This window comes from Tauraco erythrolophus, chromosome 14, assembly GCF_009769465.1.
Source record: "Tauraco erythrolophus isolate bTauEry1 chromosome 14, bTauEry1.pri, whole genome shotgun sequence".
NCBI lineage: Eukaryota > Metazoa > Chordata > Aves > Musophagiformes > Musophagidae > Tauraco > Tauraco erythrolophus.
This window is the reverse complement of record NC_141478.1, coordinates 20,556,497-20,628,585: the sequence shown is the minus strand read 5'-3', so window position 1 is coordinate 20,628,585 and position 72,089 is coordinate 20,556,497. Positions and strand designations below refer to the sequence as shown.

At 40.3% G+C, this 72,089-nt stretch overlaps 1 protein-coding gene across 2 annotated transcripts; it reads left to right on the top strand.

Moving 5' to 3' along the window:
- Positions 1-17,755: 17,755 nt before the first annotated feature.
- Positions 17,756-71,611, top strand: PEAK1 (pseudopodium enriched atypical kinase 1). 2 transcript variants are annotated; one of them, XM_086620171.1, is made up of 6 exons: positions 17,756-17,783; positions 31,755-35,030; positions 42,980-43,096; positions 44,990-45,186; positions 54,706-55,454; positions 64,863-71,611. In XM_086620171.1, the coding sequence occupies exons 2-6, from the start codon at positions 31,867-31,869 to the stop codon at positions 66,018-66,020; spliced, it is 5,385 nt and encodes a 1,794-aa protein (XP_086476297.1). In that variant the 5' UTR covers positions 17,756-17,783; positions 31,755-31,866; the 3' UTR covers positions 66,021-71,611. The 2 variants fall into 2 exon arrangements, with proteins under 2 accessions (XP_086476297.1, XP_009984174.2); XM_009985872.2 differs by lacking the exons at positions 17,756-17,783; positions 42,980-43,096 and having other exon boundaries at positions 31,739-35,030.
- Positions 71,612-72,089: the final 478 nt, after the last annotated feature.

Genomic DNA, 72,089 nt, shown 5'->3' with positions numbered 1-72,089 from the left:
CACATGGCAGCTCTTTTCATACTGCCTTTCTCCTGCCTGAAGCTTCTGTGGAAAGCCAAGGGAAAAAATGGAGAGGAATTTATCTTCATCTTTGTTTATTCTGTCCATGTTAATTGTCTAATAATACAAAGCAGCAGCCAAAAGGAAGGATTTCATGTCATCTTTATCAATTAACTTAAAATCTATAGTACTGAGCACTGAAACAGAAGTAAATATCGAGTGGTCAGGGTTTGATTCTTTCTCTTTTTGAGTGGTAAATTGCATTTTTTCAAGTCGTTTGTGAGTACAATAACAGCTTTATGTGTGATCTCCGTACCACTTGTTGACTTACCTGCCTTTTAATATGCAGTATGCTTATGTTGGAGATAAAATGTTTTCTGTGGCACCTATAAAATATAATGTAATGGCAGCTTTAAAACACAACACCTAAATAAATGTTGCTTATGAGCCACAGGAACACCTGATTTATATAAAGCTGTGGTGGTGAATCTGTGCTATCTCCAGCTGTGCCAGAGCTGTTGGAGTGCAGTTCTGCAAGGAAAGGCAAAGGGCAAGCAAACCCCTGCGCTTCTGCTCTGCAAAGTCTGCAGAATGTTAGGACAGAAGTAAAAAGGCCTACATGCAACTGAAATTAGAAAATGGATGTAAATGTTGGTATTTTATTATCGTTTTCCAGCTTATCTTCATTTAAAGAAGTAGCACAGTTAGAAATGTAACTGCATTTGGGTTTGTTACGATTTTGTTAGTTTTGTGTTTAGTTCAGGTGAGTTCCTGGGATAACAGTCCTGGGAACTGAGGATGTCACCTTGGTTATTTGCTAGCCCTTGGTGAATTTCAGCATTGCCGTACGTTCAGGACTGTTTCTACCATTGTTCTATCTGCTGTAAGTTAGACGCAGATGTGGCTGCGGCAATGTTCTCGTCTTGGTGTTTCCGACAGAGGCATGCCCAGAGGTGCCTCCAATTTGAGAACATGTGCTTGCAGGCTGGTGGAGCTGTGGCCACCTCAAGTTCTAGAGGAGGAGAAATCCAGCCCTCTGCTCTAGCCACCTGCTTTAAATTGAGTGTGCTGCCTAAATCCACAAAGTGCATGGTCCCTTCCTCTTCTAGCCAGAAAAAAATGTCCTGGAAGGGGTTAAAATTTGTCAGAAACACATCACCTCATTGACAGACTTCAACTATATGTTCAGGGCAGCCATTCTATGCCATAATCATTCAGTGATTTCTCTGTTTTTCAGGGTTGGTTTTTCTTAAATTCGAACAACTCTGCTTCATAAAAATTTTTGCTGCCAAGTGAGGTTCTCAAACAGCTAAGGACTGTGGTATTCTCTCACAACTCTTTTTTTTGGAGGCTTTGCAGGGCTCCGCTCGCCTTTCTGTTCCTCCCCTACATCACATTTCTGGCTAATCCATCTGCAAAAGCATATTGGTTGGTAACTCTTGGACAGGTTGAGAGAAGAACATTAAATCTTCTCCATCCAGAGTAAGCTCTTGACTTATCTCTGATCTCTCCATTTAGATGATGAGCCACAAGTTGAAGCTTGACACTAAATTAGTGGCTTTTCCTTTATCGGTCTTCAGTAGGAGGGTATTTACCCTTTTCATTAATTACACCTTTAAGCACATAATGCGTGTTTTCTGTTATGATGGCTCTTATTGATCGAACCTGTTGCTGTTCATCTCCGAAGCTATTTCAGTACCTTCCTTTCAAATGTCCTAAGAAATGTTTTTGTTGTGATAACCATTGTCATGGCAGTTTGCTTGTGCCGCTCAGCGCTGTCTTGCTATTGTACTGTCTGCGTGTGCTCACCAGGCTGTACGTTCTTTTCACAGAAGTTACAAAGCGCTTTGTTCCACGTTATCGGTGGCTTTCATAATACAAATAATTTCTTTGGGCATTTCTGCTTACTTTCCACCAGTTTTGTCATCCACAAATGTGTTCATACCTGAAGTCACGGTAGCAGAACAGAATACCAGGGGCGGGAGGGGAGCAGAGAGGAGGAGGGAAAAAAAAACCAAAGCACAAACAAAACCCGAAAAGAACTACAGTGCTGTCTCCCTGAGTAACTTAAAAGACCTCTGGGAATGTTAGAGACAGCGTGGACACTGTCAGAAAACCAACAAATACTTCTCTGCTGCTCTGTCTGGAGATGAGTGTGCCTATAAATGTCTTGGGTTGCTCAGTTGTGCTGGGTGAAGGTTATTTATTTGAGTAACTTACTGGAATGAAGGTCTAACCACCATGAACTGCCTATATGGAAACTTATGTTTCCATATGCCTATGTGACAGAAACCTGTGTGCTGTTTTGTTAAAGCATGTGATGTATGTAGCTAGATTTCTTTTTTTCCTAGCTCATCCTTCACATTTTGTTTGGAAATCATAATTAAAAATAAGAAAATTGCAAAGATTGCCTGTTCCTTTTACTAGGCAAAGTCCTCAATTACACCAGCTAGCTTCTACAGGCCGTGCTTCAGTGTGCGCTCCAGGTCGTGCTTGTGTTGCAGTTGGTGTGGCCATACAGCAGACAAAATCAAAGGAGACTGCAGCAGTGTGCTCCTGGGGTTCAGAAAAGACATTCGAATGCTGAGGAGGAGGAGGAAAGGAGTCTGGTGTGCTGGCCAGCCAGCATTCTGAAAAGAATTCAGGCATCATTTTACGTGGCTCGTGGAGCATTTAAGAGATCAGAAGGTCACTAAAGAAAGAAGATTAACAATAAATCACATTTGAATTTTGTCTGTCTTTTACAGAAAATGTTGCTGTCCTGACCAGTGGTCATGAAGAGAAGGGGGTGAAGCGAATTTGTCTGGAGAAGTAGGAAGTTTCGAAATTTTCTGTGGAAATTATTGCCAGTAGCTGCAGAAGGTTTTCCAAAGCCAACCATTGACGTTAGAATGGATGAAACGCCTCAGACTTAAGTGGTAACTAATTTTTCTGACATCTTTCTATTTCCCTAATGCAGTATCATAAGATAATTTCTATGAATTATAGGGGATGTTGTTTTACTACTACCGAAGTTTAGATGGAGCAGTCTTACAAGAGCCAAACATTGGATGAATCTGTAATTTTGTGAGTTCCATTTATTAGCAAGGAGTTGGAATTTTAGCATCTGATAGTTTACTTGGTAGTTGAACTTTCTTCCTGAGGGTTCATCCCGTCTCTTCATCATTGAAAAACAAAATTAGATTTCGCTATTACTCTTAGTAACTGTCTTCCTACCAAACGCCTTGCAAAACTGCCACTCGGAACAAGTTGTAGAAGCATCTCTGTACATGTTTTTAGTTGTATGGTAAGTACTTTGTGTGACTTCTGAACCATACGAAAAGACATACTTACGTAGTACACTATGAAGGTTGCTCATTTCTGCTAACAATCAACATTTCCTCAAAAATCTCTTTTCTTTTTCCATTTTCTTCTTTTCTTTGCCGTTCTTACTTGCATATCCTGTTCTCTGCCCTTTGTCCATTCATAGTCAGGTATGAAACATCTAAAATACTTTTATCTTGTACTTGAGACCTGTACTGTGTCTTCACCAGGTCAATGTACGAGTCAGGAATACAAATGTGCTACTTTTTCAACTTAAAATGGGCATAGAAAGACCTTAGCTTCTCCTGGCTATCCAAGTGTAGGCTCTGTCCCTTTGTAAAAGTGGGCAAAGTGCAACCAGTCACTAAAACCAGGAGGTTGGGGAGGGGGGAGGAAAAAAATTACCACACCTTTAGTAGTGCAAGATGACGATTCGATGTCTTCTGAGAGAAGAGAGTAAATGAAGGTCTTCATGCACTTCTCAAAGCTCCACTGAAGCTGTGTACAACAGAACTTTCCTTAGTTTGGTCACAGTGATGGAAAACAGTAATGTAGCTGCATATATCAAACATGACATATCTCCATGTGTCTTCCGTTTGGCATGAATAAAAAAAGAGGAAATCTGTATGTGTTGTGGGCTCCTTGCTAGAATCTCAAAAACGTTAAGAATTCAGATTTTTAAAGATAGTGATTCCTTCTTGTGCAGCGCTCTGTTCTTCAGAGGGGCAGGGAAACAGGTCTGTGAGTATTTTTATCTAACTTCTGGTAGAAAAATCAGTACTTCTGAAAAATTAGTACATTTCTGAACCTTACAAGTATAGCTCTTCTCCCTCACCCAGTCCAAGAAAGATATTTATTCCACCCATGTATCATAGGCTGTGTTAAAACTTTGATGGGAGCACTGTTAGTGCCCTCAGATAGTTCTATCCTAATTTCTGTGAGGGTTAAAGGCAGGATTTCAGAATGTTCGGCATCAATGTGACCTTTCCTGTCTGAAATCACGTTAAGGCTCCTCGAGTCTCTTGTGAGAGCACAGTCAGGCCAGCACTCAGGAGCCTCCCCGTCGAAAACTTAGAGCTTGGCAATGCATCAGTTGGTCAGTAGGCTGGTGGGGTTTTTCACTAACTAGTTTCTCATCTTTACCAGTTGTCTGGTTTGTTGCCAGAGTTGCTTGTGTATTGTATTTATTTCTTCTGCTGTATTGGCAAGAAGGGAGGGCTCGCAGATTCCATTCATCTGCAGCGGTGACAAATGAAGTTTGAAAAGGACTTAAAAATGTTTTTCTTCCTCTTTCAAGTTTTCAAATTTACTGTGCTCTTTTTAATGTTCTTTGTTCTTCTCCTTACCTCTACAGTTCTTCCTCTTTAAATGCTTGCACTTACACGTACAGATCTCCAATTCATTGACATGTGTAGCAGGAACAAGAGGAAAAGATGGTTCCAGTTCTCATGTCTTTATTTTGCAAAAGCAGTGGAGCTGGGGCAGTTTAATGTGCTTTCAGATTTCTACGAGAGCCTTAAGAGCCTGGAAATAACAGCAGCACAAGTTACAAAGCAATACTCATCACAAGCTCTTACTCATTCTTACTAAGGAGAACATACCACCTTAGCATGTCTTTATTCAGCAGGTTAAGAGAAGATACAAATAGTTTACAACCATCATCATTTTAGAGGGAAAATTTTTCAAAAACTGAAAGGTGATGTTTGCTACCTTGTACATGGCTGCCTGGCAGAGCAACTTTTTCTTTATGCATCCAGCTTTTGTCAAAACAGCACTAACTGTAAGTCTACCAGGGATAATGGCTTCAGCTGGGGAAATAGGTTCCCATAATTGTTGCTGAACTCAAATTACTATTATTTAGCTGATAGAAGTGACAATCAGTGGCCCTGGAGCAGTAACAACAATGCTATGTGATAGATGTCTCTGCTGGCACAGGAAGATCTGAATAGGCTGAACACGAAGAGGTTTGTGCAGTTGGAGGAAGGGCTGAGCGAGCCGAGGTGGGGAGGAGGCCTGAGAAGAGCCAGGGTTGCTGTTTTGGGCAGATCTCCTTCCCGCTGGAGAGGCTCTGGAGTGGCCTAGGTGGGAACTGATCGAGGACGCCACGTGAACAGATTCTTTCTGTCGCTGAGAACAGCGGGAGGATGTTGCATGGGAGGTGCTCTTGGCTCAGGGATTTTAAATGGGAGGGTTTTCTCTCAGCTTGAGAACACGTTTTTTCCGCTTGACTCACTGAGTGAAATCTAAATGAGTGATAAAATTTCTAAAAGTTATGTTGAATTGGTTAGAAGAATAAAAGTGCATTTGTCATCAGGAAGGAAGAGCAAAATAAGGGGAAAGATTCAATGATGAGGAAGTCACCACCTTCTCAGTAACAATGGAAGGCTGTAGGCAGCTGAATGCACCTCTGTTCAACAGCCCACCTAGCTCTGCAGCCACGCAGTCGTTTACCGTCAGAGGCAATTTTTCTGAGAGTATTACCAACCTCCTTTCCCACATGCAGTCCCACACACTTCTGCGGGGACACTTTCCATCAAAAAGACAAAACACTACGCACATGTTTGCATAGGTTAACTTGACATACAGAATGCAAACTTGTGTGCATGAAAGGAAACTGCCCAGTGATTCCTGCAGAACCCATTTTTTTCCAGGAACAACACCAGCCTTTGTTTCTTCTCTTTGGCTTGGCACGTAGAGCAAGGAAGGAACATAAATGCTGGCAGCGAAGCAGAGTCTGGTGTGGTTGATGTATGCTGAGATAAAGCTTGGTACCTGCAGAAGGCAGGGAGGGGCTATTGGCTTAAATGTATTTTTAAGATAATAACCATAAAAGTATTCCTTTAATGATTTTACATTTCTGTGCTGCGTTTCCTGCGTGCATACCTGAACAGTGTGCCAAACTTAACTGCTGAGTCCGTTGCTTTGTACTTGCAGTTGGAAAAAGCGTTGGGAGCAGAGGCACTGTTCCTCGTGCTTCTCGTGCAGAACTGCGGCTGCCTTCCCCGTCGGCGTGGCAGGAATCGCAGGATTGTGTCACTAAACCAGGGAAGGGATAGGGTGACATGTTAACTCCAATTACATGCGAACAAAAGAAAGATTCAAAACCAAGATTTTTAACTCTATCTCAAAAGCAGCTAAAGGTATTAAATTCAGGATGTGTTTGGGTTCAGGGCGTTAAGAAAAGATTTTGTTTTTCCCCTGAGATCTGACTTGCTAGTTTTTCAGGTCCAACCCGGCTTTTTCAGTTGAGGTTTAAATGTCTGAAGGTGATGATTCAAAATGGAAACATTGACAGAGTAAGCAACAGTAACATAATATTTATTAAATGTCCCTGTATGCAATTCTTTCCAAAGGGCAATTCTGATTTTTCACCGGCTTACATAAGTCTCCAATTTCACTTATGCTTATCTGTGAAATCCATCCCATCGCAGGTATGTTAAGAGTATTGTCAGTTCATCTGATAAAAGGAGACGGATACTTGTGTGTGTTGAAGTCATGCTGGTGTGATAGCTGTCCCTGGCAAGTTCAAATAAGCAGGACAGGCAAAATGGAAAAATCACCTCATAAATTCGTGAAGCTCCAAACCAGTACTGCTCTTCGTTTTGAACAGGCTCCTGTATTTTACATCAAAACAACTCTACTGCTGGGTATCGGATCTTCTCGCTTTTCTTGTGATGGGATGGTGGATGGCTTATTGTGGGAGCCGTGAATTTTTAGTGACAGGGAGATAAGAGGCCTTTGCTTATGGTGAGGTCTCTAACTTCCATTTCTGCAATATCCATAACCAATTCACCCTCCTTTAATTTCCATCATGTGAAGCTAGTGTATTTTACTTTGTCATTTCATGTATCAGCTGTCCAGTTGGTGATAATTAGATTTTATTTTTCATGCTGGGTCCTTTCATTCTTCTCTAGCCTGTTATTATGTGATGTGGTCTTGGAAAGAAACACATTCCTATTCTATTAAAAAAAAAAAAAACCACACAAAAAAACAACAAAACTAGACCCAAAACTGAACACATCTCAGATCCTACTAGTTAAGAAAATGATCGACTTCTAGGGTTGAAAAAGACAATCAACACACTTGAACCTGCTGCAAGCAAGAATCATTTTCTATGAATAACTTTCGTATTGAGTTGGAAAAGATTATGTATGTAGTTGCCATAAAAAGATTTTTTTTGAAGTCCTGTCCAGATTCTGAAGAGTTACAGCCTCTACAGGACTGGTGCTATGTTTTTGCTACAACCTGTACACAAAGTTGTTGCCGTAGCTCCGTGCTCTCCCTGTTAGGAAATGGCGTACAGGCGATGATGAAAATACCATCCTTGTGGCTGTCTGGTAACAGGGGGAGGGAATGAGCGAGCGGAAAGCAGCCACATCTAAAAATACCCCTGAGAAACAGGACTGAGACGGCGGCACGGCACGCTTTGTTCAGAGGGGGTGTCCTCACCCCTTCCCGCGCGGCGTTCCCCAGCACGGCCACCTCGGCGTGCACCTGCAGCGCTGGAAGCCGCGCGGGTTTCGCTGAGCGCGGCCGTCCCCCTGTCCCCGTGTTCCAGGCAGGCAGGTTCCCCTCGTACGCTACAGGGTCCACCTCGTGCAGTGGGTTTCTTCAGCAACTTCTCCTCTTTCGCCTTTTAACACCAAATAATAGACGTTTTTAGAGGCTTCTCAGAGTTGAAGGGTTTCCTAGCAATTTATCCAGAATGCAGCTTTTCTTTTCAAACATGAATTTCCTTAACTCTCTGCCGTACAACTCTGAAAATGCTTTCAGAAACAGTTGCTGATGATGCAGTCTTTCTTCCTTTGTTCTTGGGAAGCAGGATTTTTTCAGCCCAATCATCACTATCTTAAATATGCACATTAGCATATATGTATTTTAAGCAAAAATGCTTCATTGGTGAATCATAGAACGGTTTGGGTTGAAAGGGACCTCAAAGATCATCTAGTTCCAACCCCCCTGCCATGGGCAGGGACACCTTCCACTACACCAGGTTGCTCAAAGCCTCATCCAACCTGGCCTTGAACACTTAGGTAGGTAGAGGTTTCAATAAACTTAAAAATAATTCCAAAAATACCTGGCTTGCCTCCTTTTTCAGCTGTCTTACATGTCATTCTTTATATGAGTTAACCTATTTTTTTGCTAAGCTTTTATTTTTATTCCATTACTTTCCATTTCTGGTAATAAAAATTCTGCATATTCTCCAGAGAAAAACTGCAGGTTACCCTTTAACGTGCACTGTTGTGGTGAGGCTTTGCGATTTGTTGCAGTGGCATTCCAAAGACATTTAACAAAATTCAGACTTTTGCTGCTGAAGGAGTACGTTAGGCAGAGTGCAAACGCAACTGGGATTGCTTATTTTTCAATGCTACATAGGAAGGTGTGAGGACAAATAAAATACAAAATGAAAAGAATCCCTCTTCCAGATTCTTTGGATTCTTGCCTCCCCACCCAGATTTTTTAAGAACACTGCAAGTACTGAGATGTGTGATGGTTTTTTTATAGCCCTACCCAAGATCTAACAATTATTCATTAGTTATGTTTCTTGTCGCACTGTGTCGTGTATTGCTGTTTTTACAAACATCTTTACCAGGTTAAAATATTTAAAATTTTGCACAGTAGATTTTCTGAGTTAGTAACTAGAAATAAAAGTCACAGGAGCTACTACTTGATAAAAGCAGGGACAAAATGTTTCCTCCTGATCAGTACAGCACTAATTAGCTGGATAACCAGTCAGAGAGACTGAATCTGTATAAAAATTTGTATTTTCAGGAAAAGGACTGCTGAAAATAGAATTGGGGAAGACATCTTTCTCTTGTACTGACTTCCTCTTTCAGATTTGTTTTTTTGCTGCAAATACAATCCAGGTACTTAACAATTTAAAAATGTATTTCGTTACAAGCAGAAGAAGGGATGCGTTACCAGTTTTGCCTTCCAAACATTTCAGACATCTGGAGCACTGTCTCTGCCATCCTCTTTGTAACAGTGTCAGGGTACGCGCGTCGGCAGCCAAAGCAGTACGTTTGACTTTGGGCATAGCACTGTTTGGTTTCAACATCCGTGTAAAGCTTGCTTAGGGAGAAGCACAAACCCACAAATGTAAAGATGGCATACTGTGAGAAATAAACGTGTAGTACTGTAACAATGCCTATCGGAACCTTTTGGGGTTTATTTTATTGCATTAGCTTCAATGTATTGACGTTTTGGGCTTAGACTGGGTGAATTCATGGGTATTAAAGGGACATTAAATTAATCAAAATGTATGTTTTAATGGAAAGGACATTTCTTCTGCAGCTAAAGAAAGATAGCACCGAGCTCACAGAAGGAAGAATAATCCTTGCCTAACCATATGTCTTTGTCACTGGTTTTCAAAACTTTAGCCGATAATATCCATTAAGCGTGATTTCAGTGATGGATACGAAAATTAACCTTGAATATCTGAATGGTACTGACATACTTGTCTTGCATCAGTCAGTATTTGGTTAATTATCTAAGTATCACTGCAAAGAGAGCAGACTCCAGCTGGCTGTAATTAGGGCTGAATTGTTCCATGCCTTCAAGACAATTTTTACAATCATGGGATCTGCAGCTTTCTGTTGTCCTCATTTCCTGTAACATAAAAGTACTTGTATCTCAAAGAATTAAAGGGGGGCAAATAGTGGGAGAGACTGTGCAGACAAATCTTATTAACATCCTTAGAGATCTGACTGAGAAATATGCACTGCTAGTTTCCAAAAAATAAAAAGAAGGAAGGGGAGGAAAAAAACCACCAGGAGTCATAGCCAAAAAGTGTTATTTCAGTTGATTAGAAGAAAAGGTGGATCTTTAGAAAGCACAGTGGGTTCTATAAAATCTGAAATCTGTGCTCTGTAAATCTTAGTCTTAATGAGAGACCACCAGCCTGTGTAGGAAGAAACTTGGATAGCAAATCAGGAGTGCATGTGACATAAAACAGTCAATGAAGATTCAGTAGTTCAGTAGCCATGGGATACAGCACTAAAAGTGCGATATATCACATCCAATTTGTTGAAGTAAGTCTCCCTTTTTTTCTTTGTCCTTATGCTGCTGAATTACCAGCACTGCAGTACTGGCATTCGCTTCTGTGGATGTTCTGGCTTCAGGAAACACTCCTCATCTTGCTTTCTCTCTTCAGTACGTGGGTCATCATGACCTGTGCTTTGTGCAGCATCTGTTGTTATCAGCCTTTATTGCAACTCACTGTCAAGACTAGCAAGTTTTCAAATTATTACCCTCTTTGGGGAAGAAGCAGCCTTTTGTTTAGTTTGCATGTAAAATTACACGATGGTATTTAAGTGGTATCCAATGTGGATGGTATATGCCAGGATCCATAAAAAAAAAAAGGCAATTAACATGATTATTTTAAGAGCACCTGCAAATGGGTAATAGCAGTCCATAGCCCCACGTGAAGTATCTTGAGAACAGGTAAAACAAGGTCATGTCTTGTGTGATTTACCTGAGCCACTCTCAGTTCCCAAGGAAAACGCTTGGCCCCGGGGAATCTGTTGGACAGGTGCTAACGTGGGCCTTGCCGCAGAGGTGGTGACAGACTGCTCCGGTAATTTTAGATGGCTGGACTGGTCTTTTGAAGACATACTTGAGCAGAATGGAGAGTTTTTATGTGACATAGTAAGTCAGTGTGAGCCCAAGAGCTTGAGAACAGCATCTGTCTGTATGCCATGATGCCTCCTTAAAACCTGCTGCTGTTCATGGGTGAGATCTCTACTGACGGCTGCCGCTTGGTGCGTGGGGGTAGGAGCTCCAGCAGCTGCCTCACCGCTGCTCCTGGCCGTGCAGCCTGTCCCCTCTGCGGCCGAATGCTGCTGCTTATTGCTTATCTTCGCGCGCCCATTCGACTTGCTGGCCTGGCAGAAAATGACTCTTCCTCCCCATCCACAGGTTGCTTTGCTGCGGTTTGAAAGCTGAGTTGGTTCAGAGGTGTCAGGAGAACAGCAGAGCCAGCGCCAGAGGAGCGGGCAGAGTACACCAAGGTGAGCATCTTCAACTCATTTTAGCTTGCAAGTGTCTTAAAAGCATGAGGGCCTGAAAGAAGTTAACAAAAACAATAGTCGATGGAGAAAGATGTTCTAGTTAAATTCCTTCTTCTTTATTAGATGCAAATTAAATATCTTTATAGGCAGTAGTATTTGCATATGTCTCTTACTGCTTACCTTCGTATCTGCCTGCGTTTTCTTTTCAGATTTAGATCTGTTCAGACAGGCTGTGTCTGAGTAGCACAGCAGTGGCTGTGCGCAGACCTGAGCCGCATGTAGAAAAGGTTTTTGCAATGTGGTCATGTCAGTGTTGCTGCTCAACTTGCTGCATTCGAGCAGTCGTTCCTCAGTGCCCTGGCAGTGTTCGCTAGACAAACACAGGTAATTAGTGCGTGAGAGCACTTGTAGTGTTGCAACTGAAGTGTGGAATATACACGCAAGAAAATCAATTTTACTTCGTGTGCTGAAATAAACTTTTTCAATTTTCTTTTGTGTACTTGATTACGTTTTAATAGAGAATTAATATACATTTTGCTATTTAGACAAGAATGCTTTACTTACTGAACTGCTGCTGTGAAAGTTTATAGTCTCCAAGCGTGGAATTCAGAATCACAGATTCTGTTTATTGACTGAAAGTAAGTCTCTTAATCCTCAGTATCTAGATAATTTCCTTGAAACTTTTCTGTGACGACTGTGGAAAAACAGCTGAACAGCCAAGTAACTGATACCCCAGTCTGTCTGTACATGACTGTTTCAGCCCTGGCTGTGCACTAGTAAATCACGCTGTAGAATCAGTTATACATGGTTTGATGTTAGTTGAGTCAGCATAGTGACTAGCTGCAAGCGAAGGGAATTGATGAACTGTCCTCCCCCATTTCCCCAGGCCAAACCTCTCCTTCCCTTTAGCCTGGTCTAGCACTTAGCCAAAGGAAAGGGAGGCAGGCGAGGTAATTTAATTCCTTCCCTCCCCACATAAGTTCCCTTTCTTCAGTTTTGGTTTCCAGCAGGAAAATTTGTTGCAAGGTCTCATAAGCACCAATCCTGGAGGCACAGCTGTGTGGTGGCTTGTAACATTAAACACACAAACTACGCAACTAGGACAGGTTTTAGACCACGCAGCCATGGTCTCCATTTAGCATGTTTATATTTCAGTGGTTTTCAGCAATCTAAAGATGATGTGTTTTCCAAGCACATTAAAAGACAATTCAGTTATCATGACAAAATGTTAAAGGTACAACTTGCAACAAAATCCAGGAGCTCTTCAAAACTTCCTCAACTCTACGTTGTGGTTCGGGAGGTGATTAATCCTACGCTGACTCTACATTCCTCACCTCGTGCAGAAGTTAAAGCATGTATCTTGTAGTTTGTGTTAGAAAGATCTGTGTAACTTCCAGCGTGAGGGATAATGGATCATAATTGTTCGGAGTTGAACGCTGACTGCAGTAAGCACTAAGCCTCTTTCTGCAGCAGTGTGCCACAGAAGAAACGGCTTTCGTGTTGAAACATGACGGGAGTACGCAGTAATGTGTAATGCATCATTTTAACGGTACTCTCAAAAAGCCTGGTATCTTGGTACGGCATTATCTCAGACTCTCCAGTTGTTCCTTAGTTAAATGTCCTATCTCACTTGAGATTTAATGTAATTAGAACCAGCCTGTGGAAAAATCTTTTTCTATTATGTCTTAGCTATTGTTCCAGTCAAGATGGTAAAGCAAATCAAATAGGATATAATGAAAATGATAAAACCGTTTGCGAGAGGCAGTTTTCCTGAGGGAAGTAAAAGGCAGCACCACGTTTCATTTTGCTTTGTATTTCTGAACACGGCATGTGCCTGGAATAACGTTACTGAGGTTTGTCCGATACACCCGAGAGCAGAGGCAGGTACATCTGACGGCAATCTGACCAGACTGATACAAGAGGGAGCCAAAGGTACCCTAGCAATAAACCTCTTCCGCTATTAACGTTGCGTTAACCACCCTGCTCAGCCAACACTAGGTCTGCTTGCCAGCTAAATATCTGAGGAGGAGTTGAGTCTTCGTTAATAAGCATCTCCTTCGATGATTTGCACTTCCTCTAGCTATAGCATCTGGAATGGGGAGGTATGTCCAGAGCATAGGGTCTGAAAAGATACTGCGAAGATATTGGTACCCAAAGCTATAAGTGTAACGTGTTTCTCGGACAAGAAGTGATGTTCCTGGTACGAAAGGGCAGGTAAAAGAATGTCAAAGGCAGAGTCAGTTGTCTTGGTCTGGCTTGGGGGCAGGATCACAGCGAGGCAGGAGGCCTTCAGCTGGTCCCTCACTGCTGGCTCTGCTTTCGGAGTGTTTTTTTTCTCTCTGTGATTTCAGAGGGGTTCAGATGTTATTACTCAACATCTTTCAGCTTTTATATTCAGTTTATAATTTTATGTCAAAGCTGATTTGCAATATCTTTTCTCCTTTATGCACAAGCCACTTGTGAACAGGCTTTTGTATCATCAGCATGTATTACAGTAATCTATATTAATTCACAGTAGTATTGATAAACTTTAAGTCAGAGGGGCTTAATCAAGAGGCTGCATGCCATAGAATACAGTAAGAAATGCAGTGCTTTCAGGGGGCGATGGCAGGATTTTCAGGCTTGCTATTTTAGCTGCCAGCAGCTGTGGATGACGGGTCGAGTTTCCCAGTTGCACAGTGCCTTGCCATTGCAAAGCAGCCCTCTTTATCTGGCGCTGTGACGTTGGGCTCGTCTTTGACAACGGGGTTTGAAAATACAGAGGAGTACAGCCAGCTAAATCTGTCTTCACACAAATGTCAGAAGCAACAGATGAATCTTGGTTTTCAAAAGCTAATGACACAAACTCAAATGATCAAAATTCACATAATTCGAATGATCAAAAAAATCATTAGTTTAGTACCTGCAAGCTATTTTAAAACTTTTTAAAAAAAACAAAATCTACCTGAAAAAATTCTCTTGTTTGTAAGCTGCTGGTTTTGGTGCTGTCTAATTTATAGAGCACTTGTGCACGAGTTTGTCTTTTCTGTTTCCTTGAAGTCTTTGGAACTGAGGAAACAGTAATTTCTTCCTCTCCCCTTCCCCCCATTCCTTTTTTGTAAAGAAATGATTAAATGCTTAGAGTACAAATGCTGCACATGAATATTTATAAGAACTTTTATAACATTTAGCAAGGCAATGCTTCATGGCTGTCTCTTTCTGAATGCACATAATAAAGTACCCATAATTTCTGTGAAGCTGCACTTGCTCATTATTAATTTGATTGCAGATTGGTAGGAACTGTAGGCTCCTCGGGGCTGTAGGGCTGCAGTTGTTGGTGATGACAAAACACAGAGATCGTTCCTGTTCTCTACTTTTCTGTTAAAATGCATGTGTTTAACATTTAATAAGAATACATTTTTCATGCATCATTTGCGTTTTAGTTTCCGAAAATGGCTAGGTAGAAATTTTGTTACCTGCATTGGATAAATACCTGATTCCCTGTATTTATACTTTGATCCTGGAAGAAACAGAGTTAAATGTCTTCTGCTTGAAAGACTAACACTGTAGAACAATTGAATGGCCCTGGAGCATGCTCTGCAAACCACTTGGAGGATCCTCCTGTTACTGCAAAAAATGTTTTCATCTCCATTTCTTCCTCTGCGTATTGTCTCTCGGTAACAGTGCATCCTGTGAATACCTAATAGCGTGTATAATGCCTCACAGTAATGCACCCAGTTCTAAAAAGCAAATGGAAACTAATTGCTGTTAATAGCAGTATTTATCCCTGCAACATCTTTAAAGAAATTTTGATCAGATTAAGCACATGAGCAGACTAAAGAGAGGAGAAGAAGAAAGACTTTAGAAGTAGGCAGAAAGGAGAGAGCACCAGAGATTGTTGATTTATCAAAGTTAAAGGTAGATTTAGAACTGAGTTTGAAAGTTCCTTGCTCATAACATTCTATTATAACCTCTGTCTTCCTCCTCTTTAAAATAGACATAAATTGCATGTGCTCATTTCCACAACGTTACTATATTAACTGAAGTGCTTATTTAAAAGCTGGATTGTATTTTCTGTGTTGGAAGTTATTTATTGGAACTCTGTCAATGATGTGTAGATCTGTATGAATACATGTATTTTGGCAAATACTACACCAAAAAGAACCTCCTTCAGCCACCCGCACAGGCAGTGTGCTGCAGCAAAGAGCCGTCGCTGCTCGCGTTCACCACGGGCTAAAGTGGAGCTCTGAACGTTTCAAGTGGTGTGGTGGTGACATGTTCCCAATGCGAGCTGCGAAGGCAGCGGTGGGGATCGTTCCTGAGGCCGTGGCTGTGGGCAAAGCCGTGGCATCTCACATGGAGTCAGCTGCCATGGGTACCCAGCAGTGTCTCGCTGGGTTTTGGTATGTCATCGCCAGCTATATTCTGACAGACTGGTTTCTACAGAGGTATGTCGTAAACATCATCTTTCACTGGGATAAGCTGACTGTCTAAATTAATTTTTCCTGGGATTCATTACTAGTATAGTAGTTTCTTTTTTTTTTTTGATTCTTAATCATCTTGGTTTTAAGTCCTCTTTCACCCAGTCACACTTATTTTTGCTTTTTGCCTGTGACGTGTATGTCTTAGGTAGATCTCAGTCTGAGGATCTCAGAAATACACCAACATATTTCATACTTGTGAGTTTCTTCCTTTTTGTGTGTGTTTGTAAATATGTATAATATATACTTTTCTACTACTACAATATACAAACTGTACAGGTGTATTTTTATAGAAGGCACTACTTCTGTGACTTTAACCCCTAAACTACTGCTAAGCTTAACTTTCAGAAAGTGTTTTCAGTCTCTTTCCCAAGTGTTTTGGGTACAGCAATTTTTAGAATCATTTTCATGATTAGAAAAGCAGAACTGAAAAGGACAATGTCAACAAGCAGTTTACATTTCAATTCAAGTTGTGTACTTGCAGTATTACATTTCCCCCTATATATTACAGTAATAATACTGAAGGAAAATAATACTCTGTTGTGCTTTAGTTCCATTTGCAAAACTTTTAAACCAGCCACCTTTGAACATGTAAGAGTCACAACTTGGTTACCACTGTAAGAAAAGTATGTACTCACCTGAGATCTGTTTGACTACATTTAGCAGTCGTAATAATGCTGCACCTTGGTGTAGCAATCCAATGTTTGCATCGACAAGAAAACAAAGGTATTGTCCACGCTGCTGTGGTACAACATCAAATCCATCCAAACAGCTTAAAAACATTACAGGCCTCAGACAATAATAACTACAAGAGCTATTGAATCACATTCTTCATAGGGAAGATTGAAATTGGACTTTAAAAAAATTAGTTAGACAGCTCTTCCTAATTTCTTTTTCTACGCTTTATTTTCAGAGTGTAAAAACAGCATGCACTAGGAAACGAATAGGTGTACCAAGCAGTAAGATTCCAGGGACCTTTTGAGACTTTCTTTTGTCTATGGATCCTGGCATATTAAAGGTTCACAGGGATTTGAGGCAGATTTTATTTTATAACTTTTACATAGCCTCAGACTAGTTCTTCCGTCACACCCTATAAAATGAAAACCCTCACTCGAGTGGTGAACTTGCTGCTAGAGCTTCGTGCCTCACTTCAGACTAGTTACTCCAGAAGGGCTCCGTTGCTGAACGGGAACGCAGAGGCAGTATGAAGAATCTGCTTTTTCCTCCTTCAGCTCAGCACTGCAGACGTGAAAGATGATGTTGCCTAATTTCAGCAAGCAGCTATCTCATTATCTCTGTGAAGTCTCTCTCCTGCTCTTTTCCTTTCCAGCTCTTATTTCTCTAAGTTTTAGCATGTAATTAAAGGACTGCAGTGGCTGAAGAGTGAAAACTGAATTTTTCCAAACGCTGTTACTTGTAAAATGTAATACATCACCCACACATCCCAAGGCAGCGATTGAAGATCCCGTCTAATTTGTCTTACTTGAGATTTAAGCGAAATCATCTGCCGAGTGTTTCAGACTATCTTCGTGCATTACAATTCATCCAGACTTCTCTGAAAAGACAAATGTGAAAATAAGACATGGTTAATGTACCAGCCTTTTATGTCTAGAGAACAAATTTAACGTAGGACATTAGAGATATAGGCCTACAGTCTATCTTCTGACTACACAATGCTAATTAGCATTATGAATCCGTCCTTTTGTTAATCATGTTGAATTATATCAGACTTGGAAGAATCCTCTGCTGGAACAGAAGTACGGTATGTTGGTACTGAATTGCATTTGGCAAAACGCAGCGGGGCTGGCAGCAGCAGAGCAGTCAACGGGAGCAAAGCAGAAGCACCACAAAATGGTGCAAGTGTCAGTGGCCGTGCACCTGCTTCCTGACGCCAGCCGGGAGAGACTCGGAGAGCTCAAGCGGAGCAGGCCGGCTCCATCGCAGCGGTGTCTGCGGAACACTGCCGTGGTTTATAAGGCAACGTCTTGCTTTGGCAGAACTAGAGGTGAAGGTAAATGAGAGGTTCCATGAAGCTGCTCTTTGTAGCCAGTGTATTCTGAGAAATGCTGTTGGCCTTGTTTGTGTCTTTCCACTTTTCTCTTTAGTCTTCCTGTCCCTGCAGTACCATATGAAAGTAGGGAAATTATTTTGCTCTTTATAGAAAAAAGGAGAGAAGAATACTTTTATGTAGCAAAAATTTTTGTATTAATATGTATTGAGAAGCCTGCACAGTGCATAGCAAATCTGCTTCAGTTTCTCAGCATAGTTCTGTGAAGCAACACAGGGGCCAAGTCCTACCACTGCATACAGGCATGATAAGCAGCTGATAAATATCCTGTTCTAGAATTTAATAATTTATTTTTTTTTACATACGACATTCTGGCATCCAAGCGTAGTTCTGCTGCCTTTATTGAGTTTGACATTGCAATTTCTATCGAAATTCAGGCTTTGAGATCCCTGTTAACATACTTGGTTTCAACAAAAGGCTTTGAAAAACAGCTGACTTAAAAAAGCTGACACCTTTCTGAGTGATCGTTACATGAGAAATTATTTGAGTAAGGAGTACTTAAAACAGCCCTAGAAGGTGAAATTAGTAGTGATTAATTTTCTGGTTATGCCAAAAAATACTACTTCAAATCTCTGTGGAAATCCAAGAAATTAAACCTTGAATCTTTATGCAAATAAGGCAGACTCTTTTTTCTGTTGAATAACCTGATACTATTGCAAACCAAAAGGTTTGCTTTTTAAAATAGCTGTAAAAATAAATCGCAAATTCACTGTATTTGCAAAACCATGTGTCCTCTCTTCCTCATATCTCTGTATGTGTTCTTTCCAGATGCTGAATTTTCGTGAGCTATGAATAGGTATCTTCATTAGCAAGTACACAAAATGATAAATTAACTTTTAAATATACTATGTTTTAACTTAATTTCATATTTTACTATGTTGTTATTAAGAACTTGAAATGGTGAAAGTTCAGTATCTGTTATGTGGATTAGGCCTGGCTGGAGGTGATAGGTCTGAAACCAGTTGTGAGTAGGAGGTTGTTACCGAGCTGGCATGGGGTGCCACGTACCGATTTTTGTCCTAAAGTTCGTCAAGGGTTTTTTTGTGAGTAGTCTGAAAGAAAATGTAAATAGGGAAAGCAGGAAATGTGAAAGCAGAAATACTCACTGATTACATTGGAAAAAAGGCTCAAGCAAATAATTTGTATTTATTATGTGCAATTGTAAACTGGGAATAAAGAGTTTAGGCCCGACTTGCCTGACTCCACTGAAAGAAGCGAAGATCCTCAGAATCTTGTGGAAGTCATGACCGCCCCGTTATCATGAGTTCTGGATAAGAGTCTGGACTTAAAAGGACAGTGCTTGGACTCCACGTGTGGAGGAATCTATTTCAGGAGTAGGAAGGGTTTGTTTCCATTGTGTCTGTCACCAGTATGAAGCTCCAGGAATGCTGTGTTGTGTTTTGGAGAGCAACAGTCCAAGGGTGCTAATAACAGTTCACCAGACTCACTCGTGATTAAAGGTTTGAGCAGCCTGTCTTACAGAGGAGACTTGAGAGCTCAATTTGCTCGTTTTCTTAATTAAAAAAAGGCAAAGTAGAACCAATAGTACTTAAGTATGAGGGCAAAAGAAATGAGTAGCACGGTTGTATAGCTGTTGCAATTACCATCACAGCTCACCGTTTGACTAACAGCTGAGATCCCATATACTGTTTATGTAACTATAACATATGCCACTGCGTGTTGCTAAGCCAAGTTTGAGCCCGTAACCTTGGAATCTGCCGTACAGATTTTTTTCCTATATAAACTGGAAGATTAAGGATTACGGAGAGCATGTGGTCTCTTCTGTGGGCCGTGCCAGGGGGGCCTGGCATACATATCACCTTCTTGTGCGTAGTGTTGATGAAGCAAGATTGGGGAAGCGTGGTTTAGATTCCTGAGCGATTTTTCCTCATTCCGTGGAGTACTGACATTGTCTCCTGAGCTGTCTATAGAGACCGAGCCCGGGACCTCAGCAGGGAGCAGTGGGAAGAGTATTGCCTCTGCATTGCAACTTGATGCTGCTTACGTGGACAGGGGAGGAGGTTTTGGTCTCCCAGTTTTTCTTAGTCCACGTTAGACTGCTGTTTAGTCCTGCTAACAGTTTAGTTCCAAATGGCTCGGTGTTGCATTTGTCCAAGGCCCTCCAAGAGGGCAGGTAATAGCAGCCTTGCGTGTTTTCCTTGAGCTGGCAGTGCCAGAATGTAATTGCACTGGGCTTAGCGTGGTTTCCGTGCAATCCAATCCTGCACAATGGTGGATCGTAGTGTTCCTGGGTGCTAATGAAGTATACTGTCATAAAAACCCCGTTTGACAGGTGAAGGATTCAGACGAGTGGGATTCTGTTTTTACCTTCGGATCCCTGCAGATTAGTATTGAGTCATCTTAGCGATACAAGACTGGAAAATTCATGTTGCTTTTTCTGCATAGAAAAAGCTTTGCATTTTTAGGATTCTGTCAAGCGCAAGTAGCAAAATTTGTTTGGGAATCAGCTCCTTTAGGAAAACGTTTCTATCTGTGAAGAACAACTAAAGAATTTAAGAGCACCATTTCTGAAAACAAACGTTGGTGTTGATTTTCTTTCCCCTTCCTTCGCTAGAGCTTGTTTACGGTGCTTCAGTTTGGTTGTTTCATGCTGTGTCCTGACCCAGCAATGAGCGCTGGCTCAGTTTCAAGCTAGTTATTCTCAAGTATGATCAGCAGCCTCTCAATTAGCATCTGAGCGCTCTGACAGCATGGCTGTCATAGGTGGAAGGAACAGCTTCGTGGGCACCCTGGGCTCGCAGGAATGCTCGGAGCAGCAGAGGCTGTGGGAGTGGTGGGGGCTGTGCCAGGCTCCACTCTGGATGCTGCTGCTTTTTGTGATAAGCCACCTCTGGTTTTTAAGTGGTTGGATGCAGCTGGATGCTCCTGCAGCCCACAAAGCAGATCAATTTTAGGGTAGGCTTTGCCTGCATGAGGTCAGCCTTCTCAGAAGCAGTAAGCAATTCCTCCTTTCCCTTTCCTTGTCTTACGCCTTGGGGTACAGATGACGGTGGTTTGCATACTTCATAGGTTTAAACATCTATCTTTGAAAATGAAGGCTATTCTCTCATGGAGTAAATTGAGCAAATTCCCTAGCTACAAAACAGAGTCATTGAATGTAAAGATAAGAACTAATACAGAATTCCTGTTACATTTCCTTGCTGATTCTGTCCTTGATTGTAATTAATGATGCCTTCACTGCATAGCTCCTCCATGCATGGATTATTTTTAAATGTGGAATCAGATTCTGTGGACTAAAATTTTTTTTTTCCCCTGCCCTACATCCTGTCTTTTTTGGTAGCCTGAGAAGATGATCACTGACTGGTAGATGCCCTGTGTTGTGCTGTTAGTCCTTTTCTGTCACCACGGAGGGATACAGCTGCATCACAGAGCCCCTCCCAAGGTGCCAGGGGCTGTGAGATTGCTAACTCGGATAATCAGGCTAAACAGCCTGAAAACTACTGGGCTCTTCTCAGTGGTGCACAACGCAATGTTTTAAAAGAAGTGAGGTATTGATTTTCTTGGCCTTTGGGTCTGTTTCCACGCCGTTGTTACAAGCATACTAGGATTTTATACATGGTGAATCATTTACAACATAAGTAGTTGTATTTGATATCATTGTGGTAAATCCACTTTGGTACCAAATGGTAAAAAGCAGCAGAAGGCTGTACGTTAGCAGAAGCCTTCTTTTGTCTGTACAGCTGAGTTCTTCCTGAGAACCCGCGCGCACAGTTACGGAATAGCACCTTTTCCGGCCTCTGCCTGGTGCTGCTTTGCCAACAGCGTTGTGTTGTGGAAATCTGTGCAGGGAGATGCATAGAGATACTACAGAGAACACAATCCTGGTGTTTGGGGGGTGTTATCCTGAAAGATGGTCAGACACAGCACTTAATCATCAGAATAAGTAAAAAAGTCAATTCTCGTTTGTTATGAATGCTAAAAGCGTACCATTTCAGTATTTCCTAATTCCTTTTCTGAGTAAAATTTCACCTGTGATAGTGCTTTTTATCTCTAATAGCACTCTCACCAGCAGCAGCTTCTCATTTTCTGGGGATGGATTCTAGGCAAAGCATGAGGAGTACCCAAGAATGTCTGCTGTAACTTGTTGTTTTCTTTTTAACTTCAACACTAGTAAACAAGAATATCTTATACCTTCCGACTTATAGCTCATCACTCATTTCATTGCTGTGGCTTAGGACTGCAGATTAAAATTAAAATTTCTTGCATTCATCATGCCTGGTAAAGTAGCTTATTAGGATGGATAAATGACATACTAATTAGAAGAGTAGTCTGAGTGAGAATAAGCTGCTTGAACTAGCTTTGATGGCCGAAAAATTACCTGTAGCTAGTTTCTCAAGATTATCAAAGAGATCCTCAAATTAGAATGTCTGTCTTTGATCGTAGATGCAAGGAACAAGGCAAAATGACTGCACCAAGTGGAAGGCAGTGGGAGGAGATGGTTGCTGTGAAATGGGAAACTGAAGGAGTTTTCACAAAGATTCAAGCCCTTTCCAGGCACTTGCACCACCAAGTAGTGAAAGAGATACCATTATGTGGCTTATTTTTATTTGTTTTCCACCATAAACTAGTAATGTGTCTTAAAAAGTCAAATTGTTCAGGTTAGTTGTAGAGAAAAATTCCTTTTATATCATTCCTTTGTCATCTTACCCTGATTTTTCTAGCTTGTAGCATGACAAAATTCAAGCAGTACTAATCTTTTGCAAGACTCCCATCTGACGTCCTTACCTTTGTGATAACCTCCTTCTTACTTGTGCATTGCTACAGGTTCGTGTGGATCATTGCAAGACACGTGCTTGTGTAACACACTGTCCCTTGGCCAAAGTAGTTCAGAGCCTGAGGTCCCAGTTGCCCAATATCAAACATGATTGTGTAGTCATAAATAATGGAAAAGAACGCAAAGTTTCCAGGGCTGAGATATAAGCCGGGCGCAAGAGTGATGAAACAGTGTGGGAGGAGAAGAGAAAGGCCTTACCGCTGGGAGATACTGGGATATTAGTATTATTTCACCATGTAGTTATTTCGCTATATTAAACTAAAACCCCTGAAAGTAAACAGTAGGATCTGATGCAAAGGCAAAACCAGAATCATGTTATCAAAGAGATGAATTTTGAGACGGCCGTGCCAAAGTGCAGGCTTATACAGGGAATATCCTAAACAAAAGGGACATTCCGTACAGAGGTGGAAGGGATACGTGTAGCAGGCTAGATGGAAGAGCGTAGACCAAGAATCTCTAAGACAACATCTTGTATTCTGTGTTTCTTTGGTGCATCGGATCTGGTGAAGTGGGAGAACGGGATGTACAAACGTGAAAAGACTGACAACTGGTGCACGACTTCCCGGGACGGGTACCTCGCGCGCAGCGTGGCGCCGGGAAGCATCCTGCGGCGGAACTGTGCTGACTGCAGCCTGGCGCCCGGGCTGCAGCAGGGGCCCTGTCCTTCAAACTGCCCAAACTTCCTAAATGGACAACGAAAGAACCACCTGCTCATGAGCAAACTTTCTTCTCAACTCGAATAGTTAATGCTTCGTTGAAGCACTGCAAGTGGAAGCTTTGGATTTACCCCACCTAATACAACTGTCCAGGTCCCATCCTATGTATAAATGCCTAATCATTTTCTGAATCAGCTGACCTCTTAATCTCAGTGCCAGCTTGTTTCAGGAAGCATTTTATATGGAATAATTTTCTTTTCGCTGATTTTAAGATGCTGCATTGGCTTTGTTGCTCTTTGTTTTTTCTGAGACAAGACACTAAATGGGAACACTTAGTCTGTCTTCTTTATGAGATGGATCATTTAATATAATATTATTTTATTTGTCTCAATCCTGAACTAAACTATCCAGTCTTTTTGTTTCACTTAATATGGAATGCTTTTCATCCTTTAAAATATTTTTGTGGTTGTTTTATGCTGCATTTCTTCCTGAGATGTCATAAATAGAACTGAACGCAATATTCAGTAAATCATGTCATTGATTTTCGTACACTGAAACCATGTAATTTGCTGGTTGCCTTGTGAATTCTGTTGCACCATTTGCATGTCCGGCAGTTAGTAACTTGTGAGAACTTCTTAAAAACTTCAAATAAAATCGTGCCACTTCTCTTTTTCCCATTAATTTCATTGTTTGGCAGGAAGGAGAGCAGGTTTCCTTCACAGAAGTCATGATAAAAACCCTGTCCCGTTCATACCGTGCTTAGCTCCTTGCTGCACTGGCTCTGATGATGAAGGGCCACAGAACTTTGCGTAGCTCAGCCACCCGGCTCTCGAGTTTGTCCGCAGTTCTTGGCTTTACATAGCCAGCCCTGCTGTGCTGTTGCTTTTAATGTATCAGTTATTTCTAATCTCTCATTTTTTATGATGGTCGATAGTGGGGTTTTTTTAAAACTTAATTCTCTCAAGTCTGTCTTAATAACTCCCTGAGGATCTCGCGGAGGAGGTTGAGACTGATGGAGAGTACTCGTCTGGCTTCTCTGCAGTTTGTGTTGTGTCCTGTGTTACGGCTGACCGCTCACGCTGGCTGCAGTCCACTGCTCGCTCAGAAGTTGCCTGCTCCTGGTACAGGTGTTTTGTTTGTCTCTGGCTACTTTTTAGTAAGATCTTCCATATCCTTTCCAATACTATTTTGTATTTTGCTATCCACAAGTTACTAAACTGAAATTGATATATTTTTGGCACTTGTAGTTTTTGCTGCATCAGGAGTTCAGCATAAAGATCTTTGGAGCCAGAGGCTGCAGTAGTCCAAGGGAGAGTGTTTTACGTAAATGGAAGTTGCAGAATTGGTGGATTCAATGACACAGTGATGATATACACTGTTTTCTTTCTCAAGCTGTGCTCAGCAGAAGGATAAACACAACTGTTACTGGGGTTTGTAACTGTAGAAGCAGTACAATGTTTTCAAGGTATTTCATTGTTGTTTACTGTGAATAACTTATGGAGAGGTTTACTAAAGGTTTGGTAAAGTTTATTCTTCTACATGTTTTCATGTGCTTAAACAATGGGCAAAAAAGATCAGAGGGAAGGAGCCTGGGAAAGGTGAATCAAAGATAATTAGATTGGTCAAGGTACAGTTAAACCAGTGCATTTTTAATAGGCTGTGAAGGGCTTAATTCTCATCATTTTGCTTGAATAGAATTGAGACAAACATAAATGCACTGAAATTGAGGACAGGATTTTTTAATTATCATTATCATGCTTGTTCCTGTCTTGGAATGTTGTATACAGCCCTTTGTAGGAAGGTAAACAAGCTATAAGTCTGGCTTATCTTAACTGGGTTTTTCTTTTTAAAAAAGCAAAAAAGGAAAACTAATTTCCTGTGCAAATAACAAGTGTCCCCAAATAATAAACCATGCACCATTGTCTGATCATTATAATATTAAGGCTAAATGATGATTTCTTTTTCCCAAAAGGAAAAAAAGCATTTTTAATAGTTTTCTCCAGTTAAGAATCTCTTATTATTATTGGAACTCTAAAGAGTTTGTATTCAAATACATGGCTTGGTGGGTCTGTTGTCCTCAACATCAAAGGTAAGACCTTGTCCTTACTGGTTTTTTGTTTGCAATGTGATGATGCAGAATCTAATCAGATTACCTGGGCAGATCCTGAGGATATTGCTTGCCTTTTCCCCGCTCTGTGGCATTATCTGTTTGGGTTAGGTAAATTGTAAAGAAATGCCTGTTTCCTTCTGAAGCATTACGGATTGGCTGCCGTAGGCAGGCTTTTGCTCCAGTTCTCTGGTTATTTCTACCATGTTTTATTCTTACAAGTTTTAGGTAGAAAAAACATGTTAAAGGGTTGCTTTCACTTAGTTTTATGAAATATTTATGTAATTTAAACTCTTTTTAAATTGGAGAAGGTACAGCGTGGGAGGTTAAAACCAGAAACAGTTTGGTTGGTTTCCCGATTGTTTCGTACTGTCTTGCAGCAAGTTTGCAACTAGGAGTTTTTTTCAGTGCTTCAGGTAGAAGTGATTCTGATGTCTTCTCCATCGATCATGCCCCTTGTATCGCAGCAGCATAGTGCCATGGTGCTGAGGAGTGGTTCTAAAGGACGTTGGCAGCTTCTCAGTCTAGGTCATTGCCTCCTCCATACCCACTGCAGGTTCACTGCATTTGCTGCAGAACTGTCATTTTATGGCCTTGGACAGTTACCAGAGCACTCAGTTCTGACTGGAAGGAAGAAAAAGTACACCACAATACAAAATACAAAAAATACACATCTGCAACAAAATAAACTTTTCTGTTTTAACAGAAACGATAATGCCCAGCATTTGTGGAAATTTCTGGCTATACTGTCTGCCATAGTCACAGTTCTGGCTTGTAACAGCAATGATCTGATATCCAGTGAATATTAGTCCACGTTAGGAATAAAATTGTGGCAGTCCATAATGCCTTTTGCCATTATTAGTTTCACGTTTTTTCACAGCATACCTCTGAAGTAAGTGCTGTGACTGAACTGGGCATCACACTTAGGAGTGAGGGCCTTTTTCTTGATCTTTCACCAAATTGTGAGTCACTGTTCCTCTCTGCAAAAATCTGTTACAAACTGTGCGTTCGCCTTTGCAAGTGCTGGGAGCGCGCTACTCACAGTTGTTAACTTTGATACTTGAGCTTTTACTTCCAAACTCTGCCGTGGTGCTATATAGCATCTTTTTCTCAGGTGCTGCACGGTTATTCAAAGCACGGTGCTTCCAGGGACTGAACATAAACTGGGACCATGACTTCTCTGGCTGTGAAGCTCTTCTCTCCACCTTGCATTTCATGTATGTAACAGATGTTGCAGTTACCTTCACTTGGGGTTTTGCTTTCCTTTGAAGTGAGACAAATGATGTAAAATTTAAGAAGAAATTTTTTTTATGGCATGAAGGACAAAAAATCCCTAATTAGCACATGTCACATTTGTTTGTGGTCCCAGTTATCTGCGCCAGATGGTTCAGTGTCCCTGATCAGTAAGTCTCAACATGCTTTGGGAGATGAAGCATTTCCACCGCCCTCTGCCACCAAAGCAGGACTGTATGTGTGAAGTTGGGGCGTTCTAGTTTTTCCAAAAAGTCTCTTAAAATGGTTACAGTTATATTAAAGTTTTAAAGAAAGAGAAATCAGATACTGGCAAAGAAGAACCATTGCTTTATTCTTGTTGTGTTAGACCTACAGTGTTGTTTATGATGATCAGTGACTGTCCAGATCCCTGTAAGTGGTTCAGACAAAACCACAAAGCCGTAGTGGTTTTGTGGTGTTTGGGCACTCCTAGACAGGAAACTAGGTTAGATTCCCATTGCTGATTTTTTTTTCAGTCTGAGGACGTGCCTGCCAATGGTGAGAGGTTCGTGGGCTGGTCAGTAGCAATTTATTGGGACTGTTGTCTGATAAGGAGGCTGATGAATGCATAAAAATTGCAGGCCCGTGGCCATGGATAAGCAACGCTAAAGCTGAACACCTTTTCCCCAGAGGAGGACCAACAGAAGGAAATCTGTACCAAGCATCTCGTGATCTAAGAAGAGATGGAAGAGTGATAGTGCTGCAGTTACAAATGATGAAATACACACTTGTGCATATTGCTCAGTGATATAGTGGGCATTCATTTCAGGGAGGGTTTTTTGCAGCACACAGCATCGAAAACACGACTAGTAGGTGCATTCGTTTTAATATGCTCATTCATTGAGCAGGCCTGATTAGTGAGTGCGTGTCACCATCTGGTACTTTACCGAGACTATTCATTTTTAAAATGTTGAAATTGTAGGGAATGTCGCACACCAATTAAGTTTCTTTTAATTGGATTATGTTAGTATAAAGTATTACTGGAGAAGGCCTTCATTGTGATTCAGCCAGCATGCATCTAAAGGAGACCCGCCAGCCTAAAATTACTTAGAACAAAGGGAAAATGCCTGAAATGCATGTTTATTACTATCTTTGTGCGCTCAACAAAGATGATGTCAACAAATAAGAGCCATAAAAATGCTTGTACGTTTCCATGCAAGGTTCAGTTTCCTGACGTGAGGATATCTCAGCTGATTACTTCTTCATCTTTGCTCTGCAACTCTGAATCTGTCATCATCTCCCTCTGACCTGGGAAGTGAAACACGCCTTTACGTTTCTGTTTGTTTGATATCAGCTTCCCAGGGCCAGAGTGAGCAGTTGTGTATCTGCTGGAGTGAGGAGCGTTATTCTCCTTTACACCAAAAGTGATCTGGCCTTTAAAGCTGATGAACTATCAGTGCTGACTCAACCGTTCAGTGACTGAAGTATCACGATCTGCTGGCTGCAGCACCACGTTAGGAGCAGAACTTGTCTGTCTGTACTTGTTCCCGCCACTGACTCACTTGGTGAATTTTAGTTACTTAGCGTCACTGCACTGCCGTGTGTCTGTGTGTAAATCCTGAATGGTTGTGATTATCCACTTACAGGAAAGGCTTTGAGACACAGGGATGAAATGCACAATGTTGCTATTACCTATTTACTGTGAGTGCTTTCTTTAAAAGCCTGATGCTGTTTTGTAGTTAGCATCTGAGGTTGTTACTGCTTTGATCTTGTGGAGATTGAGTATTTTCAAGTAAGTTCTGTCACCTGAACTACTCATTTCAGAAGAGCCAGAAGCTCTGCAGGGTACACGTTCCCATTCCTTAGCGGTTAAATGGGCTGTCACGGAAGCAGGGAAGCTATGGAAGAAAAGACACCTAAACATTTTAGCAGAGTTCTGATGTGTGCCTGCCTGGATCTCTCACTGGCCACCTCTGTGTTGCAGAGCGGGGTACGAATTTAGAAATGAACAATGTCAGGGTGTTTTTTTCCGTTTGTGTCGGTGTGCGTTTTCATTACCTTCAGTGGGCTCTGCTGCCCTCTACCAAGCTGCAGCTGTCGGTAACAGCAACGGAAGTAGCCTCAACACGTGAAGAATGTTTTACGGTTTTTAACACTGAAAGAAGATTTCATTTCTGTTATCGCTCATAATCACTCTCACTATAATTATCGCTCGTAATAGGGAATCTGTAGTTGAAACGGTAAATGTATTTTCTTTAAAGCAAGAGGAGAACATCAGAAAAATTGCTTTTAGTGGTACAGCAATGAAGAAACAGCCTGAATTTTTGTTAGAATGCAAATATTTGTTTAGACATATAAAGGTCACCCTGAATTTAATTTGAAGTAGCATAGGAGTGCTTCTGATTTCAAGTACAGAAGCAGCACAATGTTGGAATTCTTTTGTTTGTTTGCTTTGTACCGTACGTTTCCTGTTGTTTGAAGGTGCATGTTTCTGTGTTACAGCTGCAGGCAGTGTCAAAGCATGCGGCAGGAACTGCTCATCCTGCACGTGCCAAAGCCAGGTTGGAAACCCAGCTGTAGTTAGAGACCTGAGAAGTCAGAGGCTCTTGTCTGTTTCACAGACTGTCAAAAATCATGTTAGAGAGCACGGTTGTGTTTGAACCATTTCCATTAGGTGTTCAAGTGCAAAAGACTGAAAATATCTGTACGTTTCTTCGGTATTTTCTGCGTACAAGTTGGATGTCTGCATTCACATGCACATGTCAACATGTATTTTATTTCTAAGCCAAATTGCTGCAGGTGGTACTCCTGGGATGTGGGACGTATGTTTGCACAGAGGTGTAGTTTTTACTTCAAGGAGAGCCTTATTTCGTGGTTCTGCTAAGTTTCCTGTAGTTTGCAGTCATATGTGGAGTGCAGCACTGGTTTGGGTTAGAGGAATACCAGTTTATGAGTGTATCTGAGCTGTGCAGCACTGGTTTGGGTTAGAGGAATACCAGTTGGTATGAGCGTATCCGAGCAAATGAGAGTGAGCACAGCCAGCGGTAAAACAAGAAAATGTAGTCATGGGGAGGTGTGCCATAGAGCGCTTTCTCATTTCTACCCCAGCATTATTAGCAGGAAATGCTTGGCCTGGAAGGCCATAAAGCTGTCTGGTTTGTGATAGGATTCTGGAGCAAGTGCAGTTTGTGCAATTTCAGAGAAATAATACACCCAGTTAAATCTTAAAAACCACACACATATGCACTAACCCTTTTGTTTAAATTGTTTGTTCAGAGGTTTTATGTAATGGAGAAATATATTTTCCAAGAAAACATTCTGTTTAGATTTCCATTAGTGTAACTTTACTCCTTTTATTTGTTAAATACATGAAAGAAAGGAGCTAATCAGGGTATAAAATTCTAGTATGTGTGCTCACTCTCTCAGATTTTAGGAGAATTATTTCTTAATGTAATTTTTCTGCTTACAGTATATGGGCTTGCAAAGTGTTGAAGCAACAAATCTTGGCAGAGATAAAAAAAAAAACAAGGCATTTTACTGTGTATTTATAAAACAAAGGCTGAAAGTTTGGGCAGATCTCTGTCTGGCAGACTTTCTATCTCTTAGGTCATACAGAGAAAGCTTCTGGCACTGACTTTTGGCAAAAAGCTTTGTCTGGAAACATATTTAGTCAGCATATGAAATATGATAGCCCCGGTACCATGAATGTGTCTGAAGATACTCTAATAGAGTTAGACTTCAGCCCCATCTGGTGTTGGAACAGGACTGCTGTATCAGAGTTTTCCAGCATAGGACAGCCCTTTGCCAAAACAACCGAGCAGTACGTGAGGAGACTGACAAATTCCAGAAGTGTCAGTTTTACTAATGCTTTCTATTGTTTGCTATGCTGATGCAAACCAGTTGTGCCGGTGGTGGATTCCAACGTAGCCATCCTGCTGCTGAGTTACTAACCACGGGCTCTACAAGAGCTGCGTCTTTAACTGAATTGGATTTATTAATACCCTTTCAGGGTACCTATGTGATCAGCAAGTGTATTTTCGCTCGAAGCCTTTAAGAATATAAAATTATTGATTTTCAATGCCTGTGTTTACGGAAGTAGCAGTGGACACGCAGATTCTTTCACCTCCATAAAATGTCTCTGATAATTTGAGTTATGCAACAGTGACAGAGAGACCAGACTTGTGGATTTGGCTTAGAAGGCTTAAAATCTTCAGGCATTAATTCATAAAATTCTTAAATCCTGGACACTCCAATGATTATAAAGCACAGCAGATTCATGTTTGGTTTTTACTTAAGGCTGATCATTTCAGGAAATAAAAAGGCTCACTTTGAAAGAGATTTGCAGTTCTTTTTCGGTTGTTATTTGGGGGCTGGGGGAGCAGGCAGGTAGAAAAGCTACATGTGAAACACATCAGGGACTAAAAATCCATAGCTTTGTTTTGAGGATATGAGAATGGTTTATTGCCACTATTGTAAGCTAAAGGAGAAGAAACAGTGGCTTTCTGGAAAGGTTTCCCCACAGCATTTTTATCTGACTTTTCCAGGTTTGCAGTGCAGCCTGTCTATTCAAACAAATTACTTGCCCAGTTACAATTTGACTCTGATGGAAAAAGCGCTAAAATGGCAGAGTTTGGAATTGCTTGAACGTATTTTGTGACTTAAGCAGAGCTCATTCACATTCAAAGCTAAACCAAATGCTCTCAATTGCATTTAGGAGAGTAAACACAATTCCTACTTTCCTGTCTTGTGTTTAAGTAGTTACGTTGAAAGCAATGTGCACTAATCTTTGGGTTTATATCCTCTTCCTAGCGTTTGTTTTATCGGGCAAAATTAAAGGTCGATGGTCCCGAACTAGTCAAGATAATGATCCTAAATTCTCAGTCATTGCCACTTCTCTCTGTCTTTCTCTGCTTTCAGTAATACAGGGCTTAGCTGCCAAAGTTTAGTCTTTATGTATGAGAAGAATGGTATTTGCGACTTGTCTTGCATTTCATTTACATAGTTTTATAAATTTACGTAAAAAGAGCTAACTCGTCAGCAAAAGGCACTTGCTGATTACAAGTCATTCATAGTGTAGAAGACGTAAGTATAACGATCCACCAGTTTGTTCCCCATTCTTATCCCCATTCTTTTCTGTGTTTCAGAATGATCACCGCCCAAAGCAGCAGCCGTACTAAGTGAACAGAGTGGAACCATATGGATGAAATTCTTACCATGCACTGAACAGCACAGCATCAAGCGCAAAGCCCTGGGAAAATGTCTGCTTGCAACACTTTCACTGAACACGTCTGGAAGCCTGGTGAATGTAAGAACTGCTTCAAGCCCAAAAGCTTGCATCAGCTACCCCCAGTATCTGAGAAAAAGCCCCTCTCACATGGAAATCTGAAATCCAATGCAAACCAAAGCAACAGCCATCGTGGGAGAAATACAGGAAGTTTCCGACCACCTGTGGCAAAGAAACCCACGATAGCGGTGAAACCCACCATGATGGTAGTAGATGGGCAGGGTGTATGTGGCGAAATCAGCACGCCGGACCCCTGTGAGAATAAATCGGTGCCTGCAGGTTGGAACCGAAACAAAGCTGTCTTGAACAAAAAACCACTGAACAATAATAACGAAGATGAAATTGAAGGTTATAGCCATGTTCCTAGGCCTTACGGCAACAATGATGGTGTAGGTAAGATACCAAACAACAATAACAACGGGCTGACTGAAGTTTTGAAGGAGATCGCGGGTTTGGATACCACACCTCAGCTAACTGGAAATGAAATGAACTCCAGAGAAACCTTCTTGGGAAGAATCAATAATTGTTATAAAAAGTCATTAGAAAGAAAGATCCCTCCAAGCTGCATGATGGGTGGAATGAAGGATTCACACAGTAAGCACGTTATTCTGAGTGGAAGCACTGAAGTCATAAGTAATGAAGGTGGACGTTTCTGTTATCCAGAGTTCTCCAGCGGAGATGAGAGTGAGGATGACACGTTTTTTGGCAGCATGCAAGAAGAGCATGAGAGCTGGGATGAAAGTGATGAAGAGTTACTAGCAATGGAAATCCGTATGAGGGGCCAACCTCGCTTTGCTAATTTTAGAGCTAACACCCTATCTCCTGTCCAGTTCTGTGTTGACAAGAAATGGAATACCGTGCCCCTTAGAAACAAGTCCCTCCAGCGGATCTGTGCAGTAGATTATGACGACAGTTATGATGAAATTTTAAATGGTTATGGGGAAGAGACTGTGATTCTTTATGGGCAAGAGAGCATGCAGAGCATGGTATCTTCTGATTCCACGTCTCCTGATTCCTCTTTAACAGAAGAGTCTCGTTCTGGAACGACCAGCAGTTCTTCACAGAAGCTCTGTAATGGAGGGTTATCTCCTAGTACTCCTCAGGACCTCAAATTGATTGAACCAGAATATGAAAGTCTTTGTGATAATCAGCAAGTGAAGGATGTGTCAAAAGCTCCCAGAAACGTTCCGAAAAGTCTAGAAACTCACAAGGCGGTCCTTGCACTTCGGCTGGAAGAGAAGGATGGCAAAATTGCTGTGCAGACTGATAAGCAAGAGAATAAAAGTTCTTCAGATGTTGCTGCTCAATCTGTAACTATAAATTTGGTGCCTGTGGAAGAGCAAGCTAAACCTTACAGAGTCGTGAATATGGAACAACCAGTTTGCAAGCCATATACCATAGTAGACGTATCAGCTGCCATGACCAATGAATGTAAGGAGAATCTAACTGAAACCTCAGAAACCAAAAATACATCATCTAACCCGAGCTCGCCAATAACTCCAGGCACACCCATTACATCCTCTGCAGCATCACCTGTACGAGTAAATGATAATCTGAAAAAATCCAGTGCAATCAGATACCAAGAAGTGTGGACTTCTAGTACTAGTCCAAGACAGAAGATACCTAAGGTGGAGTTAATTGCGAACAGCTCAGGACCTTCTGTTCCTCCCAGGAAGGCAAGCCACAAGTCAGCTCCTACTTCACCTACAGCTACCAACATTTCTTCAAAAACTATCCCGGTGAAGTCTCCCAATTTATCTGAGATAAAATTCAACAGCTACAATAATGCTGGCATGCCACCTTTTCCTATTATCATTCACGATGAGCCCACTTATGCGAAGAGCTCCAAAAATGCTATTAAAGTTCCTATTGTAATCAATCCAAATGCATATGACAACCTGGCCATCTATAAAAGTTTCCTAGGGACCAGCGGAGAGCTGTCCCTCAAAGATAAAACTACTAGCGTAATAAGCCACACGTATGAAGAAATAGAAACAGAAAGCAAAACGACTGAAGCCATAGGAAGTAAAGCCACCGAGTTTTCCCAAGCGAAGGGGGTGGCTAATAGCTCTGAATGCAGGCTGGGTTCTGTGGCTCAGAAGGTCCAAGAGTTTAACAGCTGTCTCAGTAAAAGTCAGATATCACCACAGAGAAGTCATAGTTCTGACCACAGCTCCCCATCAAGAGTTCAAAAGACATCACAAGAGCCCGCAGCAAAAACAGACGTAACACCAGAGGCTTGTGCTGGCAGCAGCAGCGGCAGAGAGAACGCAAGCACAGTGCTTTCGCAGATCGTGGCTTCTATCCAGCCTCCGCAGTCTCCTCCAGAAACGCCTCAGTCGGGACCCAAGTCTTGTAGCGTAGAAGAACTGTATTCCTTACCCCCTGATGCAGATGCTACTAAAAACACCCTGGTACGTCCCAAATCTCTGTTTACATCACAGTCTGAAATAGAGTCATCCAAGACTGTGGAAAACGCTGCCATTAAAATGCAGAAAGATTCACTTTCACAGCCGATTGCCACTCACTCTCCGAAGCCAGTGAGAGCCACCCCAAATACCACAAGTCCCAAAACAGAGCAAGCACCACCATTTCCTCCACCACGGTCCACTTCTTCACCCTATCATGCAAGTAACTTGTTGCAAAAACATTTTAGCAATTGGACGAAACCAAACAGTCCCACCAGGTCAACAGAGGCTGAGTCGATCCTTCACTCGGAAGGTCGCCGAGCTGCTGATGCAAAACCCAAACGCTGGATATCGTTTAAGAGCTTCTTCCGCCGCCGGAAAACTGATGATGAGGAAGACAAAGAGAAAGAAAGAGACAAAGGGAAATTGGTGGGTCTGGATGGAACTGTTATACATATGCTCCCGCCTCCTCCAGTTCAGCGTCATCACTGGTTCAGTGAAGCCAAGTCCGACTCCAGTGAGAAGCCATCGATTGTTTTCATGTACAGATGTGAACCGGCACAAGCGGAACCAAAGGCTGACCACCACAGCAAGAGTGGGGTGGAGTCTGCTATCGCAGAGGCACTAGCAAAAGACAAAGGAGAAACGCTGGAAACGTCTCCAGAGAGCTCTGAACAGAAAATAGCAAGCCACTCATCACCACCTCAGATTCCCAAGAAAATCCCCAGGTAACTGCTCGTCTTTTTTCTCACTTACACAGTTGTGAATTGTCCTGTATTACTGCTGAAAAGGGAAGAAATTAAGGAGTTTTATTAAATTAAGTGTAATTTTTTCAAAATATATTTATTTTAGGTAACTTAAAGCATACTGGATATCAGAAAGGATTAAAACCAATAAATACTAGAAACAGTACCTGGTATTTGGAGTTTGTACTGCAGATTGACTAAGTCACGATAGCTGCGTTACGTTGGATCAGATACGCTTGCCTGAATTTTTGGTTTAAGAAAGTGTTGTTATGTTACAGGAAACTAAAGAATTCCTCTGCAGAAATAGAGGGCAACTATTGAAAAGTATAGTAGAAATTAAAAGATCTGTGACATATACTTTGTCCCCTAACTGTATTGGATTCAGGAGAGCCGGTCACTCCGTCTCTGCCCGACAATTTTGTTCAGTGATTTCTTTTTTAATTTTTTTAAAAATTACAATCTACTAAAATGATTCATTGTTTTAATTTCTGTGAAAGTATTTGGCCAGTAGATCTTTATTTTACTCCTCGAAGTTCATGGTAGCTGAATGTTCTCGGTCTGTCTGTCGGTTTAAAGGCCTGCTTGTTCCCTTATCGAGGGCACACATGGGCTTTTTGGGTCGTCTCTGAAGGGGAAGAACCGTGTTTATTTTTCAGGTATGCGTTGTTTTCAACATACCACTGAGTTCCTACAGCTCATGACAGTGCATAACCTAAGAGGGCAGGAGACATTTGTTGCAATCAGCCACATTTCAATCTGTGTTTCACTGAGTACAGACCACAGCTGTGGATGTATTAGAATACGACTTCCAATGTTGTTATACAAACCAATTCCAAAATAGCTTCAAACTTGCATTATTTAATTCATTATAACAATAACCTAATGTTAGGACATTCAAAATTTTGTAAAGTTTGAGCTATGCATAAGCATAAGAAAATATATCATGGCTGTGTTCTTGGTTTTTCTTTCTCTGTTGTCTATAGAAGAAGGTCGCAGTGATTTTTAGTTAAAATGGTTTAAAAGTTGACTTAAACTAATAGAAACCTCTTTGTGAGCATAGTCTGAGTTTACCAAACTGCTGCTTGCCTTAAAGTATGTCTTAAACTAACAGAGAATGACCATTTGCACCAAGTGTAATTAAATCACTTTCATATTGCATCTTGGGAACACTGATGCAGCATTCTGATGAAAATCAGGACTGCTCTTCAGACTGTTTGCCTTTTGTCAGACATGGAAAGCTTTGAGTTTTGTAATATAAGGTGGTGACAGGGTTTATCGTAGTGTGATTTAAAGCTGGTTTCTCTAGATTTAAATTCGAAGTAATTGCCCCAAATACAAGATAGGATGGTCTCCAAAACCTTAGTGTACTGTCTGTTTCTGCAGACTTGGATGAACTGCAGTCTCAGGGTCAAGAATTCTAGTTTGAAAAGAAAAGAAAATAACATGAAAATTAACAATTAGACTTGAAAAAAAAATCCCAGTACAAATTGTGGGTGTGAGTTTCAGAAACATTAAGCACCTTCAGGAACTACTGGAGTCAGCAGGAGCTGTAAGCATTCCGCATCTCTGCACGATGTGCAGTACCACAACCATACGGGGTGTGGGCGGTGGCAGGAGGGGGTGTCTCTGTATTTACAGCACACATCGCAGTTTAAGGCTGAAAATAGTGGGCAATGTACCCAGGGCAGAACAACCCTGGAGAGCAGCCTGCTCTCTCTAGACTTACCCTGAATTAAACGGGGAGAAGGAGGTGGCTTTAGAGAGCAAGTTAAACAATTGGAGAAGTTTGTGTTCTCCATCCCCTTCAGAGGAACATATTTTTTCTGTTATTTCCAGGAGAACCTAGAGAAGAGGTTGTACTAACGGGGGTTCTTTTAGCAGCATCGCCATCAGGAGATCCGCTTGCTCCCACCACCTTAGTGCCCGGCTTTTGCGCTGGCTCTGGTGCGTGTGTCCATGCGGTCCCCTGTGGTGAAGCAGAGCGGGGCAGTTACTTTTCAGCCAGGTGAATTCCCTGGTCTGACAGACGGCCCAGTCGGGAAGGAGCAGCTGCTTCTGTCAGTGGTAAAGGGGTGATAACAGGCCAATGGCCCTTGTTCTTCGACCGCCCTGGAGATGTTACCTGTTTTATGTTTTTGCACTGGGACACCTTCTGCCCTTGCTAGTGATGCAACTGGTCATTCTGTCCTGTCTTGTTCACTTATTCCAGAAAGTACATTTACTCTTCATTTTTCTGCAAGTCATGGTGATACTGGCTAAAACCACCTCTCACAATTTTCCCTGGTGAAAACTGGAATTTTCCAAATACTAGAATTGGGATTTCTTCCTTTTTGCAATATTTTTCTATGGTTTCTACTGGACAGTGGATATCTTTATCCTTCAGTCACCATATTCAGTTACCTTGATGTAACTTGATGCCTTAAGTTATTTGGGTTTTTTTAGTTAATTTTTAATATTGTTAAACACACCAAGTTAAATCTTACAGTGCTAAAAAATTAATTTGTTTGTTTGTTTAAGGGTCTTGGCTTTGCTTTCTAATATCCCCGTAGGTGAGAATCAGGGTTGTCAACTTCCATTTTTGCACAAGCAGGAGACGTGACAGACGATGCAATACTTGTTTTATGTTACCTCTTCGGGTATTAGTAAGAGGTTAGTGTTAATTCAGGCTACAATATGTGCATGGAAAAGATGTTAAAGTCTTTAGTTAAGCTTGCAGAGGCTCAGAGGAAAACAGAAGACATGAAGATTGTAATCAATGTAGTAATCAATGAATGTGACACTTTTCTGACTAAGAAAGTGTCTGAGAATGCCAACAAGAGGAAGCTTACTGAAAAACCAAACTGATGACCTGGAAAATAAGATAAACTTTAAAAAAGCCATTTGCTTTTGAAAGCAAATTAAGTGAAGATACAATATTTCCTTACTTTACAATGGATTATAAGCTGCTAATGATTGATAACACAACCACAAAACAGGGCTGAAGGTATTTAAAGTTATTACTAGAAAGGTCAGTTTTTCCCTTTGAACAGTACTTGCAAAATAGTCAGTTATTTGGAAAGCTAAAAACTATCTGTTATACAACAGAACTTGATTTTATTTTATCCATGTGATTGTTTCTTTCTGTTTGATGCAAGGATGCACATGTTGTGGTTAAAAAGGAGCTAGCAAATACAAATGTATTACATTTATCAAAAATTTGTAGATTGCTTGCTGATTTTTAGCAAAAAATAATCTATCAGCCTTATCATTAATTGGAACAAAAATCAGATGTTCTTAGAACACCTGTAGTTCATGAGGCAGCAGTTTTCTCTGGCAAAACCTTAAGCTGACCTCTAAAAAGATAACATGATATTTCTGGCCTAAGTCACTGTAATTGATGAAGGTGGTACAGCACAGTGTGGAATCCACACAGAAATTTTAAAAAAAGATCCTTCCAAGGCTTTGTTATCTAGTGTTGCTGTTATCAGACTGTTGCTGTTAGTTCCACGAGATAAAGGTTTCTCGTCTTCATTGAGAGATCACTGCCTATACCCAGTTGCAGCTTTCTCGATTGAGACGTTTCTCAAAAGAAACTGCAGCACAGCCTTCTGATCGCTCCTTCCCTGTCCTCATAAACCACAGCAGAGCTGAACCAAAGCCTCCTTCAGCACTGGTTTAGGTGGCAGTGCCTTTGTAAATCAAGGTACAGCTGATTTGTGCACAGCCATTTCCATTTCAGTTCCGTATTAAACCGAACAGTTTGCTTTCCTAGCTACAAGTCAGCCGTAACTTTCCTTTACGGGATCTTTGGGCCAGACTTGGACGAACGAAAGATAAAACTGTGTGTTTACTGAAATACTTCCTTCGAGTAGAGAGCTCTCTATATTCCTTCTGTTCTTTTTAGATAAGAAAGCGTTTCGTCATAGCTAAAGTTGGGATTACCAATCTAATTCCTAAAATGATGTTCACCTTGTCAAAAGGATTTGAACTCATAATTGATAGATACGAGTTCTGTTGTTCCATAGCTACAGAGATCACTATCCTGTTGTTATATCTTTTTTTTTTTCCAAAAGGAGTGAAATGCTTATAGATATTTTAAAGATTTGTTTTGAACATTTTTCTTAAAAAGCATCCTTCTGCATTGCAGTTACACGCTACATCAGCAATTTGTGTTCTTTTCAGGCTGGTTTTTGTTAAAGTAGCCCCGGGCATTTCACTGGACACTCTCATGGGCTCTATAGCAGAGGACATAGATATCAAAGCTTTTGGAAATGTCTTGTTGTCCTTCAAATCTTACCCCAGTGCCACACTCACAGTACCAATAGTTCACCTTGAGTGAATCCAGCCAGATTGCTGCTCCTGAAATTCACATAAATGTCAGTGACAGATGAAAATCTTTCAGAAAATTGGCCAAAGACTTGCATGGTTCCTGACTGCCACAGAAGCATTTCAGTAGTGTAAGTGATCCTCACACGCTTTTTGTTGTGCTGATAACCGTTCACACTGTTTGCTCTAAATTACAGGAAGCAAAATGTGATCCAAGAATCTGAGTTAGGCATCAAATTTCCATATAGAGGCAATGGAGAAAGACAATTCCAGTGAGGTGGTTTAGAGCACCAAGACTTAACAGGCCCCCAATGGGTTCTCTCTTCAGTGGTTTTTTAGTAATTTCCGTTGTGCCACTAACTGGTATTTAAGGAAAAAAATATAGGTGACTGGGGCTAGGGGTGTGCCACAGTGCACATCATGTGTGGCCTGGACCTTGAGAACCTGAACCAGTGTAAGGAATGGATCTTACATGTAGGCTCTTTTGATTCAGTGGACAGGAGCCATGAAATTACTCCAAGTGCTCTGTATAGCTAGAAGAATGTGAATGTTGTAAGAGATTACTCAGCAAAAGCAACTAGAATCATTGTTCTTCAAAAATGTAGTCATATATTAAGATCAGGATCACATCCAAAGACAGGCAGGAATAACCACCACTGCCACATTCCACTTTCTCATTGATCCAGTCCTGCAGATTCCATGGCTGCTTCAGAAACTACTTCAGAAGAGAACAAAATCTTTTAAATCACAGTAGGGCTCTGTTTAAAACAATGTATTTCCCAGGCCTTCCCACTTGTATAAGTCTTAAGGTAAGGTTCTCACCTGAATCCAAAACCTTTATGTGTAGCTTGCATAAATTGGTGAGGAGAATTCAAGGATGAAAAGAAAATTCTTGCTTGAGCAAATCTATTGAAAAGGGAGAAACTCTCACCTGAAAAGTTCAGGTGGAACTATCAACTCCCCCTTCTCCTCAAGTCTATCTTGATTTGCTTTTTTCTAGATAATCAGTAATGTTTATTTACCTTACTCAGCAGTGCTCAACAGTGCTTTTAAAAGCATTAACCATCTATCCTACCCTGTTTCATCAATGAAAAATTTTTGTGAGATTTTTCTCTAGAACGTATCTATGCTAACAGACTTGGATATTATGCATGTTCATTAAGCAAGAAGTATGGTAATATTTTATATGAAAATTTGTAAACATCAAGGATTGTTAAAGAACGAAGTAGAAGGGATTTTACCATTTATTATTTTATAAATTTAGATTAAGAAATGGTAAATCATTTATTATTGTTCTTAATGCCTCTAATACAGTCTGTAAAATGGAAAGACTGAGGACTTAAAATGGATAAAGAAAAATGTCATTTTTTATAATGCACAGTTAATCTGTGGAACTCAATGCCATTAAGTTTCACTGATGCTAAAGAGCTTGGGAGGATATCTTTACTGGATTATCAAATGTATTCCCTTTATCCCTGCAAACATCATAAAATACTAATAATATAAATTCTCATGCTTCAGGACTAAGCCAGCTTCTAAATAATAAGAATTAGGAATAAACTTTATGGCTTAGTTATTTCCGATTGTCGTTTGAGAAGTTTGTTTCACTTTCCTCTTAAGTGCCTGTTTCTGGCTAATGGTGATGAGGAACTGAACCACATGAGCCACTGGAATGGGTTTTCTGTACCCAGGACATACTCCGACTGAAACCTGGGCACTGGTCATCTTTGCTCAGTGTTTTTCAGAAATAAAGTGGTCTGTGTTATGAGCAGAAGTTCCTGTGCAAGGTGGCCTTTGACCACCCTCAAGCCATTAACCTCTGCATTTTTCCTCAAGCATTATTCAGTCAATTTAGGCTTTGTATCAGCTTTATTAGCTTAAAAGTGTAGGGCCCGAGGGGATCTCAAAGGGATCTCCTTGAAACTAAACAGATCTACCAATTACAGAGATTGTTTTTGTGTAAAGTTAAGTCAGCTTCCTTGTTGGGCTCTCTCATCTCAAACTGTACGACTACCATTGATTACTGCTTTGCTGGTGTCCACTCAGGAGGAGATGGGAGTCTCAGCTGGGTCTAAGGCCACATCAGCTTTTCTCTGTGTATTTATCACTAATTTCTGTCACTTGGATGTCTGTGTTGTCTTACGCAGAACTGTGCTCCCTCAGCTTGACCTCTAGATCTGAACCTAATTCAGGAATGCACTCCCAGAATCACTTCTTACAAGTATTGCACTTTTTCTCTCTCATGTTCATTGCTGTTTATTAATCACCCTAATTGAGAAGGCATGCTCTGAATAGAGGAAAATACAGGTCACACAATGGCTGTGATTCCACTGTCCTGAAAAAAATTAACACACCATGCAGGTTGCTTTCTGGATTGTTACTGTTCCCAAAAGACGAAGGCAAGTTAGACCACATCATCTTTTGGCTATCCTCCAAAAACCGTAAAGAAGAGCCTGAGGGAAGGAGTTAGGGGCATTTGTCCCTGCAGAAAAAAAAACACCTTTAAAACAACTTTGAGCTTGTGCACATGTGAATGACAAGTGTGTGAATTCAGTGGGATGTTACCTGAAGGACAGTCGTTTTTATGGCAAGTTTTTTTTCCTGCACATAATCTCAGCTTCTTAGGAAAACAGATGTGTTCTCTGTGTGCAGAGGGCTGCTCCCTCCATTAACTGAATAGCTGTTTAGTTTCAGCCACATGTGCCTGGAGGAGCAGAGTTCTCTAAGGTAATTCATTTCCTGTGAAGTTTGTTTTTGAGATAAAAAGGGGAAAAAAAAAAAAAAAATCTCAGACAGAGGAGGCTGTGCCCACTATGGTGAAAGTTAAATATGTGCTCTTATGCAAGGCATCAAAGAATCCGTCCTGGCAAAATATCTATAAATATCCCAAAAAAGGAGATAGCTCGAAGTATCACTTGCTATCAGCAAGCAGATACATAGTTATCAGGCTGTCATGGTTCTAATCTCAGAGAACCCCTTGTTTATCAGCTGCTCTACTTTTTTCAAAAACTATTCGTTTTAACTGTTTAGATGATTTCGTGAAGCAAAAGCAATTGGGAATTTGGTTCCTGTAGCTTACTGAGTGAGGATGTTTTCCTCCTGTGTGCCTTCTGTGTCGTGTCGGAGCTGATTACGAGCTGGCGTTTTTGCTGGCTGAGTCAGCGCACTGCGTACTCCGCTTGATCTCTCCATCTTTACTGTTAAGCTACAGGGAAGCGTTTCCCTACGGATTTCATAGCCTGGCATCTAATTTCTGTGATTTAAAACGGTTTAGATTCAGACACTAAAACTGGTTGGAATACAGATTCGAGATATTCACTGACTTTTAAGAATGGCTTAGTTTAAGTTCTCAACTCCTCTAGAAATGTGAACCTGCTTTTCCTTAACCAATTGGCATGACTAAGACCATAGCTGTCATACCAAAACAGTGATGCAGCAGACCGAGAACTGTTTTTCATCCCGGAAGGCGGTGGAAGGGTTAAGAAGGCAGGGCTAGAACGCAGTGGTTTCCTGGGGCGCTTTGGCAAGTCCCTGGGACCAACCCCTAAGGTAAACATGAAGGTGCAGTAGGTGTAGCACTCTGTGCAGAGTTCAGCCCTGTTGCTTACAGCTTGCACAACTTGTAGCGCCTCAGAACACTGTGGAATCAATGGCTCGCCAGAGTTTCAAGACATGATTAAAAGACTCAAGAAGGCCCTGAAAGAATTTCCTTTAATGGGGAATTGTGTGAGTGAGTACAGTGGGTGAGTTGGTATTTTTTTCTTCCTTCCTTTCTAGCTGTTGGTTTACTTTGGCAAAATGCTTCTGAGCTGAGGTTTAGTGTATGTGCTTGCATGTGTCTGGTTTGGAGAATGAGTCTCTTCTGTACCTCACCAATCGATACTAAAAATTAAACTTTGAGATATGATAATTCCTGGTTCGTGGCAATGACAGAACTGTAAAGCTACTAGAAACTACTTTCTAAATAAAACATTCTTACTGAGGAATGCAGGTATGTATATGATTTACAGCAACTACAAGTCTTTAATAGCTCATCATCTTGAGAGCCTTGTTACAGCTTTAATTTTACATGTGCTTTACTGTGAAATTATATTAGTTTAACTCTTTAATGCAGATATATTTGAGACACGTGGAATGTTCTTCACACCATTCCTATGCATGGTACTAAAAATGAACAAAAAATTTTATGCTGATTAAAGATTACATCTTTTTGAACTTATGCCATTTTTTCTCTTTTACTAACAAGTTCTAATGAGTTTTGTTTCTATCAGCCTGCAGTTAAAATCCATGACTCTGAGTAGAAACAGCATGTGCGCGCTGCACCGTACATGGGGTCTTGTGTTATGCACAGTGTTGGCATGTTTTAGTCTTTGTAGCCCGGGATTGCTAGAAGATTGTGTATCATGATTTTCAGTATTTTGGCTTTGGCGTAGACACGCGTATGCCTATAATTTATGTTAACTCTATGAGGATATAATCTCTCTTTCCACTATGAGGATTTGTATTATGGAAGCTCATTTAAAAATGCATAATTTTTGTTTCTGTTAATCAGAAGTTTGATTGAGTTTTAAATCTTTAGCACAAAAATTAAATATCTGTAGAGATAGATGAGGTTGTGATCATCTTTTGAAGGAAGAACGTTACCCCTATCCCTTACAGAAGTCACAAGTACTTCAGATTCCTGCTGTTTGATTTGATCAGGCTGTAACAGTGAGCACTAGTGCATAAGACAGATGCTCTTGAGATTTGGCCTATAAGGAGTATTAGTTTCTGTGAGTGAGGGAGCATAAAGGCACAGAAGTATTTTTACTCTGACATGTTTTATGTGGCATATTATTGATAATTGCTGCTACGTTTTCAATAAGATTAGGGGTTTTTTTACAAACCTGAACATTTTTTAATATATATATAGAACACCCATACTTTTTAAATCATACTGCAACAAATACATCCATGGCAACCACCTGAAGCCGTGGTTTTCAGAGTTTTGTGCTATAAGTCATCATAGTTTTAATTAAAACTTCATAGCTACGAGCAAGCACAGAGGAGTGTCTTCATGGCCTTTTGCAATCGGCCTAATGCAGATGGATTTTAATCCTGGCTAATTTTATATGGGAAATAGATTACTGGCTTAGATGAGCTACTGGTCTGTTTCCCAAAGTGTCAGTTTACAAAATCCTACCAGTATATGAAAATGTATCATTAAAGTTTTATTCATTTATTAAGACCTAACAGTCCCCTTGCTATACCTCAGTATCTTTGATTAAAGCAAAATTGTTCTTTTTGGTAAAAAGCACCTTTCTCTCCTGTTGTTTTGAGTCCTACGTGTTTTTTGCAGAATCATGCCCACATATATATGCCTACATATGTTGACTGTAGTCAGCTGTAAAGCATTTTATCATCCCTTTTGTATGAAAGGCATCAATTACTACATGCTACTATTTCAGTCAGAAGTTGTTTCTTATTAAGGAAAATAAATATTGTAGAAAGGTGTTCTTAAGAAAAGGAGGGTGAAAGGAGCTTATTTCTTTACCAGTTCATTCCCATTCCTGAAGATATTTAATGCCTCACCTGGTATTTTGCCAGAAGAATCTAGAAGCTTTGATTTCCAGGTGATTTTGTTTTGTTTGTTTCAGTCAAGTGCCCGATGATACGACACTGGAGGATTTATCCCCTCGCGTTCCCAGAGCCGTGTTCGTGAAGCAGGACAATGGCGGCAGTGCCTCCGTCATACCAGTATCATCTGTTCGTGTCCCACAAGGGGAGGAAGAAAAGGAAGAACCTTCAAATTCTCCTGACTTAAATCCTTGCAGTGCTACATACAGCAATTTAGGTAAGTGTATTCTCGTAGAAGAAAATTTAAATTAGATGAGATTTTGGATACCTTCCCAGGCTGTGAAGAACCTTGTCTTCTGAACAGCTCAATACGCTTTCATAAGGTTAGTTTTTAAAGACAAGCATTTTAATATTGTTTTATAGAAAATAAAATTATGTTTTCTTATTCTGAAATACACAACCAAGAATGTGAAGATTCAGCAAAGTGAAAGGTTTTCTTTCCTAGGATTTTAAAACTGTCTTTTAATTGCACTTAATGATAAACATCTCAAATACTTTTAAAAGACACATTGTATTGTCCATTTGGAGGCATTTTTGTTGAAGAGGTTTAAAATATAGATCAAATTATCTAATTTTTTTAGAAACAATAAGTAGATTTCAATATTTTTCCAAACTTCAGCAAAAGATAAGACTTTTTATTTTAGAGTATCAATAACTGCTAAAATATTCATAGTCATCTTTTGTTGATTAAAATCTTTCTTATCCTAGTTTGAGAGTTTACTTCTGCTACTTCATAAAACCTTGATATGAATGTCCTGAAGGTGCTGCACAGTCTATCACTGAATTCCAGACTCATATTAAAAAGATACGTGTATGTAGGGCTTCCCTGGAAGATAAGTGAGCAAGACAAACAAGCACCTCTCAGTATATAGTATCAATATTATCAGCCTGATTTTCTAAAGCATTTTCACTTGAAGTACTGCAAATTTAGGAATACCTACAGGCAGATTTTCTAGAAGAATACAAATCTCTCATTTATTTATGTTCAAGAATATCTGACTACATGTTTTACAGTAAGGCTGTGAGCAAACCAACTTATTAAGCATTTGGACAAGAGTAAACTGACTGCATTGAGATGGCTCACAAGTACAGGGCTTTGGCATGTCCACGCAGGTTTGAGGGATCAAGGGCTAAATTTTAAACCCTCAGGTGCATACATTCCTTAGACATTTAGTGATATTTTTTGCTTAAATGTGAATTAGTGGCAAATTTATTAGTGTATTCCACTAATGAAATATTAATTAGGTATTGTTTATAAAGCATAAAGAGGAAAAATATCCTGCCCAAGAGTGAGGCTAACATCTACCAAGAAATTGTAACTTCAAGGAGGAAAACTAAAATTTGTATTTTTATGGTGGAATTATTCAAAGATCTAAGGAATTATTCTCAATTCATTGAGATATACATATATATCTATGTATTTTCTGTATCGAGGACATAGATACATTACAGATGGAATCCAGGCAGTAGATCTGTCTGCATCAAAACTATTAGTAGCATGGTTAGCCCATGGTCCTAACTAAACTGACATCTAAAAGGATCAAGCTAAGGTATCATTTAATGTATGAAATACCACTTATTCCTCATGGTGAGATTGCTGTTTTTTAGCCAGAGTGCTCATACAGTCAAGGGATTACTTGCATTTCATAGACAAAATAATGATATTGTGAATCTTCTGTTTAAATCTTTGCTCAATTTAGCTCAATTTTCTTATGCAAGGTGTTTCACCTGATGGCAACTGCTTCATTGAACAGATTTAGATGTGCTTCTGTCCATCTGTCTCTGTCCTTCCCACAGCAACTCACAAACTGGGAGTAGTAAACTCATGGCAAAAGTAATAAAATACCATTAAACACTGGAACAGGTTACCCAGAGAAGTTGTGGACTCTCCGTCTGTGGAGATACACAAAATCCAACTGGACGTGGTCCTGGACAACCTGCTCCAGCTGACCCTGCCTGAACAGGGAAGGCTGGACTTGACCATCTCAAGAGGTCCCTTCCTTCCAAATGCTTCTGTGATTCTGTTATCACTTCCATCAGTCCTCGTTTTTGTCAGTGGTGTTCCTCTGTGTGAATTCTCCTTTGTAAAACCGTATAAAACTGAACCCCTTAGCATTTTATGCAAAATCTTCACCTCATCCTTAGGTTGCTTTTAGATTTGCTTTCACCAAAGTAAATTTTAGGTATGAAAGAGTTAAATTAACTTTTAGGCTTGACTTGGTCTGTCTTGGCAAGCTTGCTGCTTGTTGTTAAGAGCGATGCTACCCTACATGGCACTGAGCTCTCTGGCTGCCGTTCAAACTTTTTTCTGGTTTATTCGAGCACCCTCACTTTCTAATTCAGATAGCTGTCAAGAGACTACTAGGTAGGGATTTAGAATAATTCCTACTTGTTTCCACATCTTACATCACCTGAGCAGCAAAATCATAGATGTAGAATTAACAAATACTGGTGTGTGTAACTGAAAGAAAGGAAAATACGAGAATATCTAATGTATTAAGTTACGTCACACTGGACTCCTACTTCAACTGCAATTATATCTACAGCTGCCTTTTTGTGACTACAGACTACGATTTATAGTTTGTAAAATACATCATGTGAACATCGTAATTTGCAGCATAATGCACAATATTCTATTTTAAATACGAATTTAATACGTATTCTATGTTTTTTATTGAAAAGAAGAGAATATTACGTCCTTACTTTAAACGTCTAATCTTCAGTTGTGACATGTCGCATGAAATTCTACAAACAGAAATAATGGCAAGCTTCAGTAAATTTTCATCTGGAGTCAGGTAGTAGTTTATATCAGGTACTGCCCTCAAATATATTTGGTTCTGGCCTTCCCCTGCTCCCACAGGAGTTGTCCTATCATCAGTTTACGGTCCTGCCCACAAAAACTGCAGGTGTGCCAGCAAGTATTTGTCAGGAACCAAACTGCAGGTGCAAAATTTGATAATAGGTCACATATAAAATATGGGATGTATTCATCTAACATGTAAAATTGTACATCTAGGAATTAAAAAAAAATAATGCAGGCAAGCCTTACAAGATAGAGGGTTCTCCTCTGGGAATCAGATACAACATAAAAAACTTGGGGCTTTTAGGAAACCTGAGGTCCCACCATGACGATAAGATGAAAGAGCCTAGTGCGTTCCTGGGTGTATAAATAGGAGGAAACTTCAACAGGAGTAGACCAGTTAGGTATATCTCATTTTTACCCTGCAACTGTCATGGCCATAGTCAAGCCCTGGTGACCATAGTTTAAGAAGAATTTTTGGAAAAAAAAATGGTGCAGGCTCTAAAGAAAAGCTTTGAAAATGCCTGGTCTTGTGGCAGGCACTTTACAGCAACTAATTCAAGAAGCTGGATCTGTTTAGCTTATCGAAGAAACAGAGTCTGGCTTTATCATGGCATGGATGCTCATGTGGTGAGTGGAGCTGTGATAAGGGATACCTTTGGTATCAACAATCAACAGATTGCACAAAAGCCAGTGGCTACCAGTTGAATCTAGATGCAGAAACAAACAGTCAAATGTGCAAGGTAGGGCCTGGATGTTTCTTTTTTTAGGTGCGCTGTTATTCTAACAGAAGTTAGTTCAGATAGCTTATCATAAGGAACACAACAGACTAGATAATTAAAGTCCTTTCCTTCACAAATCTTTAAATTTTTCTGTCTTTGTCTGAATTCGTTGGGGAAATCAACTTGATTGCATTTGCATCGCTGTAAGTAGATTAAGATATTCTTAGGATAATATTTCTATCACTTAAAAAAAGAATAGGTTATTTTATTATCAGCTATTTTTCTCCTTACGCCTAAAGAAAAGATGAAAAAAATGAGGGTAAGTTTCTGGGTTTTATGATTGCTGACACTGGAAAAAAAATCCCAGATCACAGCATCTGCCATGGAGCATTGCCTCAGTCAGTCAGACCAGGGCAGCGTGCTTCAGCCAGGCTATCAATAAGGTAATGAAATCTTTGTTGACTAAAAGTGGCAGTTCAGTGACAGCCAGTGATTACAATATCTGTGTAATGCACTTTGTAGAATATATAATTAGTACAGGTAAATATCTTTAACATGGTGCGATGGTGGGCGGGTAGCAGGACCTGACAAGTCACCAAGGCAGACAAGCTGTTGCATCTGCAGTTTTTATTGATCTGGGACCTGCAGCCCGTCTTACTGTAGCTGTGCACAGCCTCAAGCCATTGGTGAGACACTGGAGGTGTTAGTTCACAAATGGATGTCACTGGACAAACGTTAGCTTTCCTTTCTGTTTTATACGTTACCATTCTGCTAGGATTTTTATGTATTAAATTAACGACAAGCATGAACAACTGAGTATAATACAGGATTAATGCAGGATTTGCCCCATCCCTGGAAGTGTTCAAGGCCAGGCTGGATGAGGCTTTCGGTAACCTGGTGTAGTGGAAGGTGTCCCTGCCCATGGCGGGGGGGTTGGAACTAGAGGTCCCTTCCAACCCAAACCATTCTGTGATTCTATGATTAACAATCATGTTTGGGTAAATCTGTGTACTGAGTAATTTTATGGAATAGTGTTGTACATGTGCTGCATTTATTGGAATTGGAGCTGTGAAGCATGCTGGTTGCTTTGCGCTGGCTGGAAGGTACTTTTATGCATTTGTGGGTTTTTTTATGGTTTGGTTATTTTTATCAGTCAGAGTTAAGAGTTTATTAAGGAGTGATGTATTTTGTACTGGTAATAAAGATCACTATAATTGATCTGCTACTTAGAGAAATCTTTTCCAGGCTCTGTGTTATAATAAAAATGCAGATTGCAAAGGATGATCAATATCCAAGTACAAGGAGGGGAAAAAGTGTTAGGACAAGGGTAGAGAGAGGAAACTTGTACAGTGGAGATGGCCAGTCTGTGGATTTTACTCAATGAATACTTTAATCAGCCTTTATAACTTGTAACATGAAATGAGGATGTACTGACATGAGAATTATTGGAACATCTGACTCCATTCCTGGCCATGGAGAGAAAGAGGTCAGCAACGCGGTAGGACTGTGCCAGGCTCCAGCTGTGTGATCAGCCCAGCCCTGTCTTACAGTGGATTTCCTGCAGACACGCAAGAGCCACTTGAAATTCCTCTTTCTTGCTGATCTCCACTTTAGAGAGTCCACAGATTTGATTTTAGTTCTGTTGGTGTTTTGATAGATGTGGTCTTGGAAGATTGATTACCTATGTTGTACGTGCATGATTATTAATTTTTACTGTTCTTGGCAATGCAAAACGTGAAATTTTTGTCAAACTGACATGGTAAGTTGGAGAAGGGCAGAGATGAGAATCATTTTGGCCATTTTTAGCCCTCTGGGTCCTGTTCATTCATTTAAATCCCTGCACTAGGGGATTAGGGATTAAGGAGTGCTATAATGGTCACTAAAACTGAGAACAGAGTTAGTAATCATGGCAATAGTCTTGTTACTGCTGTGAATAGTAAGTATTGTTTTCAACTTTGTTTTCCAATTCACATCTTCCCACAAGGGGTGTTATCCTTGGATGAGAGACGGTAATGGCATATAATCAGTAACACACGTTCAAGAAGAAAGGAGAATGTAGGACAGATTACCATGTCAAGAGTAAATGAGTTTGGAGAAAGTACAGAAGCCTGCTGTCCTTGGTGTACTGGACTAACATATGTTATGTACTGCAGCGCAATGTACATCTCAGGAATAGTTGCATTCAAGGAAGGATGGAAGCACGCAGCCTGTCACCCACTTGGCTTGCCTAATTCACCATTAGTTGTTTTCCCAATTAAAGAAGCATTTTCCTTCACAGTTCTGAAATTTCTTGACAATGTATAGTGCTGATCTGGTCTAAGCCAAAAAGAAAGATACGTGGGCTATCAAGAAACCTAAATGATAATTATGCATGTCATTACTATAAGAAAAACATGCTTATGGAATATAAATTAAATGAATTAAACCTGAGCTCAATGTGTCAGATTTGATAGTGTCATGAGCAAACATAAACAGGTTGCGATGCAAAGTCTGATGGTAAATCATTTACCTGGAAAAATAGATTTTAATGCTTTTTCTTAGGGCTGATTTAGAGTTTCAGACCTCTGCATGGTGTCTGGAGACATAAGTATTAATATTTAAATAGTGTAGTGAAGTTCTATAATGTAAGATGTTATTGAACTGTAGAATTACTTAAACCTCTCTAGAAAGCTGCTCTCTATAAAGAGTTAATTTTTTTCTGTCTTTGAACAGTCTGGAAGCCATTTCAAAGATATCTAAGTGGTAGCTTAGTATTATGCCTGTTCCTCCTTTTCATTTGCCTCCTAAGAGTGTAGCTCAGGCTGAAGCTGGTAATGTTGGAGAGTCTGTGCCGTAGGTACAGAAATGTTGGGCTTTAAGCGTGCAAGGGGAGAAGGAAATGATAGGCAAGAAAAAAAAGCAAATGCTTTGACAGTACTTGTATGCAAAAGAACATTCTGGTGCCTTCGACAGGGACAAAACTTAAGACAACCTTTTCCTTGTTAGACATTGAATTTAAAAAAAAAAAACAAAAAGTGAGACACAGTATCATGCCATGCGTGGGGAAAGCTGAGGTGGAAAGACTGGCCCAATGGCCATGAAAGAAATATACAGTGTTAAGCAGTCAGCATAAAACGAAGAGCTTTTCAAACACATACTACAGATGGATAGGTTTCCATATGGAAAATCCGTTCTTGTGGGGAGAAACTCTACTGTAACATAACATGTTTTAGAAACTCATTTTCCTCAGCTGAGAATACTTGGAAAGTAACTACATAATGACTTTACATGCAGTTCTCTGGATCCTGCCACCCCACCAGACTTCTGCAATGACAGCTTCAGGTTATGAAAACCTTCAGTTGTATTTTGATGTCACGGTTTCAGTCGCTATGCAAAAGCAACAACTAGCGGAAGCCACTGGTTGCAGTTGCAACTCTATTTTGTATGAACGGCTTTTGGAGGACAGGGCCATTAAAGCAGAAAGAAAATAAGAGAATGAAGAAGAAACACTGATCTAAACCTTACCGTTCTTGGAGAGGGCTTCTGCTGCTGCTGCTTGAGATGTGTGTCTTGCTCTAATTTGTTTTCTGGCTGTTTTACTTCAGCATCTGTGCAAGTCACACGAGCAACGCATGTTAGGAAACTGCCTCCTGAAATAGCAGCCTTTCCCAATACCCCAGCAGTCAGGCTGTGTTCCCATAGTGGGGAAGAGGGTAAGAATGAGAAAATAGGCAGGGGATCTTTAACACAGAGTGTTGCCAGGGCAGACGTACATAGGTCACAGATTTTGTAAGAGTAAGCAACTGTGGAAAATGACACGTTTGGATGAGTAAGAAAATTGGTTATGAAGTAGAAATGAACTTGTCTCAGGATTATGCAAAAGACTGTGACATCTGGATGCGTGTATCTGGCATGCAGACATCAATTCTGCCTTTGACTCTAAATTATGCCACTCTTCGTCTTGGCAGAAGGTACCTGATAGCGTTCCTGTACTGCTCAACTGGCACCAGTGTTACATGCTGCAGCGCATCAGGTGGTGAATGGAGGAGCAGCTGTTGTAGAGCACGCTCACTGCAATACCAAGATCTGAAAGGAGCAGTAGGGGTTGCTCTGAGTGTTAAATTTTTTTAAGCAACCTTGACAATGATTTGAGAGATCTGGAGAGATTCTCCAGTATTTCTATCCTTTTAATATTTTTTTAATTTGTGGTAGCTAAAAAGCGATGAACCAGCGGAGTAGTCCTATGCAATCTTCCCTGTTGATCAGGCATGTACAAAGCTAATAGAATTTCCTGCTCAAAATTCAGTTTTTTAAACATTGGAATATCCAGGCTTATCACAAAATCCATAAAGCTCTTCTAAGGGCTTCTGGAGCTTAAACAAAAGATAGAGATGTAACTTTCATTTGTGAAGTTGTCTCCTTGGAATGACTGAGAAGAGAATGATTGTTAAGAATTAAAGAGCCAAGGCTGTTCCATTCGTGGATACGTTTAAAAATACAGTCCTCTCTGATCTTCTGAAATTAGGAAGTCCTTTTCAGCATTCTAACGCAGCGTTCTTGGGTTTTGTGCATCCCGGCCAAGCGATTAGATTCTACAGTATTCATAAAAACTCTGACAAAGTGTCCTAAAGTGTAATGGAAACTTTTTTTCCTTTCATAGACCAAAGTCACTTATTAATTATGGACCAAAGTGATGCAATTCAAATCTGAATCTGAGATCGCCTCAGTTTGGTTCAGCGTTCCAGTTCAGTCCTCTTTTTACAAGGATTCAGCACATATTATAAACAGTCAAATAGTCATAAGTGTCTTTCTACTTGCCGTTCCCTCATTCGAAAAGATGCTCAGCTGCAATTATACGTAGCATCCATTTCATGTCCGCTGTGTTGCAACTGTAAAAATTGGCTTCCTACTTTACCGTGATAGTCAATGAACCTCACAGGAGTAGTAGAAAACTTACAAAATAATTTCTATGAAAATAGCAGTTGATTATTAAGAGCGGAAAAATCTCATTTTGATATGAGTAACCACTGTTTAATTGTCCCAGAGCAGCAAGTTGGTCATTTGTATTGCCTGTTTATTGGGTTTTATTCTCTCTCATATTATTGTCACTTATTTATTCTTCATTTCCAAGGACTCTGGCAGTTATAAAACATAATTTTCCTCTCTAAAAGCCATCCAAAACACATGGCAGGAAGTTTGTCTTCCTTAGAAGCACACAAATGTTTGAAACCAGTCTGTCAGTGGAAATCCCGTGCTTGCATGTATGTAACCTGCCGTTTGGAATCTCTTGACTGAATCTAGGTCAGGTTATCTATGGACATAATATTGCCAACAAAGGTACCCATGGCAAGTGAGTAAGGGAAAAATGTATTGGAGAAAGCTATGATTGGGGGGGCAGGGGGTGTGCGTTTTAAATTGTAGGGTAAAAAGTATTTATATTTTTGTAATCTCAAAACATGATCCTACTCTCATTGAAAGCAGTGCCAACACACTGGGCAACTTGAGTGAAAGCAGGCTTGACTTTTGTCTTCACCTAGTGGATCTGCCAGGGCATCCTGAATTTCCAATGCGACTGCTGGAAGTACCTAAATTATGTTGTTTTTGTCTGAAGTTTTCTAGTTTACGTTCTGAAATAATGCTTTCAGCCTCCTGAGCACATTGCAGATCCAAGTGATCCCACGTGCTTTACAGACTATTATAAGGATGTATGAAAAAAGATCACCTCACCTGCTAGAGAAATGCATCTCAAAGAAACGGGACGCAAAGCCACTTAACAGCATCTGCTCGTAGTTTTAGCACATGTGAATAGAAAGTTCGTAACAATATTGTAGTTGATTGCCTGCAGAAGGACTTACGGGAGGCTGGGTATAATTACTGAAACTAGAATTTGGCCAGAGTGCCAAAATTCACTTGTGGTTTTCGCTTGCGGGTTTTGTCATTAATCCCATGCGATGTAAAAGGCCAGCATTGCTAGCACTGAAACCGAGTTTACTGCATAGGCCAAGGTCAAATGAAGTGACTTCGGCTGTATGTGACGATATAAACATGATGCTGATTTGGTCGTTTTGCTCTCTAATTAGCTCATCTTTTCAGATATGTATTCAGGTTTTCCTCAGATATTGGGGGGATCCTAGTCAGCTTTTTTTTTGCCTTAAACTTCTTTGCAGAGTGCAAATATGAGCAGCAAATGCAGAATACTTTAATCTTCTATTACTATTGTCTTCTTATTACACAGGACAGTCTAGAGCAGCCATGATACCTCCGAAACAGCCAAGGCAACCGAAGGGAGCTTTGGATGATGCCATTGCCTTTGGAGGACTAGTAGACCAGGAGACAATGAACAACTTACAGCCAACACCACCCCCACTGCCAAAGAAAACAATTTTGAGAGCTAACACAGAGCCAACCCCCAGAGATCTCCAGAAGCAGGCTCTGGAGAACAACCTGTGCATTGTGGCCAATCCCACCTATGACATTGACACCAACTGGGAAGCAAGCAGCGCCTGCTCTTCGGTCAGCCTGGAGCTCAAGGTACTGGACAACGAGTCAGGAGATTCCTTGGACAGGCCCACAGAAAAACTAAGGGCAACCACCTCAGCAACGAACAGTGTTTCCAGCCTAACCACTATCAGTATTAAGGACCGGTGTTCCAATAGCATGGAGTCGCTAACTGGGAGACGCATCTCGCAGACTAAACAGGGCAAAGGTGTACAGAAGCCGCAAAGGCAAGCACTTTATCGAGGAATTGAAAACCGGGAAGAGGTGGTAGGTAAAATCCGAAGCCTTCACGCTGATTCACTGAAGAAGCTGGCACTTAAATGTGAAGATTTGTTCATGGCCGGACAAAAAGACCAGTTGCGATTCGGGGTGGACAGCTGGTCGGATTTCAGGCTCACCAGCGACAAGCCGTGCTGCGAGGCAGGCGATGCGGTTTACTACACAGCTTCTTACGCAAAAGATCCTCTCAACAATTACGCAGTCAAGGTAAGAGAGGCTTGAGGAATGGTAATTCAAGACATAAGTGACAAAGTGTGACAACAGTAACTGTAATCTGCCACACACCCAGTGAGGATAGGTCCTACAAACGTAAGTGCTTGCTGCTTTTAAAAGTAAGATTCCCAAGATACAGGCTTTTCCATCTATTAAGAGCCATGTATGACATTGGTATCTGCTGTTCGTTTCATCTGTTTTTGTTGCAGCCCCGAAATTGTTCATACAAGATCAACACAGATCGGTCTTTACCACAGTCATTGTTTAATGAAATATTGAAGAAAAAGCTGTATTATTTCAACATGTGTCAGCAGTTTTTTGGAAACTTGCAATAACAAAATCCTTCATTCATTTGTATGCAGATGCTCCTAAATTATCGCTCTTAGTTAGCAAAGATTTCAAAGTTTTCCATGTTCAGGGCCATGTAATTTTAAATGTAAATTCTAGGCTAATATACCTTTATGTTCCCATATAAGGTGTTACATTTTCACCAGTGTTCATTACCAGCCTTTGAAAAGCTCTGTCTAGCCCCAGTGTTGCCTTATAAGCTATACTACTGTCAATGGTAGTTTTGTGGCCTTTTACTAAACAAGTAATTGATTGTGTCTAGTTTATTCTTCAGCTAACACATAAAAGAAATACAATTTACTAGATTTACTGCTAATATAATAATGAATAGTCAGCAGCTATCTCACTAGATGTTGCTGCTTTGTGGACTTTTATATAGCTAATGCTTTCTGAGCGCCGTATCTCTAAAGTTCTCAGTACTTATCTGATAGGATGATGGTGAGAAAGACAGCTGAGACTCATGGCTCTGTCAGGCTTCCTGCGTGACCTTGAGCAAATCATTGAACTTCTGACTCCTCCTTGTTGAAACAGAGATAAAACATTTAGGTGTGTGAGGCCTGATCAGTTATTCTTTATAGAGCACCCTTCTCAGAAGGGTGGTGCTCTACAGGAACAAAACGTTGTTACCATTCCTGCATGATTGTTTACAAGAAAGATGGAAAAAAATAAAGGGTAAGATTGTTGCAATTGTTGAAACTGTTGCAAGTTTCTTCTGAAACTTGAAAAGGCATCTTTTTAAAGCAAACTTGTGGGCGTAACCATTTAGATTTGTTTAGTTATCAAGGACCTCATTTTGAAAAGATGTGAAATGAAATATGGATGTCTTGTGGATGCCATGTCCAGTGGTATGAAACAGCTGAGAACCAGACCATGAATATATCTGGCAATCTACTCTGGTTGCAGAATCAGCAGCCTGGCATTACTCAGTTTGAGGTTTGTTTTAATACAATGATGCAAAAGTGGTTCCTTCTAGGACTCAAAGTGGTATTTTTCTGTATAGGCAGGTTTGGGTTATCAGTAACGTGATTGCTCTTTGCACAGTTGACAGGCAAGACCTGTGCAGTTGTTTACTTATCTACTGTCCTCCTAAATACGTTTCTCTTACAGAAAGCCAGTGAGAAGAAAGAACAGCAAGGTAGCATGGTCAAATATGTGCTTTTTTCCCCTCTCTCAAAACTCAGGTGTTGTCTTAAAAATAGTTTGCAGACTAACAAAATTTAGTGGAGTGTAATAGATGTGATGGTCTGGAGAGTGAGTGCAGTATCCAAAAAATACCCTTGAGCTGGAGGTCATCATGAGCTGTTGTGCTGTTTTGATGAGAGGAGGTTACTCTTGAAAATACCCTCCCTGGCGCCTTATGTGGTACAGGAAGATGTGTCCACCGCACGTGTTCTCTGATTTCTTTGAGCCAAGCAAAGTCTCTTCATTTTCTCTCTCACACATCGTAAGCTTTACGCATTCAGCTAAGCTGGGCTCTCTTCACCAGTGTGTTTCTTTGGTGCGTGTTTTTATTACTGCATTCTCTGTGCTGATATGTCAAACTATATAGCATTGTTTAAACTGTGGTTACTGGATTTTTTCCCCCTATAATCAGCTATAGTAAATTTCAACTTTGTCTTCACATTTGCCACTAAGTTGATCTCTGACTTTGTCATCAGTCCAGGATCAGATTTCTACAAAATCTCGTAACAACAGATTGCTACTACACTACGCAGAGATTTGGGGAATTTAGCTTTAGCAAATATACCAGTTTTACTATCATGGGTATTTTTTCTGTGAGCCAAATTGCATAATCATCTACCTCCAACAAATACGCTATGTATTCCTGCTATTTTAAATCCCTTGTCCCCAAAACAGGATGGTAAAAATAGTGAGATTAAAATTACAGGTGTGCCTAGTGAATCCAAAATACAGTTTTCCTGTTATTTTTGATCAAGTCTTAGGAATACACTTCAAAAGTGTATATGCAGCCACATCTTCAGACTGTGTAAATTTATGTAGGTCTTTCAAGTTTTCTAGAACTACCCAAGCAATGCTGGCTAACAATTCAGATGCTTTTTAAGTTCTATGATTTTAATATTAGATTTGAGAAAAAAATGTGATAATGGGATTTTGTAATCATTACTCTCTTTGTAGAAAACAAGAGATTCACCTCCAAACAGTGTTAAGTCTTAATGCATAAGGCCAAAAAAAATTACATTTTAATATTTTATCTCCAAAAGTAGACTTACAAAAGCACTGTTAAAAATTAAGCTTTAACCGTTTGACGACTGCTGAATTAAATTTAGAAGAATGAACCTTTTGTGCAGAAGAAGGTACCAGTGGACTGTTGCATTCTGGTGGTATCACTGGTGAAAGATGATCTGATAAATTTGGTGGAGAACAAGCACAACTCGTTCTGTTGGAGTGGGTGTTAGAGGAGATAATGTTTATATGGGTATGTTGTTTCAAAGCATTGTATTACACTTTTTGCTTCACTCTCACCTAATCTGCTAGTAAAGGTCCTGTGCAAAAAAAGTTGCAGGAAACCATGTGACAATTATTTTGCCCAAAACATTACAAATAAAAACAGTAAATAAGTCATGATCAGGAAACTACTTTTCCAAATGGAAAAACAGAAGTTCCCTTACAAGAAAGGTTTCCATAAAATTCCAGTCCCTGAGGTATTTTTCCTTCACTAAGTCCAGTACTACCTTCTAAGTAGTTGGTAGATCTGGGACAATTACAGATAAACATTCCCCTGAAACCACAGTCTTATCAGTAATTCCAAATATGTAGTGGAAAGGTTACACCAAAGAAAAGTAGCAAAGAGCACCAGCTTTTTCTACAAAGTGGGTTGGACAAGTTCAGTTCTTAATATCCCTACAGAGAATTAATAAGGCACCGATATGACAGGGATCTAAAAAAAAAAAAAAATACTCAGAATGAGTAATAGTTAAGACGATTAATTACTGTGTCAGTGACATGGAGGAAACTGCTTCCACTTTCAGTATTAAACTCTGAAGGAAGCTACTGCACAGTATCATAGAGACATAGAGAAATTTGGATTCAGAGTCCAAACAGAACAATGCAGACATAAAAAAACAGCTTATGGCCTGCAGCTTGTCTGCTCTGGCTACAGGCACATGTTGCAATGCAGTTCCAGGTAGGATAACAGGAATTGCAAAGGTGCAAACAGCTCAAAAGGAGCAGTTAAAGATTTATTGCTTTGGTTGCTACAGGGCAGCAGAAGTTCTTTGGGCAATAAAACCTTAGGATTGCTGCTAAGGTTCCTGTCTCAAGAGTAAAATAGGGCAATGCAGAAGTAAATAGTATTGGGTTGAATTTGGCTGACAGCTTCCTAGTTGCAGCTGACAATTATTTTCTAGTTACGTTTAGTTTGTCACAGTGTGATAAGGTGGTTTTTGGTAATTCAGTTTCCTAGTGGAGCTTCTTGGCAGAAGTGTTATTAAAGGTCATCCCAGAATTTCATGCTTTGGATCAAAATAAAGCTATATATGTTAAACTTGTGGCCCATTCCAAGTTGAGTCACAGCAGTGTAGAATTCTGTATTTTGGCACATCGTTAAAAAGTCAAAGCTGTATTCCAAGGCCAAATCAAGAAAATGAGGTCAATCAGAGATCAAACTGGCCTCCTCGGAAAACAAGGTTGTGCCAAGAACAAGCTATCAATTTGGGATTAGCAGCTTTCATTCTACGCAGAATTTCATTTGCAGTTGTCCCTCTGTGCAGTACAACAAAGTAGCACAGATGGTGCAGTCTTTGTGATCTTCTGTGTTTCTCATTTTCAGCACTTGTAAATTCGTTTCCCACAATATTCATCTTACTTTAAGTTCAGACGCCCTGTAAAGTGCATAGGACAGAATGGAAATGAGATTCCCTGCTGGTAAAGTGGAAGTCAGCTGATGGCACAGTAGGCTACTGGACTCATAAAGGAAAAAGGAAAGCTAATGCAGAACAGTTTTTAGGAGCTCTGAAACATTAAAATCTTGCTTCTTGGGGATGGGGGCGGAGGGGGAGAAAATGGAAATGGCAGGATATAAAGAAAACAAATGTGACAGAAGTCGACTTTATATGGATGCACTGAAGAAAAGATACATGATTCCAGTGAAAAGGAGGATGGAAACTTTCTGCTCCTTCCTACTCATGTGTCTCCTTTTTTCTTACTGCTTTCTTGCATCATATGGAAGGGCTTTTTACCAACGTTGCTTCATCTTTTGAACAATCAGCTCTTTATCAGCTTTAAAAATTAAGGCTTGCCAAGCCCTTATCAACACCTTTCTTTCACCTTTTATCACATACCTTGTCTTCATAGCTTAGTTCATTGTATTTCATTAAAACAAATGGTAAATGACTGATTGATCCTACTTTCTGCAGTGTTTTAGTCAAAGTATTTTCACCTTTTTCTTTTCCTGTGCCCAAAAATAGGAATTCAACATACTATACATGTAAAAGGCAACAGGATTTCCATATTTTTTTTAGAGTAGCTGACTGGAACAGACAAAAGCTTTAAAAATCATGCAAAGAAAACTGGGCTGTATATTTACTCACAGCTTTGACATAGAACTAACTGTCACAAACAGAAAAGCAGCAGCAGCTTTGTATCCACTCCTTTAGCAATTCATCACAAGCCAGTCTAAAACACTTCCTAATGAGGCCATCAGATTTCACAATTTGTTCCCTACATCTTTTCAGATGTAAATACAGATTTTGGTTGCATAACTTACTATAACTCAAAGCGTTTTGAAAATTTTAAATCTCGGTCATTCAGATGACAGTTTCAGGTGATAGTGGAGGTATTGCAATATGAAATGCTAGGGTGAGCGTTATTACCCATTAAGAGTATTATAAACACTAGCATTCACTACTCCATCGCAAAATGGTAATCAAAATAGAGTTCTGAGTAGAAGCTGCAACTCAGAAAATGATGAAACAGTACAAGAAGTCTGTCAGTAAATAAATTTTACGTTCTCTAAGCTGTCTTTGAGCAGATCAATGAGAAAACTTAGTTTGCCTCCACTGCTCTTAGTACATGTTCTCCATTCTAATAAGATGCTGGTAAATCAGAATCTGAACCGCAGGACTTATCTGGACTCATGCAGCTGTATTTCACAGAGAAAGTCTGAAGAGTACCCAGATGCTTACAGGACCATCAGATTACTGCAGGTCTGTCTTTTAGAACCCATTTTATGAATTCAGACAGGTGTCCCATTTGTTGTCACACTCCAGTTTCTGGGTGCTGCTTCTGTAGAGCCTAGCTTTTCCGTTCCCCTTGTCAATTACAGAGTAGCTAGTGTACAAATTTTAGTGTTTGTGTAGTCAGCAGTTTAACCAGCCTTAAATAACCCAGCTGCCTCTTCCTCTTCTCGCTTCATGTTGTTTGTAAACAAAAAGCAAGAAGCAGAAAATACCTCTCTAATCAGATCTGAACTCTCTTGTCTTTGTAGATACTGCATGTGTGTTCTTGTACCTATATACTTCCTTGTATTACACAAGAGAAGTAGAAGTGTCCAAAAGCCGTCACTCTTGGGCATTTGTGGGATTAGAAATTATTTTTTTTCTTTATTGGTTATCTACTTTAATGGCGGGATAAGGAGGGGGAAACTGTTTTCATGAATGCAGTCATTTTACTATTGATTTTAATCATAATACTATTTAGTCTTTAATTTCTGGTTTGTTGATGTAAGGAGAGGAGTCTGAAACAGAAACTCGTATCTAAGAACTGACATTGCGGAAAGTTTGGCCCTGCTGTGGACTCAAACTTTAGAGTGGACACTGCTCTGAAGGTTTTCATGAACCACAGTAACTGTGGAGTTAATAAGGTGACTTGTTCACCCCAGAAAGTGTTACAAGGATCGTTATATATAAAGCTCTGCTCTGCTCGATGGAATACTGTATTCATTATAGGGTACCACTCTTCAGAAAGATGTAATAAATGGAGAGAATCCAGAAAAGAGCAACAAGAATCAGAGGGTTAGGAATAAAGATAGGAAGAATGAGGGCTGGTTGTTTTTGAAAAGAAAACAATGAAGAGGGGAAAAGTTATGTTTTCCCAAGTGTAACGGTGTAATGTTAAAGGATGGGAATCATCATTTTTAATATCAGCTAGGAGAAGGGCTATCAGTTTCATTTGAAGTAAAACAGACTTGAGATTGAATAGCAGGGAGAAAGAGAAGATAGTAGTGAGGGACAACTCTCTTTCGGGGTGATTTAAAATGTTGGAAAGGCGTTTCTTATGAATGATCCAGCTAACAACATACAGATGAGATTCACCTTGCAGGCCAATGCTTCTGGCTCAGAGGAAAAGGGAATGGGTGCAAAGGCAGTGTACTCTGCCCTAATAGCTGAATGCCTTTTGGTCCAGATGTCGCTTCTAAATTAGAAGGAAGCAGGACTGCATCCAGAGAGGCCTATGAAAGTGTTCTTTTGTGTTATCACAATTCTAGGATTGGCAATATTTTCTAAAATGACTGAACCAACGCTGATTTTGAGAGGGGCAAAGCCTATCTCCTATTATTTTAACTGAAATTCCAGTAATAACTTTGAGAGCCCTCATCTGAAGTAAGTAGGAAAAAGAGGCTGCCTAGGACTAAAATTAGAAACTAGGACTAAGTCTCGATTCCTTTGCCTTTCTTTTTCTATAGACAAGGAGAAATCCTTTTCCTAAACTTTAAAAAAGGCCTCATATTCACCAAATTGAGAAGTATGAATTGGTTTAAGAGCAAACGCTCTGTGGATTATGTATTCCTAACAGAATATCACTGTTAGCTGGCAGGTGGCATTACAAATCCTCTGTGGCAAACATGAAATACAATACCATAGCTAAACGCAAGTGCATTTTTGCACTTTTCTTATCTGTAAGTAAGCTTGACCTTAAAATCAAACTCGTTCAGAATGAGTTTATATTTTGGATTAGGTCAGTGAAGTATTTTTAAATACTAAAGGCTGGATTATGACACACTGAACCTTTCTGGCAGTTGGAACTGATTTTCCCCGTGACCAGCCATAGACTTGAAGGGCATAGAAGACAAAACTATTCTCGTTTTCCGTAATAGCTGTTCTCCCAGTCAGATTTGATACATGCTGGTAGGGTCTATACAAACACTTTTCTACTTGTGTCTTCTGTGCAGTATTAAGTATTTAATAAATCTGGGGACTCAGTCTCCAAGGCAGTCAGCTGACGTTTGCTTTCCATGTATAATCCAAAGGTTAATGCTGCATTTTTACTGTATTTGTTTAAACTTTTGTAACCCTTGAGAGAAGAGGAGGCTACTTTCCATTGATAACTCATTTCACCTCTAACAGTATAAAATACATTTGAAAATTTAAATTGGCAAGAGCCACTGTACAAAGAGCGTAACTGTCAAGATTTCCAGAAAATTATTACTTTCCTCTCTTAAATAAAATTGACTAGAAAATGCATTTTTCAAATTTGTTCTGTTTGTGCATGGCAGTTATAAACAGGCGGTTTAAGCTATAGTGTATGTGATACATAGGGAAATTTAAATGCCTGTGAAGTATGGAAATACACACAGTATCAAAGACAGGAGGACAATCAAAATACCGTTACTATTTGTGTCTACTTTCATATCGTTATCTGACAATGCACTTTTCTGATCAACAAGCATAAGAGACTAAATCTCCCATTAATTTATATGTTTCTTAGCCACATAAACACATAAAAGATGAAAAACACTTTCTTTTTTTAGTGAAAGGTAAATTTATAACTAACCCTACACAAGTTCCTGAGAAGGGGAAAAATTAGAAACAGGGAGGAAAGTCACCTTATGCTTATATTTAGGGCTAGTATGAGATCTGGGCTCCTTGCTTTGTTGTGACTGTGTAGAACTAGCGCTGACTTTTACTAACCTTAGTTATCTGACTTCGCTTTCGGAGATGAACTAAGGGAAGCTGTAACTTCATCTGAAGAGAGATGTCTTCCTGTTTTTATCTTCCTCTGAGCTTTGCAGTTGCGACCTGTCGGTGCACTGTACCAACAGAATACTCAGGCTGTAACCCTGTAAAGATTAAAACATACGCTTAACCTTACACGCTTTGAACAGTCCCACTGAAGTCAGCAGAACTAAGGTCAATACACCTGAGGCTTTGTAGGGCTGTAACTGTAGTCAGTAAATGCCTTAGAACAGATGCCCTAATAAAGGTTGTCCAGTGGCTGTTGTAAGGAGGTCGGAGCTGCTGGTCGTCACGGCAGTGCAAACAATGAATAAGGATAATTATTATGGGGATAATGTATGTATGAAAAAGATATTCCTGGACAGAAATTAAATACAGCTATATATGCCAAAATAAGAACATATACTTAGGATCTTGACAAACGACTGAAAGCCATTAACATACCATGTTCTAATGAGTTTCCATTCATCACCTGAGCCACAGCAAGTAAGCTTGCCAACAGCCCCTGCCACACGCACACACAGCCCTCCCTGCAGACACGATGTGTTGGCTTGGCACAGCTGCAGCTAACGGATTTCAGGTTCCAGTTACAGTGGGCAAGGAGCATGCATCCAGCCACTTCACTCAGCTGACAGGTGGTAACTTGTTATGCCACGCTAACTCAGTCATGTGCAATCGTTCGCTCATATCCTCAAATATTCTATGCATGTTTCTTTGTGTCTCTTATTGCTATTATTTTTGTCGTGTTTAAGCTTCACACAGAGCTCAGAGGAGAACACGAAACAAAATGATATAGATAAACAAGTAACTGTAAAGTAAGCTTCACTGTGAATTTACCATATATCAGCTGCTATTCTGACTAAAAGCACAACTTGTCTGAACTGTATTTTCCATTGAATAATATATGCACAGGGAGAGCTGCCTACACCTACTGGCCTGCAGTTGCTTACTATCCAATGGAAACTGTTCCTGTGCCTTAAGACAGTCTGCCAAGGTCAGTTCAGTAAAAAATTTTTCAGTGCTTGTGTTTAGGGCTAGACTGGATACCCATCAGCAAGGTACATATGAAAAAAAAAAAGATACAGAATTTACAGATTTAAGAGTTAACGTTATGTCTGTTCTGTTTATTTTCTTCCCCCAGATTTGTAAGAGCAAAGCCAAGGAATCCCAGCAGTATTATCACAGCCTATCCATCCGGCAGAGTCTGGCTATCAACTTTAACATCCAACAGGACTGCGGTCATTTCCTTGCTGAAGTGCCAGTTCGTCTCCTTCCGTGGGAGGATGCTGATGCACCAGAGGTGGAGGAAGAAGACCGGGAAGAAGAGGAGAAAGAGGCTGAGCAAAAGAACAGAGACACTGCTTCCAATACAGAGGCTTCACAGAAAGACAGCTCCAGCAACCAGGGGACCATCAGCAAGCCACGCAGCCGTGTTGTGGTCATCACGCGGGAGGTCCCGTACTTGACGGTGGCCGACTTTGTGCGAGAATCTGCGCCCCGCCATGCAAAAAGCCCGGATTTGTACGAGAGGCAGGTCTGTCTACTCCTTTTACAGCTGTGTTTGGGCCTGGAGCACCTGAAACCCTATCATATCACACACTGTGATCTGCGGTTAGAGAACCTGCTGCTGGTTCATTCCAGACCAGGAGGCAGCCCTCTGAGCTCTGAATCCATGGAGCCCAGTCCCAGCACTGCTTGCCCAGCCAGATTAATAGTGAGCAATTTCTCCCAGGCCAAGCAGAAGAGTCATATGGTGGATCCTGAGGTCTTACGAGATCAGTCCCGCCTGGCTCCAGAAATCATCACTGCAACACAGTACAAAAAGTGTGATGAGTTCCAGACTGGCATCCTCATCTACGAAATGCTGCACTTACCCAATCCCTTTGATGAGAATCCAGAGCTGAAAGAGAAGGAGTATACTCGTGCTGATCTCCCCAAGATCCCTTGCCGTTCCCTCTACTCTCAAGGGCTTCAACAACTTGCCAGCTGCCTGCTGAATCCCAACCCTTCAGAGAGGATCCTGATATCAGAAGCCAAGGGAATCCTTCAGTGTTTGCTTTGGGGTCCGCGTGAGGATTTGTTCCATGCTCTAAGTACATCTTCCAACCCTGCCCAGAGAGATGCTGTACTTCAGAACTGGCTGGATATCAAAAGGACGCTGCTGATGATCAAGTTTGCAGAGAAGTCCTTGGACAGGGACTGTGGAGTTATTCTGGAAGACTGGCTTTGTTGTCAATACCTGGCTTTTGCCACTATAGACTCACTTCATCGCATTGCGAGAATCATGCAGCAGCACTAGTTTGTAGAGCCTGTTGCTTTTTCATGAAGCACTCCCCACTTCCACCCCAGCCCTCGCTCCAGCCTGCCCTAGGGCTCACACTTTGTACAAGTGTTAAAAAACAGCCTAGATATCAAAGCCAGCAACTCTGAGCAAATAGGTTCTAATTGGAGCAATTGCATCCTTACCAAATATGACAGAAACTTTACTTTTTTGCCAGGCCTGTTAGAGATCAATTGCCTCTACATGACTGCATTTAGATCAGATAGTATGTAACTTGATTAATATCTGGCTGAAAAGGAGAGCAAACTTCGATACCACTATTTCTACGACTGCAGTAAACAAATTGCCCTCCTCTTCTGGGTAGTTTCTGTCATTTCCGTACGTAGCATTGCTTAGTGAATAGCAGTGACCATAAGCAGAAATAGATTAGTTGTAAAGGTGAGAGGAATGATCCACCATGCGACAAAACACTCATTTGCTTCCATTCCACGCACCATGCAAGATTCTCTCTCGGCCTAGTCAGTCCCCTGCCAGCAGACTGGACTCTTCTTTTCCTTGTGTCTCAACCACACAGATCCTGATCTTTCTTTTACACTTTACACCTTTTTTTTTCTTTCCCAGATGTGGTGACCCTGCTGATTGCAGCAAGCGTCAGTGGGCAGCAGGCATCTACGTTCATTCCTCTTTCCTCCTTCTCTGCCTCACTGCCTGCCCATATCCTTTCTAACCACGGATCTGTGATTTCAGCAATGCTGCCTTAATCAGACCATTACCCATCGCTTAAGACCTCTGCATTCAAAAGCAGAATACGCACACTTTGTCTCTCCCATTTCCTACATGACATTCACCAGTCTGGACTGTTGATGTACTGTAGCTACAACCACGTTTATAAAAGAACAATCCAATGCATGGTGGGCAATTGAAATTCCCCTTCCATCGCAAAAGGCACTAAAGCCCGACTTAAAATGGATAGGACGTACGTAACCTTCTCTCACAATCACTGCTATGAATTGAGAATGAAAATAACAGCCACCTCTTCTGTTTTATTTTGGTTTGCTCTTGTCACTTGTGCCATATTGCAAAGTGGGACTGAATTGGCTCTGCTGGTATGTTGGCAGGAGATAGAAGTGTTTAGAGCTTGTCTGTGTGTAGCTAACAGGCCACACGGAGACACTTTTACTGCAGGCACAGTTCTCTGAAGGGTAAAAATAAGGGGGCAAAATCACTTGTTTAATTATTGAGGGAGCTGTTAAGTTTGGCAGCCACAACTAAGGGTATCGTGATCTGTTTCTCCCACAGCGGTGTTTGGCTGCATTTCTCTTGTCTGTTGTAAGTAGTGTTTTCCAATGTTGCTATAGACAATGCCCTAAAAATGGAATGTTGTCAGAACAGCTCAAAGAACATTGCGGACAGCGTTTTGCACTAGAGCAAGAATTAGTGAGAATTAAAGAGACAGAATTTTTACAAACTCAACCTGAAGGAGCTTTTCAGTGTTAGAGGCCGCTGCCAAGTTCCTTCCCTGACCTAACGGCCGTTCCCTATGGAACCTCTGCAGTTGCGCAGGTGGTATCTTTGCTCAGTATTGCTAGGCTCTGAATTGTTTCCTGAATCATTCTGAAGAATTGATCTGGATGCAGGGGAAAAAGTGATACTGAATAGTCTGACTGGGTGATGGAAAGCAGACAGCCCTAGTTATGAGCCTGTGCTTCTCTCCTATGGATCTATGTGCAATTCTTGTATGTATTTTTTAAAGCTGTACATTACAGTGTTCACTTTACACATCAGCCTTTACCTGAAGCTAGATCTGCAGCCCCTTCCTTTACTTTCCTGGCACATAAATGCACAGATATCCATGTGTTCTTTTTATGGATCAATGTTTCATTTTAATTGTTAAAACTGTGAGGAATCAATTCACTTCAGCCTTGAAACAAATAGCCACTTTATACAGCGTTTGCATGCTTGGACCAGATGCATGGAAACTGAACAAACAGTCCTGCAGGCTTAAAGTCAGCAAAACTAGCTCTGCATCCACACCATACACTTGGAGGGGTTGAAATGTCTGTGTTTTTCTTCTCTGGCATCTATCAGAGCTAAGCTGAATAGTGTGTGGAAGCCTACATCGATTGTGCTGTAGTATGTAGACTGTCTTCGTGACCTTTCTAAAGACTTTTTTGAAACTTCTGATTCTTAATCTTTTGTTTGATTCACCTGTATCAGTGAAGGATCAGGCAAGGATAAGGATAATATATTTTAATGTGATTTTTTTTTTTTCTTTCTCTTTCGGCAAAAAGGTTAGGATGGCAGCATTGATGCAGAAAAAGAGGACAGTGCATTAAAAGCCCAAGTGCAATGTATGTAGTTGAGGTACTTCCACTACATCAGGAAAGAAAGTTTCTACACTACTGCTGAGCAGCTCGTAGAAGAACCTTGACTAAGAATCACACCCATTCAATGCAGCCCTGCTTTATCTGGACACAGGAGGGCAATGCCCTCGGAGCGTAACTACACCGAGCATGACGCGTCACTCGCATGCTATCTGCTAGCTACTAGTCACCGTGTGCTGAGCTACGAGTAGGGCTTGTTCTCTGTGGTCTGGTTTTGTGTCTGTTTCGTAGTGTGTGCGTGCACATAACTTCTCACCTAGCTCGTACAGGCTGTACGAGCAATTCTTGGACCACCTGCCATTGCAGTGGGCTCAGTCCTTGAAGCCAGTAGGTGTTTCCGTGTTCTCAGTGTCACTTTCACATCAACATGCACATGCAAAGTTGAATTTTGAATGTTTTATAACCATACGTATTTAATGCAGCTGGTCCGAAGCCTTTGTCTCTCTAGCTATCTAATTTCAGTTTGTATCTTTTGTGATGAACCAATACTCATTTTAGCTCCGCAGTATAATTAAGCATGGATAGATGTTCACTACCAATCTCTTTCTTGTGCAGCACTGGGTAAACTTTAGCAATTTGTAATGTCGTGTGTTTTTTTTTTCTTTAAAAACGAAAGAATGGTCAAAGTAGTCAAACACAATCTGGCCTGAGCTATTCCTTGAGGAGCTTGAGGCTGACTTTGCAGATATGCCCATAACTGATGATTGTAGCTGTGTTTGTGGTGGTTCTCCATCCTGGCAACAGATTGTGCCACATAAATATCCCAGAATGTATGCATTAAACTGATTGTAAACAAATCCTAAGAATGCTACAGCATAATTGCTAAGCAAAAGGAAAAAAACCCGCTCTGTTTGTAACTGGGATCCTGTGTATGGCAGGAACAAAACCCCTGGCTGTGCATGTTTTAACTTACTTGAATATGTGCACAGATCTTGAATTTTTTTTTAGCAATGTCGCACTTTCGGTTGAGCTCCAGAAATAGGAAGAGCTGCAAATCTAAGATAACAGTATTGACTGTAAATATATATTTTTCTATTAATAAAAGCTGTCATTCAAATATTTTTAACATGAACTCTAAAGATTTTTCCAGTGGAAACTAATTTCTGGAAAAATCAAATGCTTGTTAGAAGAATTATGAGTGGTTTCTGATCCTATTAGAGCCATTTAAAACCTCTCTAATGTTACAGAGAGCACAGTGATTGGATTCACAATGTTTAGTGCCTTGTCAAAAAACTAAAATGTAGCTGGTCAGTCTGTGGAAATCTTATTCTTTTTATAAGAGCCCTAGAAATAATACTGCCCACATTAAGATGCAAAAGACTTCACAAAATTGAATGCTGTACTTGTAGGATACTGAGTTGATCTATTCAATGAGATTTGGGGTTGGAGTTTATGTGAACGAGTTCCTTTAAGTTGCTTAAGTACTGCATAAATCTCAAGTAACAAAATGGTGGGCTTTCAAGTTTGGAATCTGCAAAGGGAGAATAATCGTGGATACCAAGTCTGTTGGTGTAGACTGACCGCAGCATCAAAAGAAGCCTATTGCTCTGACAATCTACTGCAGACACCCAGCTTCTAGGAGATGGGGAACCTGGTTAGTCTGGAAGAAGCGGTGAAGGTAAGATGTGCTGCTCCTGCTGTAGGTGGTGGATGTGCTACACACCGTACTCTGTGGTGTGAAATGCAAACCTCTCTTAAAACAGTTCTAAAAAACTCCTCCTGAGGTGTCACAGAAAATGGTTTTGGTTTGTATTTCTTAAATTACTTATTCACTAATTATCTTCCAAACCTCAGATCCGATCCAGTCAATATGCATAACCAGGTGAATATACAGAGAATCTGCTAGTAAAAACTTGCCTACAACTTTCCAGGAATGAGAGAATCCAGAATTTTATTCTGGAGCCTCTGGAATGTCCAAATATAGAAGCCTAGTCTCACTTCAGTATTCAGACATGATGAAATCAACAGCTGGAGCTGGGATATCATGTTGCTGGCCCACAGACAAGAATGCATGTAGCATTTACGGAAATGTTCCACCTTAAATCTCTTATGTTCCACACATCTTGGCAGCACCCGCAAGGTATGAATGGATCATCTTGACATTTTAACACAGGGAAATTCCCACATATTAGAGGGAAAAATATATCTTTTAAATAAATCACATGTGTGTTAGGGTTCAGCTACTTGGAGAATTTATTCAGTAGCTTCACATTGTAGGTCCTTAACTTTAGCATGTAAAAATAGTATTTGCTGCTGAAATAAAATGTATCTGTTTCTCAATTCTTGTGCTGAGATGTCCCACTTAAATTAATTTTTTTTGTTTGTAATAGCAATTAAATTCACATGTAAATATAAATTAAATAGTCCTGGTTTTATTTAAATCAATTGTAACTTTTCTGAGGGATATAATGGAAATTGAATCAGACCTTTTAATGCACTTTCCTTTCCCCAAATAGGGATTAAGCTGTTTGTCTGTACAAACAGTACACGATCATTATTCCCTGCATGACTAGGCCATCTATTTTACTCTGATTTTGCAGAGGTAGGTTTGGTTCTGCCAAAACTCCTGTAAAACCTATAGCGCAATCGGAGCCTGCAGTCCGGGTAGAGAGAGGTGGGACGATTTAGTTGTGCAGCAAGATAACATCGAAAAAGTGCAGAACAGAATTTTAAATACCTCTATAAAAATACACCTGTGGAAATATTCTGTAAACAATCACCTGGATTCCAAACACTTCAAGAGAGGAATACACAAAAAATACTTTTCAAAAGAAATACTGTGGAGAAATTCCTTTAGGGCACCCTCAACTCCAAAAGGAGGAGCAAGTCTTTCCCACTGCCGTGTTGCAGAGAATTTCTAGTAGACATTTGTATGGATTTTATTATTCACCTGGATGCAGTTTTAGAAGGATGGTGATTTTGAATAGATGTAGAATGTAATTTAAATAATTTCCTGTAATCTTGCATTGGTGCTCCACTCAGTATTTCATTGGAACCCACAGAATGCTTTCAGCTCAAGCAGAGTTGCCAGTGAGAAATGAAATACTCAACGTACCTGTACATAAGCATTTTATCACTCTCTAGAATTTGAGAATTTGGTTTGTACTTCAGACTATAAAGATTATTTTTTTTCCATAAATCCAAGAGGAAGATTTCAGGGATTTAGAAGAGGTTGGAACTTTTTTTATATGGAGGAAATATTTGTTCATCTGTATGTATACATACATATATATATATATATATGAGTGCCTGTGGGCATGCTTTAATATATATATATGTATGTATATGAATTTTTTTGTATCCCAAAAGTATTCTTTGCCCTTTTTTGCTGGAAAATATATATATTATATATTGTATATATAATATATATTTAAGAGTGTGTAAATTTGAATATTGTCATTTCATAAATAACATCTCTTCAAAAATGACTCAAAACTTCTGTTTCTTTGTCCTTTGGCTTGTTGGTATTAGAAGGTTTTGCAGTTGGAATCCTTGGGTTTTTTTCTTTTAAAACTTAATTATGCTGAGCATTTAAGAATATGTTCTTGTTTTTAATAAAAGGGGGAAATTATTTTTAAATTAGGGATTCCAAAATCGATGGGACTTTTATAAATGGGATTTCTTTAAATCCCTCGAATAAGGGATTTTTTTTTTTTTAATTTCAACTCCATTCTTGTGGGTAATTTGTATTTGGAATTCCTGG

Bases quoted from the DNA above. Each gene is read 5' to 3' on its own strand.
- PEAK1 (XM_086620171.1), top strand. From the start codon at position 31,867: ATGTCTGCTTGCAACACTTTCACTGAACACGTCTGGAAGCCTGGTGAA. The intron at 35,031-42,979 runs GTAACTGCTCGT...CACAACTTGTAG, and splicing joins ATTCCCAAGAAAATCCCCAG to CGCCTCAGAACACTGTGGAA. The intron at 43,097-44,989 runs GTGAGTTGGTAT...TGTTTGTTTCAG, and splicing joins TGTGTGAGTGAGTACAGTGG to TCAAGTGCCCGATGATACGA.